At 45.5% G+C, this 71,574-nt stretch overlaps 5 protein-coding genes across 6 annotated transcripts in view; 3 read left to right on the forward strand and 2 right to left on the reverse strand.

Moving 5' to 3' along the window:
- LOC311314974 (dual specificity protein phosphatase 7-like) overlaps positions 1-90 on the forward strand; it is a 3,948-nt gene extending 3,858 nt beyond the window's left edge. Inside the window, exon 3 of the mRNA XM_084445531.1 lies at positions 1-90. This exon is cut by the window's left edge and continues 1,414 nt beyond it. The gene's annotated coding sequence lies outside the window, so the exon portion shown is untranslated.
- A 9,767-nt stretch (positions 91-9,857) lies between these two features.
- Positions 9,858-14,375, reverse strand: tnnc1a (troponin C type 1a (slow)). The gene is made up of 6 exons (XM_084445535.1): positions 14,270-14,375; positions 12,513-12,539; positions 11,919-12,065; positions 11,551-11,665; positions 10,988-11,124; positions 9,858-10,401 (listed from the first exon to the last, which is right to left on the reverse strand). The coding sequence occupies exons 1-6, from the start codon at positions 14,295-14,297 to the stop codon at positions 10,370-10,372; spliced, it is 486 nt and encodes a 161-aa protein (XP_084301661.1). The 5' UTR covers positions 14,298-14,375; the 3' UTR covers positions 9,858-10,369.
- Positions 14,376-31,800: 17,425 nt separating this feature from the next.
- Positions 31,801-38,060, forward strand: LOC311314971 (sodium- and chloride-dependent GABA transporter 1-like; the record flags this gene model as incomplete). Its single annotated transcript, XM_084445527.1, has 14 exons — positions 31,801-32,026; positions 32,248-32,379; positions 32,645-32,745; positions 32,895-33,004; positions 33,163-33,295; positions 34,028-34,162; positions 34,270-34,373; positions 35,012-35,136; positions 35,321-35,433; positions 36,251-36,382; positions 36,638-36,740; positions 37,087-37,187; positions 37,345-37,512; positions 37,680-38,060. The coding sequence occupies 14 exons, from the start codon at positions 31,801-31,803 to the stop codon at positions 38,058-38,060; spliced, it is 2,064 nt and encodes a 687-aa protein (XP_084301653.1).
- A 15,703-nt stretch (positions 38,061-53,763) lies between these two features.
- Positions 53,764-60,367, reverse strand: vgll4a (vestigial-like family member 4a). Its single transcript, XM_084445532.1, has 6 exons — positions 60,207-60,367; positions 59,592-59,743; positions 59,089-59,249; positions 58,431-58,635; positions 58,121-58,235; positions 53,764-57,227 (listed from the first exon to the last, which is right to left on the reverse strand). Exons 2-6 carry the CDS (start codon positions 59,676-59,678, stop codon positions 57,028-57,030), a joined length of 768 nt encoding a protein of 255 aa, XP_084301658.1. The 5' UTR covers positions 59,679-59,743; positions 60,207-60,367; the 3' UTR covers positions 53,764-57,027.
- A 1,809-nt stretch (positions 60,368-62,176) lies between these two features.
- Positions 62,177-71,574, forward strand: part of syn2a (synapsin IIa) — a gene marked incomplete at both ends in the record, with an annotated part of 13,307 nt that continues 3,909 nt past the window's right edge. For both annotated transcript variants that reach the window (XM_084445528.1, XM_084445529.1), the window contains one exon: positions 62,177-62,508. In XM_084445528.1, coding sequence (XP_084301654.1) covers positions 62,177-62,508 — 332 coding nt within the window. The remainder of the gene's footprint in view (positions 62,509-71,574) is intronic.

Genomic DNA, 71,574 nt, shown 5'->3' on the forward strand with positions numbered 1-71,574 from the left:
CTAATGTGTTCTTACCTCATGGAGAGACATTTTCAGGGATTTTTATACCATGCATCTGTATGTAGAGATGTACATAAGATTCAGTTATGGGGGACCTTTTTCTCAAAATCATGAAGGATGTTTGACTGACCCTATTATAGAGTGTATGTAAAACAAAGTGTATAATACATGTATGTATACATTTATACAACAAATTAAATTGTATATTTTTACTTGTTACCTGTTTTTTTATCCTCTTTGTGTAAGGTAGGATATAACAAAGTTGAATTTCCATCAAAAGCTTAATCGATCACAGCTTAAATTCAAAGGAAACAATGTTTAGTCAATCAGTGATGTGAATGACTGAACAGAAGGTCTTGTGAACAGAGGGAGCAGTCCTGTACCCTGGATGGCGGTTTGCTTCCCTGGACCCAGCCCCCCCAGGCTGTAGGAGTGGGGAGATATCCGCTCTCTGTCTGCTCCGAACCCGGCTTCCTCTCTCTCTCTCTCACGCACGGCCTGTCAGACACACAGACGGGCGGCAGGGCCGGACCCCTCGAACCACAACAGACCCACTTCCTCTCCCGGTACCTCACGCAGCGGGGGAGAATAGAGGAAGATGAAACGGCATACCGTACCAGAGAATGTGACATGTTTTGTGTGGTAATTTGTGCCCATGGTAACTGGCTTCTCTCATGGACAGCACCTAAAATATGAACGTTTTTGAGAATGCGTCTCACTCTGTTTCTCTGTTCATTGGCTACTGGCCGATATCCCTTTGTTTTTAGTCGCTCTTAGACAACAGCTCTTGTTCTTAGTGTCTTGTTTGAGAGGAGGAAGTGAGCTTCCTGCTCCATCCTCACATCCGTGCTGCCACTCAGGGAGGGTGAAGCGGCGGTCAGGCGGTGCGTAGCGCTGTTTATCGGAGAGTCCACAGTCCTCTCCCTCTTCGCGCTGAAAACATCCCCTTACAAATTGTACCATATCTCACTAAAGGGGATATTGGGTAGAGTCTACTTCCTAATTAACAGATCACTAAGTTCATGTCTTTTCATACCCAGGGTTCATTCATCAACTAAAAAGTGTTAGCCAGTGTCCACCCATCTCTACCTCTCCCGCATGGGGTTGATGTTGCTGCACCCTTGATAGATTCACCATGTTTTTTTGTGGGGTTTTTTGGTGGAGGAGTCCATCAGGGGCCAGGGCAAATTTGTTTACGCTGAAGTTCTAGGAAAGTCATTTTTAATATTCCAAGTGTTAGAACCCAATGGCAAACTCCTCCCCTTGGCTAACGCTAACAGTTAGAGCAGCACATGAGCGGACTTGCCTAGCAGCGCCTTGCGGTTGCGACAGTGAAAGGCGGCGTGTGGCTGGCTCCACGCAGCATGGCTGAACCCGGCTGGCGGCATACCTGCAGGCCTGACCTGTAATTATGTCTGAGAGACAAGCAGGGCCTGACAGAGGCCAGGCAGGGGTAGGCTACCTGCAGGCCAAGTCGGGAGGTATCTCCTCTGGGGACAACCGTCCACCATTAGCTTTAGACCTGCTGCTGAGGCACTTCCACGGTGATATGGGAAGGCTTATCGAGATAGAGGTCCAGCAGAATATGATCGGGGTAGGGGGGGGGCTGGGGTTAGAAGAGGCATTTCTCTGTTGTCTCTCATCCACATCCACACATGGTATAATCACAGCGCAGACGCCACCCCCTGCAGCACCCTGTCTGTAATTGGCAGATATAAAATAGCACTTCCTATCTGGAAAGTCCCCGACAGCTGTTACATGAAAGTTTTGGAACAGAATTAATCACCATATCTTCAGAAGAGGAGCCCACTCAGGTTGAAAAGAGCCTGCTGTATTAGTAGACTAACTCGGATGTCATACCCACAGATTTGATTGTGATTGACAAGAGATACTCATAAATATATACTCTAAATAGAAACCATATGACTTTGGGGAATTCACTCCATACTTTTACAAATCAGGCTAAATATGAGATCAGAAATTGTAGTTGTCTCACTGTTAAACTCAGTCAAAGAAAATGGAAATATTGCTTGTTCAAGGTGATATTCCCTTGCACTGAAAGGCATCTTATACAGGACTGTAGTCTCTGTGTTGAAGGCCTTAGCCCTGTTCTGCTGCTGTGCTAAATTTGCTGCACCAGAGATAAGAGGAGTATTTTTGTCCCGCAAGTGAAGGGAAGCAGAGGTTGAGGCACTGCTTACTCAGCAACACTGGCAGGGGAAGCAGATGTGTCTGAGACTGACAGGGTTGAAAGAGAGAGAGAGAGAGAGTGTGTGTGTGTGTGTGTGTGTGTGTGTGTGTGTGTGTGTGTGTGTGTGTGTGTTTGTGTGTGTGTGCGCGTGTGTGCGTGCGTGCGTGCGTGCGTGCGTGCGTGTTTTATGGTGTTTTTGAGGAGAGAAACAGCAAGCAGAAGCCCCTTCGAGCTGTTCCACACCTGCTGTGGTTAAGCTCATTCGCAGCTCTCACATTCAGCACATTGCATGACGATCAGAGAATCCCACAGCTGCAAGTTAGTGACTCCACAGCACAGGCATGTTTGGAGTACTTCACTGATGTGATTATTCCTCATTGAACCAAATGCTTTTCTGCATACGGTTCACCTAAATCAAGTCAAGAGAATGAATCATTGTTTATTTATTTATTTGTATTTATTTTTTTACTAATGCAGATGATCGTCCTGGTCTTCTCCCAGTTCTCTGTCATACACAGCCATTAAAGATGGTTTAGCTGTTCCATTGTAAAGATACAGTATATCCCATCTGGGTAAATTACATCTTCTTGGGGGGGTAGTCATGCTTTGTTTGTGTAAGGCATATGTTCCCAAGGCCTGGAGAATAATCCTAATCATTTTGGCTAAACTAGTGAGTGACATCATGGATTGGATTGTATTTTATTCCTCTGATTTCCATATTCTGTGCAAACAGTTAGCCAGGGTAGAGATTTAGACAGTGTAGAGATTTAATTATATTCTAGGTAGCCAGGGTAGAGACTTAGACAGGGTAGAGTCTTAATTATGCTCTAGTTAGCCAGGGTAGAGACTTAATTATACTATAGTTAGCCAGGGTAGAGTTTAGCCAGGGTATATTCTAGTTAACCAGGGTAGAGACTTAATTAGGTCTCACGGCTGCTGACGATCTGGATGGAATCATATTGACATTTGTGGGGTAATATTGATCTACTGTAGGCTATGTCACGGCAGCTGTACCAGCTGGGAATGTTGTTCTCAGTCAGGATGGTTATGTGCTCATAACAACAGAAACTAATTTATCTCTCCTTGTGCATACCCAGATAGCAAGCGGATCTGGGCCATATATGGGCCGGAAGTAAGCCACAAGGGCCAGATCTGGCCTGTGTATGGCCCAGATCCGCTTGCTATCTGGGTAATTGATTTTTTGGTAGATTCTTTAACAACAGAAAAAAGTCTATATTTCCTCAGAGGACTGCACAACAACATGGTTGTACCTTAGCCACGATATCACAGAACTATAGGCATAACCAGATAGCACACATCTTGCCAATGTCGGCCGGCCCACTGCCTGTTTCAGTCAGCAAGGATTAGGCTCAACGTGTTGTAATCTTGGCTACATACAGTATTGGAATGGTATGTGTTGGTGTGCTTATGATTTCATTTCCTGTTGTGGGGGATTACAATTTTAATTTCATGAATCACATCTAAAGCCTTCAGCATAGCTTCATCCACCCCTATGTTTGTAATGGACTGAGCCAAGCTCACAATGTAGCTTATGGTGTGGACCGTCCTATATATAGAGAGATAGAAGACAGTGTTGGAAGAAGGAATGGCAGACAGTGAGTTTTAAGCTTTGGGGCTCTGTAAAATTAACTATATTAGAGCTAACTCTAGTCTTTTCTAGGTTGAGATCTTCAGCCAGTAATGTTTTTTGGACTCTTACAACTTCTTAGTAGCCTATCAGACACATATCATACAACATTCTATTGATACAGTACAATCTAGCAGTTCTTGCTATTAGTAAGCCAGGAAGCGTTTTATCTTGTCAGGTAATCCAGTAAGATAAGACATCTGCTTTTCAAGACAGACCTCAAATCTAACCTCCTATATCTAAATGTACACAAAATATTTCCTGAGAAATGTTTTCTGAGAAGGGAGAGGAGTGCGAGTTCTGGCACTGTGAATACTGGGTCATGTGTAAAGCGGAGCCACATGGACTATGAGTGGCAGGGAGAGGATGCCATCTGTTAAGACCAGAAGCCTCTGTTTCCATGGCCAATTTCACCATCCGGTGCTGCACACTAGCCCGCATTCACCAAGAGAGCAAAACTGACTCATCTGCGCCAATGGTTTATGGAAAACTCCAGCGGAACGGTCCTTTTAGGAAACCCCCCCAATGGTTGATAGTGAAAGTTCCAAATGTATAAAGTTAGGGGACATTCTTCAGGCATAGATAGACCAAGCGTAAAATACAACAAATACTGTATCTCTCCTGCGGGTGTACACGTACCCAAACTGCAGAGCTGAGTCAGTAGTGGGAACGCGGAACTCCTGCTGGCTGGTATTCCATCCATGCAAGGCCATATGCTGATTACAGTATGGGACCACTGAGGGAGCCAGGAGTATTTGTCTGCACCTCCAGACTTGGAATCCTAGGCCTGGTCCACTGGGTACCATAACAATGATGTCACCAGAGAATGCAACCAAGGTCAGGGATTTCCTGCTTTCTGTTCCCGTTACTGTACACATGACTGTACGTACTGGATAGAGAAGCACTGTTCTATGTCTGTGTGAAGTCTGAGACGCTTTCTTATTGTTAGCATTTTGGATATTCCACTATGTTTTGAGAAGCATAAAAATAGATAAATCTTTGGATTTCATGGAGAGTGACGCACCAAAAGCCAAACAATTGCCGTCATTCATCTATTAATCTATGAATAGAATGGTGGAATTTGAGATTGATATTCCTTGAAGGCTCAACCATCTACGGGCCATTATGGCCAGGACAGCGCTGAACAGTGCCCCACTGTTCTCCGGGGGGGAGAAGTGGGATGGAGCGTCACCATACAAGATTGCAATCATTTCACTCCCGTCTTTGTGTAGGATTCCCACTCCCTCGTCACTGCGTATCGACGGGCACAAAAGCCAATCTGCTCTGTTTGCCAGTTTGAGGTGCGAAGCATCATCTGTGATCTTCTCCAGATCATCCCGGATAATTCCGTGCTCAGGGCCTCTTGATCCTTTGAGGATGTTGCTATTGAACCGGCTGTGCGGGATTGTCCCCCCCCCTTCCCCACCCCCCGGGGGCTGCCGGGATTTATTAACAGTGTGGTGGAAACATCAATGATATCCCCTCATTACCGCCACTATGAGCTTCTACCTTGACCTAAAAAGGAATTTGAGTTATAAGGGCTAGTTTTCTTTAGGTCTCGTGCTTGTGTCCATGGCCAATTAAGCACATCTAGAAATAAACCCAAGGTGATGATAATAATGATATCTGTTCTTGGACTTGGGTCCTTCAGTACAAGTGGAACGGGTAGAACAGGAAGCGTCTAAGCCTCAAAGCCTGCTGCTCTCAATCTTGCGTCTGTGTGTGGGAGGCAGAAATGGGATATGAGTCCATATTTCCCTTTAAGTATAGTACACAACTCACCAGTGTGCTGATCCACATCCACAATCTTGAAATTAACTGTCATCCATAGCAATGATAATCTTCATATACATCTAGGGGCTTATGTGGTTCTTACAGTAGCTGTTTCATGGTAGACCAAGGTTCACTCTCTCATGTGATCTAGGGTTGTGTGTCACTGATAGAGGATCAATCAATGGCGTGTGTGCTCTACTGCCGCTTGTCAGTCTCAACGGCTGGCAGCCAATGATATCTGCATTTCACGTACACACACACACACACACACACACACACACGCGTGTACACAAGCACGCACGCATGCACACCCACACTGAATGAATGAATGACTGAAAAGGGTTACATAATCCACCCTCTTTCAATGGCTGGTCAAGGTCAATGTTACAGGGGTGTGGGCGTCATGCACACAATAAAGAAGTAGGTTGTGTGCCATCCTGTGTGTGTGTGTGTGTGTGTGTGTGTGTGTGTGTGTGTGTGTGTGTGTGTGTGTGTGTGTGTGTGTGTACCTGAAACACACCTATTACCCAACACTGTACTTTAAGACACATAACCGCAGCGTGTACAGTATTAATGACAGGAGCAGGCATGAGTCATCAAGCCTGGCTTGTATAACTGGCTGACTGTTCACTGTCTCCGCACCACCACGCCCCACACTCATTCACCATTTACACTACTGGCCTCAGCTTCTGTCTGCCTCTGTCCCTGCCTCAACCTCTGTCTCTGCCTCTACTACTGTCTCTGTCCCTGCCTCAACCTCTGTCTCTACCTCGGTCTCTAACTCTGTCTCTGCCTCTACTACTGTCTCTGTCCCTGCCTCAACCTCTGTCTCTACCGCTACCTCTGTCTCTAACTCTGCCTCTGTCCCTGCCTCTAACTCTGCCTCTACCTCTGTCTCTACCTCTGTCTCTGCCTCTACTACTGTCTCTGCCTCTACTACTGTCTCTGTCCCTGTCTCTGTCCCTGCCTCTGTCCCTGCCTCTACCTCTGTCTCTACCTCTGTCTCTACCTCTAACTCTGCCTCTAACTCTACCTCTAACTCTGCCTCTAACTCTACCTCTAACTCTTCCTCTGTCCCTGCCTCTAACTCTGCCTCTAACTCTGCCTCTAACTCTGCCTCTACCTCTAACTCTGACTCGGTCCCTGCCTCAACCTCTGTCTCTAACTCTGTCTCTAACTCTACTGCTGTCTCTGTACCTACCTCTAACTATGCCTCTGTCTCTACCTCTAACTCTGTCTCTGCCTCTAACTCTGTCCCTGCCTCTAACTCTGTCTCTACCTCTAACTCTGTCCCTGTCTCTAACTCTGTCTCTACCTCTAACTCTGTCTCTGCCTCTAACTCTGTCCCTGCCCTACCTCTGTCTCTGTCCCTGTCTCAGTCTCTGTCTCTGGCTCTAACTCTGTCTCTACCTCTGTCTCTAACTCTGCCTTTGTCCCTGCCCTAGCTTTGTCTCTGTCCCTGTCTCAGCCTCTGTCTCTGCCTGCCTCTTATTGACTTTGAACAATATTCCGACGAAGGCTGCTCCACACAAATGAGACCGAAGTTCTGTAGTAATGCCTAAGCTAAACAATAAAAGATTTCTAAAGCTAACTACAGATGATCCATCCCCTTTATGACATTACATACATGTGTTTGTATAAGTGGCATAGCTTTTCTTTTTAATCAAGCTAACTATGTTGCCTACAGCAGCTTAAGGAGGACTGTTCTGCATAACGACAGTGTAAGAGTCCAGCTGCCACCATCCACTAACATCACTCTCTCAAACACACATGTAGACCTACACATATACTTCCAAGTTACACTCGCGCGCACACACACACACAAACACAAACACACACACACACACACAATCTGACTCACCTCAAGGAATTATACAGAAACGGCAGGGCATTAAATAGCACAGCGGACCCGGTTGCTGTGCAGTGCTATTCTGATATTTCTTGTCCAAATCAGGGCCCTTCATCCAGCCAGCCCTCCTGGAAATGTGTGAGCTTAGTCATTAGACCTATTGTAAGAGTGTTTATGACTCTATTAAGCCCAGTCTGACTCACCAGTCCATCATCACTCTCATTCATTCAGCACCCCCAGCTCAGACATTCCTGTCGGACCAGACCCTATTTTTGCTTTCCTTTTGAATCGCAAAGCAGGTTGTGTTCATGGTTGACACAGTTGTCATTATTATTACTGTTAGGTGGGCATATATCATTTCAGTTACATTTTACAGCGAATTCCATTTTTAGCAAAGAGGTCATAGCTCATGCACGGGTCTCATAGCCTACTATGATGTGGAGATCTATGTTGTTGCCCTTCACTAGCCGCAGTACTCTTGAGTGAAATCTATTCTCCTCCTCCAGTACATGGATGTAGGCTAAGTACAGCAAAGACGACAAGTTCAGAAAGAGGTTTTCTACTGTCACCTAGTGGACAGAGTTGTGACTGCATATCTCTTGGTCCTTGAACATTCGAAAAGCCCCGTTTTCACCAAAGACGATGTTGCGCCAGTGGCACAAAATAGAGATGCAAATGTAAACAAACCTAAATGAATATCAGGTTGAATAAGTATGGCTATGGTGATCTGATACCCCTTTAAAATTAGTTTTTGTTTTTGTCTTTGGTGAAGCTATGGCTTGTTAATCACGTTTTCAGCAGAACGCCTGAATATCCTAGATGGCCTACTGACCATAGGCTAGTACTAGATGGATGGTCAGGATGGTATGGAAGGTCTGATACACTTTAGGGCCTTCAGCCCACTCTACCTCAGGTCTCTCTCCCTTGTAAGGGCAGACACGGACTCACAGGGGGGCGAGGGACCCTTTCGCCTCCCATAGAGATGTGCCTTTTTTCTGCAGGCTAAAACTTATTTTATAAATAAATTAATGTTAGGCAGAGCCTAATATCAGGTTGGAAAACAATTTGTTAGGCTACTCCCAGGCGATTAGAGTAAATGTCTTTTTGAGGCAGAAAAGGCATGTTACAGGTATGTGGCACTGGCTAACATTAGTAAACATGTTCATTTTCGTTTTATAGTGATATTGATGTGCTTTAACTTTTGCTACTAGCCCTAACACGAGAATCAGTCTCGTTTTCTCCCTCATTAGTTTTAATGTTGTCGTATTGTGTCGGTAGCTGTAGCTAATATTAGCTATAACGTCAGATCTCTCTCTCTCTCTCTCTCTCTCTCTCTCTCTCTCTCTCTCTCTCTCTCTCTGTCAAATTAAAATAGGCTATGTTCTCTAATATCACCATTAAACAGTAACGGTGCCATTTTGATTGTAGCCTATGCCTCTAACTTAACCATTCATCATTCTACTGGATTGCTGTAGGTAATGCATCTTCATCACAGTGGCAACCTACAGCCCCCCCCCTTCCCCCCCACACTCTACTGTGACGACTCTGTGACAGGAAAGCATAACAGGTAGGCCTACAGTTATCACAAATGAACAGCCTATCTAATATAAGTATTAAGTAGGCCTACTTGTTACCATCAGTTAATGTTCTATAATGAGTGGGCATACAGGCTAATGGACTTAAACAGTAACAGACAGTGCAATTTTAATTGTAAGCTTCTAACTTTTGTTATAGCTCCTACTAACTACTAACCTACATTAAAGTAACTTTGGATAAAAGGTTCTGCTAAATGACTGTAATGTAGACTAATATCACTCACAACAACTTAAGATATGCAGCTGGGTAGTTTACTAGCTATTTATGGCTAGTAGTAGCCTACTTTGTTTATGAATTTACATTACATATTTTGCTAATTAAGGTAAAAATGTGCTGCACGCGCCGCACAACCTTGGTGCCCTTTATTAAACTTTCGCCCCGGCCCCTCTGACACCCAGTGCTCGTCCCTGTGTAAGGGTAAAGGCATTTGATTGTCAACTGGTGTCGGTCAAGACTGATCCCCTAACATGGGCACTAACGTGATTAGACATAAATAGCTTGTGTAACTAGATATGAGCCCTCTGTTCGGCCCACAACCCTGAGGTGACTAGAGCTCACCGTCCACATGAACATCAGCAGCAACACAACTGTGAAGAGAGAGGTCTCAAGGGATCGGAGGTTGGTGTGTTTAGAAACATCGGAGTTTTACTCTTTTGATGAAAGGGGGATATTTTGACAAACGGCACGTTAACCTTTCAACCGTGTATGATAAGAAGAGCGAGCAGAACGGATCTTTTGACAAATGCATCATGTTTATTGCAGGCACATGGTGTATAGACCAGCATCTTTCCAGAGGAACAGTCGGCCCTGAGGGTACCTCTCATATTTACTGGGGAGCATACACCTTGTACGCAGTGGATACAGGAACTACTTGTAAATGTACAGTATGTTTAGCCAACAAAAAGTATGGTATAACTCTTAACTCCTACAGAAGTATGCAGTGTGCGCAACGAGACCTCCAAACAATATTCTGCCTGGCCAAACAGCAACTGAGTAAAAATATTTGTAAACTGTACGTGGCACTGCAAAATATGAAATCTGACATTACAGTTCAAGTTGCCAAACTGCAGAGTTATTGGATTTGTAACACATACAAGCTATATTTACAACAATGCAAGAAATGGTAGAAATTAAGAAAAATACATGAGAAATCTGATAGATCATTCAACTAAATCTTGCAAAGTCGTTTAAAAGTTTCTGTCAATGGCATCCAAAATCAGCCTCCAGATCTCCACAGATGTCCGTGGAGCTCAAGTGAAATACAAAAATAACACTATGGGGGTCAGGGTAGTCCTTCTTCTGATGCTGAGCTTTACTCCACTCCTTTCATGAACTCCAAGAACTCTGAGCACCGAGAGCGACGGAGGGAGGAGGGGGGGGGGAGAGGGGGGGTCACTAACATGACTATGCCAAAGACAAGGACATGTCTAGATTGTCCTCCAGAAGAATCCATTTGATCTGTACAGGTCTGTATAGGTCTGTACATCAATATTATATTGTGGAGTGGAAGACTACATGCTACATGATGTAGCCCATGACAACATGGCAGGTGATTATCCTACATAGTTCTGGTTCTACCAGTGTTAGTGTCTGATTCTAACAGTGTTAATGTCAGGTTCTACCAGTGTTAGTGTCTGGTTCTACCAGTGTTAATGTCTGGTTCTATCAGTGTTAATGTTAGGTTCTACCAGTGCTAATGTCAGGTTCTATCAGTGTTAATGTCTGGTTCTACCAGTGCTAATGTCAGGTTCTACCAGTGTTAATGTCAGGTTCTACCAGTGTTAATGTCTGGTTCTATCAGTGTAAATGTCAGGTTCTACTAGTGTTAGTGTCAGGTTCTGCCAGTGTTAATGTCTGGTTCTACCAGTGTTAATATCTGGTTCTACCAGTGTTACAGTCTGTCTGCTTCTACCCGTGTTAATGTTCTCACCATCATAGTCGATCTTCCCGTCGTTGTTCTTGTCTCCGTCCTTCATCAGTTCTTCAATGTCGTCCTCTGTGATGGCCTCTCCTGTGGCCTCCAGCATGACTTTCAACTCCTCCAGGTCGATGTAGCCATCTGCGTTCCTGCCCAGACAAACCACCCGGTCACAACAACTGTCTGTTCTCTACTGGCTCTGTTCCTCAATGCTTTTTATTCTCTGTCGTTGTTTTTGTTGTTGTTTTTACTGCTTTTTTATCTGTTATATATAAAGGAGATGTGCCTTGGCGTGGGTTAGAGAACGGCTCCACATATGTGTGGGTGTTGAGAGTTGGCGTGTTCAGTATGAGCGTTTGATGGCACACACACAGAGAGTCATGGTTGGATGGCGTGGGTGTTGTTGGCTTGTCTACAAGACTTCATAAGAAAGATGTTAACAAGATGAAACATTGGTGGGTGAGCAACACCCATGCAGTGGAGAGCACTCAGAAGAAAAGCCCTGTTGGATGCAGCCGACAGAGACGAGAGTGCATGTTAGAACCACGGCCCTCTGCGCCTGTGGATCTACTCACTTGTCAAACATGCGGAACAGCTCTGCCAACTCCTCCTCCGTCTTCCCCTTGCTGTCATCCTTCATGCACCTCACCATCATGACCAGGAACTCATCAAAGTCCACCGTACCACTCCCTACACACACACACACAGATTCAGGATGACAATACCCAACACACCGCAGACATACAGGATACCCAGATAGCAAGCGGATCTGGGCCATATACAGGCCAGATCTGGCCCTTGTGCAATAGTTCCGGCCCATATATGGCCCAGATCCGCTTGCTATCTGGGTATCATTGGACCTCTGGACGTTCAGGCTAAACCCAGTCCTGGATGCAGGCTGCGTTAACCCGGCGTAACCGTTCTCTACGCGGCGGCGCTTTACCGTCTTCGTCCACCTCGTCGATCATCTCCTGCAGCTCCTCCGGGGTGGGGTTCTGTCCCAGCATCCTCATCACCTTGCCCAGCTCCTTGGTGCTGATGCAGCCGTCCTCAGCATCCTGCACGAAGATGTCGAACGCTGCCTTGAACTCTGGAACAGGATGAACACAAAGGCCTTGGTAAAAATGGTAAACAGACTAAACTTATATAGCGCTTTTTATTCGAAGCGCTTTACGATGAAGGCCTCTCGTTCACCCATCCACACACACACACACAACACCAATGGCGGCAGCTGCCATGCAAGGTGCTAGCCTGCTCATTGGGAGCAATTTGGGGGTTCAGTGTCTTGCCCAGGACACTTCGACATGTCGTCAGAAGGCACCGGGATTCGAACCACCAACCCTATGATCATTGGACGACCCGCTCTACCTCCTGAGCTACAGCCGCCTTGATCAGTCTGTGAGGTGGGTACATTTGTATTAAATACGTTGTATTCTACTGTATGTTGTCCTTAAATGTGTCGCCGGCCTGCAATTAATTTCTTCCCATGGACATGTACACATCTTATGGAGGAGGTTAGCATTTTTGTACTACTTACCGTTTTTCTGCTCATCGGTCAGCTGCTCTACCTATAAAACAGATGGAAGGTTTTGAGAACCAACATCATTGTTAGCTGTCAAGGGATATAGTAGTACCTGTCATTGATTCTATCTCCAAACCTGTAAGATTTTTAATAAAAATGGTTAACACTGGGATCGCCACAAGAATTATTCACATTTTCAATCTGCTTTCTTTCAGCTAAAGAATGGACAACTGTTATTAAACCTTTACCAGACACCCAGTCCTGGGCCCGCATAATAGTAGCTGGAAAAACATTTCATGTGGATTAAGTCAACAAGTGGAGAAGGTCCTTAACCCTTCCTGTGAAACAGATCGCCTCCCTTGTTGACTTTCATAAAGCCCTTATTCAGGCTTTATTTTATTTTGGTGCTTCACACTTGGCTATCCCTCGCTAAACACTAAACCTATATATCATGTGTGGAGGGAGGGTGGGGGCGGGCAGAGAGCGGAGTAGTTATAAATAAATTGACAGGAGGATCAGAAACCACAGATAAAGGACACAATGCGCAGTGCTTTAAATTAGCAGCGGATCTGGCTCAACAATGGCACAGTAATCCTGGAAAAGCTAGCGCGATTGAGGGAGGGAGACAGCTGCTTATGTAAGAGTTATCATCCGTTGTCCGTCACAAATTAGACGCACACGCCACTGGTGATGATATATGAAAAGAGGCAGCGTCCGTCTCAACGTTGCGGTGCACGTTCACACACACGGACACACACACACACACACATTCCTGTGTGGTTTTTACTGTGTTTGTTTTGGGCTGGTAGTGCCCAGCAGAGGCAGGCAGAGATAGACAGATAAACATACAGCTCTCGCGGCTCACAGATAATGCCGGAATTCAGCCTTGGGTGGGGGGTGGTGGTGATCGTGGCGAGGGGTGTGTGTGTGAGTGTGTGTGTGTGTGTGTGTGTGTGTGTGTGTGTGTGTGAGAGAGAGAGAGGGGGTGGGGGGGGGGGTTATCTAAACCTGAGGCCCTTCTCTGGCACCACACAAACACACATGCAGGAGCGCCTGAGCAACTGGCCAAAATTAGCCATGAAGTGAAGTGGGACTAGTCCATTTGTAGTCATGAATGGACCAGCATTGTGGACCAGGGACTTGTCCTGCCAGTGACCCCCTGCGTGGGTCCTATCGGGCCCTGATAGCACTCAAGTAGCAGAGCATCTAGAGACATCCACAGTCTCCAGTCTCACTCGTCAGGAGCCGCTGTTGTATACGCGTGCCAGACAGGGCAGAGACAGTGCAGAATGTCAGTCAAATCATTTGGGATTTGTAAACCATCTTGGCAATGTAGGACCGACAAATGACTACACGTTCGAAGACTTGATGCGGATGTTGTCGTTTTAAAGTCTACCGTGTCGGATCTTTGAAATCGTTGAAAGAAGTTTCAAAGACCTTGTAAAGTTTAAGGTGACTTTTGGTTCTGCTTAGTTGTGTTTGTGAAGTAACTCAGATCCAGCCCTGACACATTTAGTTGTGAACTGATCGGTCATGCATACCTGCCTCAACAGAGATGAAACAAACTATTTGATGACTAAATATTAATCCTAACCCTAACCCCTTTGCCCATGACTGGCACAGACCGCCTAAAAACCAACCACCTAAAAAGCCATCCACCTCCTCTCTTCCAAATGACCCACCACATAACCTTTTGCGTCTGTCAATCAAATTGACCACGTCATTCCTTCATAGAGGAAGCAGAATAGCAGCGTGGAGGTGGCGGGGGAGACCTACCGCAGCCTTGTAGATGTCGTTCATGGTGGAGGTCGGGCCGCTGCTCGTCCGGGGCGGGTGCTGGAGGGAGGAGGCAGGTAGAGAGCAGAGCAGAGCAGGACACTGGCCCCATCCTGGAACGGCTTTATAGCCAGAGCCTGGCACAGCCTGGTCCCTCCCTGTCCAACCTCCTGGCTCTCTCTCTCTCTTTGTGTGTGTGTGTGCGTGCGTGCGTGTGTGTGTGCCATAGAGCCGATCTGTCACAATCACCAGGCTCAGATAAAAATGTGGCTGCTCTTAGGGGGGCGCACACACTTTGGAATGGAATGAAGTGAGGGGGCTGGCATTGCGGAGCCTAATCTCCGGGGAGGGGGGCGAGAGACACTCAACATTCCTGCAGACCTGGAGCAGAGGGACAGCGGGGCGGGGGTGTGGGGGGGGGACAGGGACAGACAGAGCACGGGGGGGAGCAGCTCTATAAAGGTGGGGGTGTGAAGAGAGGACAGAACAGAGGGGTTAAGCCTACCAGTAAAATACAATCACATGGAGGTGGGTGTGTGTGTGTCTGCATGTGCGTGTGCGTGTGTGCGTGTGTGTGTGTGTGACCTTTGAGTGTACTGTATGCAACATATTTTAATGATGAATGCTTGCATTTTTCTTGATTTGTCAAATCTTGATTTGTCTCAAACATCTGATTTACGTCATTTAATGACGGTAGATGCCACATACATTCATGCTCACCATATTTACACCTGTGTGAAGGGATAGACACAATGAATTCAATATATTACACACAGTATATAATACTGTACAGGTACTAAATACCAGTATATAGCTTGACGATGAATTTACAGTAATGCGTTCATGCGGTCTTCATGGGCTGCAACAGCACCCTCTCAAACAGCAGAGGGCGCTGTTCACTGCCTGTTGTTGGAGTTGAGTCGTTACGCCATAGAATATCCAGTTAATCAGTCGGCCGAGGGAGGAGATCTGGGTCATTTCTAGAGAACCAGGATTGAGAATTTGAAAATGGAAGCAACTTGCCTATAATTTAGAAAGTAGGTTTTGTAGGTAGGTGCACAATCAAATCATATAAACATGGAAAAAGGCTTGCATGAAATCAGGCTTGAAGTATTGCATCATTAAAATGATCCCTGTGTGTTCCGACTGAGTACATGTCACATCTTTGTAATTATTTTGGAAAACAAAAATCTTCACTACCCTCCTGCTATAGCACATTATCATAGTGCCAATTTACCAGCCAGGAGAGAGAGACACACACTTACTATTAGTAGGATAGGAACACACACAACAATGCAGTGTGCTGTGCCATCTTGGTGATTGGTGATCATGCTGAGTTATAATAGGATGCTAATGAGGACTGGCACAGCTCACAACCACACAGAGAGAGAGAGAGAGAGACACAGAGAGACAGTGGTGGTGGTGGTGATGATGGTGGTGGCACAGCTTGCAACCACAGAGAGAGAGAGACAGAGAGTGGTGGTGGTGGCACAGCTTGCAACCACAGAGAGAGAGAGAGAGAGTTTTTAATGTCCAAACGCTGCTTTGGCAATATGTACAACGTTGCGTCATGCCAATAAAGCCAATTGAATTGAAATTGAGAGAGAGAGAGAGACAGAGAGAGAGAAAGACAGAGAGAGAGAGAGACAAAGAGAGAGAGAGAGAGTGGTGGTGATGATGTTAGTGGTCGGGGGGGGGGGGGGGGGGGGGGGGGGGGGGGCTCTCCCAGTGAACAACATGTCAGTCCCAAGCACAGCCCTGACAGACAGACAGACCCTCCCAGGTAGTCTTCTCAGAGAGGTGACCCTGCTCAACATTACTCACAGACAGAGCCCACAAACAACCGTCATTCACCAGCTGATCTCGCACACACACACACACACACACACACACAAACAGAGAGAGAGAGAAAGAGAGAGAGATGGAATGGGCAAGAGTGAAAGGTTTCACGATGAATGTCCTTGATTGTTATCATCCTCCAGTCATTTTTCCCGACTCTGTATCTAAACACGCCATCATGCTGTGAGGGTGGTCTCCTGGGAAATGTCCCCAGCCAGTCCAGCTAGTCTAGCCTGTCTGTCTGTCTGTCTGTCTGTCTGTCTGTCTGCCTGTCTATCTGCATGCTTGTCTGTCTGCATGCCTGCTTGTCTGCATGCCTGCCTGCCTGTCTGCGTGCCTGTCTGTCTGTCTGTCTGTCTGTCTGTCTGTCTGTCTGTCTGTCTGTCTGTCTGCCTGCCTGTCTGTCTGTCTGTCTGTCTGCTTGTCTGTCTGCCTGTCTGTCTGTCTGCCTGTCTGCATGCCTGTCTGTCTGTCTGCATGCCTGTCTGTGTGCCTGTCTGTCTGCATGCCTGTCTGCCTGTCTGTCTGCGTGCCTGTCTGTCTGCCTGCCTGCCTGCCTGTCTGCCTACTTGTCTGTCTGTGTGCCTGCCTGTCTGTCTGTCTGTCTGCCTGCCTGCTTGTCTGCCTGCTTGTCTGTCTGTCTGCCTCCCTGCCTGTCTGGTTAGCCAGCAGAGCATCCTCACAGAAGGAGGTCCTGTTAGCTCTGAGAGCAGGCTGATAAGTCCACAGTACAGTATCTCTCCCTCTCAGATCCATCTGGGGGGGGGCATTCTTAAGGAGCATCTCTGTGGGGGGTGGAACATAGTAGCACTGAAGAAGAATAATAAGAGGAAGAAGTGTCCGACTGGCTTGGCACTTCCACAGAGCCCGGGAGAAGCAAGCCCACATCAAAAGCCAGCGAACAGAGTTCTGTATCACTGAAGCAGCCCGCCACCAATTTCCTCTGACTGGGGGGGGGGGGGGCTGTGAGGAAAAGGAGGCCGCCATCTCCTCCACACACACCGCAATCAGACGGCGCATCTCAAATCCACAATTCACCGCACAGCGCTTTTTGAGAGGTTGCCATAGAAACTCTGCTGGGTAGCCGGCTGAAAATGAGCGGAGATGAGCGGGGGCTGCTCCCCCCCCCCCACACACACACAGCCTTTTGTATTCTGTGCTCTCCTGTGCCTTTTACACACGTGAACACACACACACAGGAGGTTGAAGAGCGATTATTCATTCCCTCGTAACCTTTAATGAGAACCATTTATGCAAACGTTATGGTTGACTTAATCATGCATGTGTCCGAGCGATTACGTTTCATCTGTGAAGATGAACTGGTGAACGAGCGGACTCTTCTCCATCTTGAACAGCTTGTGAACGTAACGGTCCAAAAACACCTCAAAACGAATAGGAAAGGTTCACTTTTTCAGTAAAATTGAAACCCTGTTTGTAGAAAAGGATTGCTTTTTGATTATTCGCTCTGGAGCTGAAAATACGAACCGCCATATTTCTAGAAGGCTGCAACAGGGTCGTTTATTAGTCTTCTTCCTTTATGTCTGTTTTTCTTACTGTCCTCCCCACCTCTCTCTCTCTCTCTCTCTCTCTCTCTAGTGTTCATAGAGGAAGACCAAAAGTCGAGTGGCTGGGGTCTTTTGTGTCTCTGTACAGCAGGGCTCCACCAGTGAGCACTTACCACTCTGAGGGCTCTATAGCCTACTAAACTCTCTCTATAAAGGGAGTCTATACTCTCTCTGACGGGAGTCTACAGTATACTCTCTCTCTCTCTCTGAGGGGGGTCTATACTCTATACTCTCTCTCTCTCTGAGGGGGATCTATACTCTATACTCTCTATCTCTCTGAGGGGGGTCTATACTCTCTCTCTCTCTCTGAAGGGAGTCTAATACTCTATACTATCTCTGAGGGGAGTCTATACTCTATACTCGCTCTCTCTCTCTGAAGGGAGTCTAATACTCTATACTATCTCTGAGGGGAGTCTATACTCTATACTCGCTCTCTCTCTCTGAAGGGAGTCTATACTCTGTACTCGCTCTCTGTCTCTGAAGGGAGTCTATACTCTCTGAAGGGAGTCTATACTCTATACTCGCTCTCTGTCTCTGAAGGGAGTCTATACTCTCTCTGAAGGGAGTCTATACTCTATACTCGCTCTCTCTCTCTCTGAAGGGAGTCTATACTCTCTCTGAAGGGAGTCTATACTCTATACTCGCTCTCTGTCTCTGAAGGGAGTCTATACTCGCTCTCTCTCTCTGAAGGGAGTCTATACTCTATACTCTCTCTTGGCGCTCTAGCCTCAGGCCAAGAGTGAGGGATTTAGAAAGAGAGAGGAGAGGAAAAGAGCTAGGAGAGGAGAGGAAAAGAGGAGAGGATAGAACCGTGTCTGTTCTGCTGCGCTGTGTGCGGTGGCTCATGAAAGCAGAGCACTGTAGTATTTTGCATGGAGCGCCTTACTGTCATGCAGTCTTCACATTGGAGCTCTAATGAGCCAGAGGACACATTACCTCCAGCCTGATAAAGCCACTGAGTGTCTCCGCGCCGGGGGGCAAGGCTTTCCAGTCCAGCGGAACACTGCATCTCTAACACCCCCCCCCCCCCCCCCCCCCCCCACACACTCCCTTTGTTGGTGGGGAGAGTGAGACACCCAGGAAAGAACTCCTCTCAGATATACACATCCCCTCATGCAAGAGGATACGTCTCCTCTATTGGGCAGGAGCAAAATGGGGCCTTGGTCGAGTGTTTTTATACTGTATCTGTAAATATGACGCTTTCCACCGTGGCAGGAATAAGCCCCTCCCCTCTCGGCGCCTGTCAAATGAAGTGATTCCGTTCTAAAATGTCAATGCATCATTTGCTTGAATGATACACATTTAAAGAGCAGTAATGTAATAATTGGAGTCTGCGCTGTGTTGGCCAGTATTAAAGAGACGTTTCCCACCTGTCAAACCAGCCTGCCTTCATTGCCGGGCAACCATGTTATCTGCGTCTGACAGATGTTCAAAGCACTGCGCTGCTTGTGACATCAGAGCTCTGACAGCTTCATACAGTTGAAGACTACTGCTCGCCTCGACACTGAATTTGCTTGACAGCATGTGCGTGTGAGCGTTCTGTATATACGTTCATGTACTGTATGTATGTGTACTGTGCGTGTGTCTGTGTGCGCCTGTTCGTGTGTGTGTGTGTGTGTGCCTGTCCGTGTGTGTGCGTGTCTGTGTGCGCCTGTTCGCGTGTGTGTTCATGCATGCCTGCGCATGTTTGTATGTATCTATGTATGTATGAGTAACGATCTTTGAAGACGTTCCTGAACACAGATGACGCACTCTTACTAAGTAATCAGTGCTCTTCATAGTCGTGTGTCAGAGATTATGGTGGGTTCAGTACACCATGGCCCCCCCAGTTACAGACTTAACGCCTTCACCACCCGGCTCTCTGAGGGCAGTGGCACTATCCTCATCACAAACCTCTCTCTCTCTCTCTCTCTCTCTCTCTCTCTCTCTCTCATGCTCTTCAGTAGGAACTACAGTATGTCACCCTTTTTTGCTGCTTCAAGACGACTGGTCGCTCCGAGGCCTCAGTGGCCGATCAACCCGGTCACGGCTCTTCTCTGTCCGGGCCCCACAGTGGTGGAGGGATCAACCCGGTCACGGCTCTTCTCTGCCCGGGGCCCCACAGTGGTGGAGCGATCAACCCGGTCACGGCTCTTCTCTGTCGGGGCCCCACAGTGGTGGAGCGATCAACCCGGTCACGGCTCTTCTCTGTCGGGGCCCCACAGTGGTGGAGCGATCAACCCGGTCACGGCTCTTCTCTGCCCGGGGCCCCACAGTGGTGGACCGTCAGGACTGACGGCAGGACAGCGGAGTCACTGCCCATCTTCTGCTGCAGGGTGAAAACTCAGCTCTTCAGGAAGTACCCTGACCCTTCCTCTTAGCACTTATTGTATTTGTATTCAGTTGTGCACTTTACATGCAGCACTGCTTAAACTCATATAGTAGATGCTTGTTAAGAAAGAAGATACATTTATGATTTCTAGCTACTATTCTCTCGACTATCTACGTTGAACACACAGGTGCTGTAAAAAATATAACAAAATATAATCAGCACTGTATGTATGTAATTATACAATAATGTAATTCCACTTCTACAGTTTCCCCACAAAATCTCAATGCTTAGAAAAAAATGTGTAGGTACACCTGGTTGAAGTTTTTTTTTTTTAATACATTGAAGAAGCAGAAACCAAAGAGAAGCTATTTCAGCCTGTTGATGACTGGTCAGCTTATCTCTCTGTCAGGGTCTTCATTCTCCCCATCGCTAATCAGCCTGAGAGAAAACGTAAATATGGATGCACATTTGCAATTTGGGTTACTTATATAACTGCATATTTTGGGGGGGATTTTGCAGCACCAAAACCTCCAGAGCATCGGCTACCTGAAAGCAATGTTGCTTCTTCAGCGGCAACAAGAACCATTGGAAACAACCTTATCCTTACTACCCATGTTTATGTGCTGATATCTCTACATTTACCATGATGCCTGGGTTGTGTGTGTGCGTGCATGTGTGTGTGTGTGTGTGTGTGTGTGTGTGTGTCCGTACCACACAAGGTCTAACGATTGGCTTTGGCTGCAGGTCCTTTGAGTTCACACTGAGCTTGGTAGATCTGCTTTTAGATGCTTTGCTCTGACTTGGAATTCCTTACAAAACAAATCAATGATTTGGTAACTCTTGGTCATTTTAAATCCATGATTTCAAACTGTTAAACTCCCCAGCCTACCACCGCTCCCCCCTCCTAGCAGCTGGGGCGTCTGTGTGAGTGTGAGTGACCTGTGAGGAAGACCTGGAGGATGAAGCCCAGAAGGACAGACGTGGTCAGTGGGTTTGTAAGAGATGATAATGTACAGCAGGGCTTGACATACAGTTGAATTTGCAGTGGATTTTCAAAGTTACTGGCCCCAATGTTGTATCACTAGCCTGGAAGCCAAATTTTGCTAACGCAGGACATACATGGCAAACATTTTATAGAATAAGATATCAGTGGTTTGTCACTGAGTGAAGAGCGCTTCTACAAGTCGTTGATCATCACCATGCCTCAGAAGAATGGCGTGATACAAGTACATGTAAAGTCAATGTTTGTGATGATGGGATCTGGTCAGCAATTACTAAGAACTAAACCTTCAAACATATTAGCTACTTAGCTAGCTAATTCAATTAAGAGCTTTCTAATGTTTTCACTCACTTGTCTGCATACGCTGGCATAGATCGGCAAAACTTAATTAATATATATATTATTTACTGGCCCGGAGGTGTTCAAGACAGCACCGGGCCAGTGCTTATGTCAAGCCCTGTACAGTAACAATGACGCTTAATGTAATTTTAAAAACAGTAATACTAGAAATTATGCTTAGAGGGTACAGACCTCTGCCCATTAATGCATTTCGTGGTTCTGTGCACACGCACATATGTGCGAGCCGAACATGTTTGGTATTGCTGCATTCGTTAGATCTAGAGCTTTGTGCCAGTCCAAACCCTGTGTATCTGTGACCGTTCCATATCGACATATGGACATTTCAATTCCCCTTATTGACAATGAATGGGGGGGAAATTTTCCAAAAAATGAATGGAGGTGAATGGCTGGCCATGTTTATTTGGCCATTCATCTGTTTATTACTATTAAAACCTTGGTTCATTCATCTGTTTATTACTATTAAAACCTTGGTTCATTCATCTGTTTATTACTATTAAAACCTTGGTTCATTCATCTGTTTATTACTATTAAAACCTTGGTTCATTCATACTTTTATATTACTTTATATTACTCCTAGACTAATTTCGGGATGTAACCACTTTTAGTTTTAGTTTTAACTGACTTAGTATTTTGTATCCTGTATCTTATTGTTTTATACTTGTTTTAATTAGATTATTTTTAACTTTATCTGTACAGTACTTGTATTATCCTCTGTCTTCTTGCAAATGAGGCCCTGCGCTCAATGATCTTAAGCAATACTGTGTGTGTGTGTGTGTGGTGTGTGCGTGTGTGTGTGGTGTGCGTGTGTGTGCTCAGGGTCACTATCTACCACCTCTGCAGAGATTGAATAGGAGGCTGCAGAATATTATGAACAATGTTTTCCGATTGTTATCATGGATTTCTAGCTCCATAAAGGGGAAATCAAATACAGAATTCAATTTCCTGTAGTAGCAATAGACAAATACTCAGGACAGTCTAACCTGTAATACCAACATTATCTTCTGAGAGAGGTTATGTCTATCTGCAGTACAGTTCGTAAACACATTGGGGATTCATATTTGGGGAAGGTCATTTATAATATAAAATGGACTAAACACACACACACACACACACACACACACACTCACTCCCGTATCTGCACCAAACTGATGTTGCAGCATGTTCTAGCTAAAAGAGGAAGAAATCACCTATGCATGTGTGTGTGTGTGTGTGTGTGTGTGTGTGTGTGTGTGTGTGTGTGTGTGTGTGTGTGTGTGTGTGTGTGTGTGTGACTGCAGCCCCAGGCCCTGCGGTCTCCAGTGGCGTGTGCTGTGATTTGACCAAGCTATGATGAGAGACACTGTAAATATCCAGCCCTCATGTGAATCATTGTTTGGCCTGAAGGAATCAACAAAAGGTCAGTGTTTCCTGATGCCATCGCCAGCAACTGAATTAAGTGACTTCATTCCCTCGCTCACAGATTTGTCCCGTTTTGGGAGATGGATACATTGAGTTGTTCAATGGAGGGGTTGCATCACTCGCAGCTTACAAACTACACTACCCATTCTGCTTTCCACAGGATATGTAGGTCTACTACCAGTACTACTGGCCACACACACACACACTCGACTACACAGTACAGTACATTCTCTCACAGCTTCTGGGGGCATGTCATCATACACTTCACGTCTGACCATGACAACAGTGTCTGAACACACGTGTCTCCATGTCTCATATGAAGGAGATTGTGATTAGTATTCACTATCTCCACACACACAGGATGCTGGGTAACTGGCATCGCTTAGCGTGGGCTGCCAATGTGCAGCAGAAAAAAAACAAGTCTAATAAAAACTGACATTTTAGGGAAAGGATTAGGATACCCCCCCCCCCCCCCCCCAGTGGCCCCACTAAGAACCCTCTTTAGGGCTGTCATTTTCAAGTATCCAAGCCAGCCTAGCTTAGCATCTCCATTCCCTTATCTAACGAATGCTCCCTGGCTTGAAATACTAATTGAGATCCTTTTGAATTACTCTGGCGGTTGCTTGAGTCTTCCCAGAGTGCATTCTGGGTAACTGTGGTTCCATTGTGCCTAACAAGAACAATCAGTAATATACGTGATTTCAAATACTGTAGCATTTCGACCTGGGTCTAGCTCACAGCGGGGGGGCATGCACATCTACATGGGAGAAGCAGGAGCACATCAATACCATATGGGATGTTCAGTAGATCCCTGTGTCTAACATAAGTGGGCTGCGTTCTGTTAGATATTAGAGGTCAATAATGTGACCTGTTTGAGACAAACCCCCATCGACTTATCTCCCCCGTGACGCACTAGCAGTCTGACTGGTGAAAACGTTAGTGTTTTTCTCATTAGTGTCTGAGAGTCTAACTCACCTACAGATGACCACAGTTTGGTATCGATCATCAAGGCCTGATAATATCATTTTGGCTCTTTGTGATGGCATGGGCAAGCTGGTTCCCATGGTAATATTTTATTCCACCCAGTGAATATTGATCCTGTTGGATCAATAGGAAACTATAGATCAGTCAGAAGTGATTTGATCAGTCAGAAGTGTTTATTTTCATTAAAAAAACATTAAAACTGAAAGATTGAGGCCAGAACTTCCAAGACTGTGTGCACATGCTGGGTGAAAGGAAGGCACGTTACAGCATAGGAGAGGCGATGACCTTGAGTGGCCGTTCGCACACAACTCAAATACATTCCACTCTACTCAATTTGTGTGTGGACAATTTGTCCAAGGACTCGGCACTCAACAGAGTCCGATGAGTCCTCTTTGCAAAGAGTTCTTTAGATCACTTGAACAAATGTTTTATTTTCATGTTGAATGAAATCCAAGGGAGATGGTCCCCTCAAACAGGCTCATCAACCCAGCGTGTTTGAAAGCCTTAAGCAAATACTGTAACATGACAGGCATGGGATTCAGCCCAAGTGGTGTGTTAGGTGAAGCCTAATTTATACTCAGGCGACAAGTGTTGTACGACACTTTTTATGTCTGTCGACAGAAGAAAAAAATGTCGACCGACATTTAGCATTTATACTTCAGCGAAGTGTCTGATCACCTCCATGGTAACTTGCAGACGCGTGGCTGATTGATCCATGGCAACGAACGTGCCTTCTATCTAGCTGTCCAATCACAGCTGTGCTTTCTATCTAGCTGTCCAATGACAGCTGTGCTTTCTATCTAGCTGTCCAATCACAGCTGTGCAACGAAAATAACAGCGTCTGCGACATTAGAAAGTTTGGTAGGTGCAAGACACCCCTGTCGGACACAAAAAAGTGTCGACCGTGACGTAATTTCTGTCTGTCGACACTTTCAAAAGTGTACGACGAAGTATAAATTGGCCTTTAGTGTTGGTACGGGTGCAGCCTGCAGAGGTTCTGAACCCGGTCAGGGAGCAGGGCAGGGAAAAACATCCACCCAGCAGGAGAGGCAGAGCTCAGTGGGTCAGCTGATGATTAGTCAATCAACTGACACTGCCACTGATAGACAGCTGGCATGACTCCAACAAGCTAATTGCAGAAGGATCCTTAATTAAGCATCATGGGATGTGGAGAAGCACCAGAGGCCCCACTGTGGGCAGAGATCTCAACCAGCCAGATGATTCAAACGCCAAGCACGCTCATGGCACTCTTAAGAAAAGATCTAAGGTGACAGCTACAGAGAGAGTTATTTTTTTGTTGAATGCTTGGCCTGCTTTCCTAATCTCTTTACAAAGGCGTAAATCGGGACTGTGTGTCCCATCAGCTATGTAACAGTAACATAGTGACTATGGCTGACTATGGTTCTGTATGTTCAATGTACCTGGAGAAACACTCCACTGTCTGTCCTCCGGTCAAGGATACAGTATCTTCCCCAGTTTAACCCGGCTAATCTCACACTATTGATGTTAGCGCTGACCAGACTCATCTGATTCTTACAGTACACTTTGGCACCAGTGGTGACTAATTGCTGTATCTGTTTTCTCCGATGGGGACATGCAGGGGTTCATATGACTGGTTTTGGATGGATTAGGATTGACGTCAACACCCCATCTAAATGTGCTTCTCCAAGCTTTCTGTTGAAGCCCTGAATTGGGAGCTTAGCTGGGGAATCGGTCGGCATGCTCCGGCCTGTTCTTGTGAGCGCTGGGAGGATTGCGTGGTCTCACTGATGGAGAGGAAGACCAACTCGCTTGGCTTTGAAGCTGATAAACCTTTTAAAACCATGACCACATTTTTCTGCCCAGAGGAAAGGGGGGAACGGAAAAGGTGCCAATTGTAAAACAAATATTCAAATATGCTCCACTGTCCACCACGGCAACATGTTCATAGAATCATATAAAACAGCCACATATTTTATGTTTTGTTTCATTACAATCTGAAGGATACAATTTCTGTTCTACATATAATTTGACTATATTTTGACAATATTTGTCAGTAAAATATTACACTTATTACACTCATAGTTACTGATTCAATAAGTATATGTCCGTCCATTTTGACTCTCTCTGATCTCTCTCGCTGGTCACTCCTGATGGCACCTCTCTCACCGTTGGGACGGACTATAGTGTTCTGGGTAGTATAAGACAGAAGCGTCCAAGATGGCAGCCTGCAAAAATCCAACATGGCCTCTGAGCGTGCTTGGTGAGGCGTTGCTCAGTCTCTGCTGCACAGCCTCCACGTCAGTCCCAGACATGACTGCCTGCATGGCACAAGTCAGGCGACCAGGGCCAGCCAGCCAGTCAGTTTCCATAGTGATGTGGGTGAATCAGGGAGATTAGTAGGGGCAGTGTGGTGTGGAGAGATTGCAGGCTTCAGTCAGAGCTTCCATTCAGACAGCTCCGCGTCTCTTGCTCCATGGAGCTCCTATTTGGAGAGGATGATGACCGCCCCCTCCCTCTCCCCCCCCCCCCCCCTCCCCTCTACTCTCCTCTCCTGACCATCCTGCCTCACAATCTGAGCTGGGGTTTTCAGGGCTGCGGTGGCTGTCACCTGGGTTTCTGTGAAAGTGACACTACCAAAATTAAAAAATGGGATGGGCTGAGAAATTGTCGTTTTACTTCAGGGTGGCGTTGCCAACTTACGTATATTCTAGTGACATCAGTAAAAGGATTGTGAATGGAGGAAATCGAAACAAATGTTATACTGTTGCTCTAGCGAAAGAGCTAGTAGCCTACTGCTCATGATGTAGAAGTAATTACAGCAGATGTGGGTGTGTTTTGAACTAATTTAACTGGCTTTAGCAGGAAATGCAGCTCTAGTATGAATACTGAAGAGTTAAGTGTTAATGAAGGTCTCTTTCATCCTCAACACATACTTCACAAGGATTCCCATAGCCTGCATGCAATAAATATGTGTTTTATAACCCTCAGATCCTTAATCTTCGCCATTAATGGAGTTTCTGTAGAACTTAATTAAACATGTTCAATTGTAACAGCACAGCGATCCCACTACAGAGAGCCAGTCACAGAGAGAGAGACAGAGCCCCGATATGCTGTTGCCTAGCAACACTTGTACCAAATTTGAAGCGATTTAGTGCCCCCATACTGGTCTATCATGGAGGTCATATGTTCACTAAACCCACATAAACGTGTGCTGGCTGTCAGATAGGGCCCTGGGTTTTTCTGAACTCAAGGGTGCATCTCAAAGCTGTTCTGCGCACATTGATACGTTGGTGCAAACTATGTGAAAGATGCACCGTTTTATCATAGCTGTTTCAGTCAAACATCTTGGGTATGTCAAGTTTGCATGGCGTTTCCTTTGAATGACATCTTGTATGAAACGCTCGTCGTCAGAGAAGAGGGGCTTTTGTGGTGGTGAAATCTGAGCCAAATGCTGAAGAGAATGAGAGCTCAGTCCACAAATCTGACGCTCCACTCAACAGTCCTGGAATGTGATTTGTCAACTCACATATCCATTGTGTCTAGAAGTTCACCACTATAAGCTAATAAAAGCTATCATGCAAAAGATCAATGTAACAAAAGAAATCATATCCTCTGCAGTTCTGCATTTGTTTGTAGGCTAAATATCTGTGTAGTGTGTGTGTGTGTGTGTGTGTGTGTGTGTGTGTGTGTGTGTGTGTGTGTGTGTGTGTGTGTGTGTGAGAGAGAGAGAGAGAGAGAGAAAGAGAGATATGAGACAGAGCTGCTGAGGCATCCACTTCACAGCAATTTAGGTCATGAGGAAAAACAGACAAGTAGGAGAGTCTCCTTTAGGTGATACAATTTTTTTGGAAGCTATATGCTGTATCAACAGAGCATATCTCTAGTCTGAGAAGATATTCAACTAATCTCTGTTTGTGACGACATTCAAACATAAAGTATTCTGTTAAATGTGTGTAGAAAACAATCTGTTGAAAGGTAGCATATTGCTCTGTATGTTGAAACCATTTTCATGGAGGCCCCTGAGCAGTATCCATTTTTCTACAATAAAATATAACAAACTGAAATATGTTCATTTTTGCAGAACAGAGAAAAAAACAAGTCTGGAACAATATGAATAAAATATGTGTATTTCGTATGATTAGCATACTAATGACTAATCGTCATGCTAATCAGTTCATTTATGACCTGACCTTGTTGGAAGGAAATATGAGGCCAAGAAAATTCAGCTCAAACCTGTGAGATGCTCTGATTCTATTGAAATAATCTGAAAATATTGACGTTGAAAAGGAATTTTCACAGGTAGGCTAATGTACATGATTATGTATATTTATGTGTTGAAATATGCATATATATTAGACCTTTATATTATAACTGTACATAACCAAGGATCTTTACAAGATCAATTGATAAATAATTTGTTTTTGTTTTATTCGAAGAGAAATAATATTTGCAATGCACTAAATTTATCACCACTAATTATTGTAAATTGTGTTTTAGGCAGCTTTAGTCGTGGGGTCTAGTGGTCCTTCATTCTTGCTGTGGTATAGCCTTTAACTATTTGAATTACAGTTAACATACCGTAATGCTGGGCTGTTCACATTAAAAAAGGAGGGTAGTATGACAGTAAAATTAAAAGGTTTTCTCATACATGTAGGCTACTGCAGTTAATTGTCACCTACAGTAAAATGAACTGTAGATATACAGCACTAAGCCCAGAATATGAAACATTTGGTAAAACCAAACCACATTTACGACAGGTAATAGGCTATGTTAGTTGATTTCCCTACATTTCAGCTGCTCAATAGATGTAAGACCCCTGTTGAGATAATATCATTTTTACAGTTCAGTCGGTGTAAAATCTCACGTTTGTGTTTTGATAAACCTTGCTAGAACACTGGTGATTATGATAAAGCTCTAGGAGTCTGGTGGCATTTAACCACCATGCACCAAGTCTCACACACGCCACTACACATGGGGCAATGCATATTACCCCAATGGAGCACAGTGAATTCACGGGCTGTGGAAGAGTGCGTATACAAGGCTCTGGGGGGACTACAGGGTTCAGAACCACGAGAGCCAGAGTTCAGGGGTCAGCTGACACACCAGCCACCAACCACTAGCATGCGCGTGTTCCATCAGCAGGTGTATAAACGTGTCACAATTCACACTCCATGTCCGCGGGGAGAGCAGCCCAGATGGGATTTTAAATGTTACATTTCATGTGGTATCGTTTAGTGGGTTAGTTCACCCCTCATTGGGTCGCCATCTGGTGTCCTCTGAGCCACTAGCTCTGTCTGTGTGTATAGGAACATTCACACTCTCCTCTGCTGCCATGATATAATATCCCAGATCACATGGGTGATAACTTCCAGGAACTACCGCCACATGAATCACACATAACCACAAGTTGGTGAACTGATCAGTACTTGAGTCTGCCTGACTGAACTGAGTAAAGGGGGACAAGAAAGTGTCCACCTGTCTGCGTCAGACGTATTCAGAGCTATTTACAGTATAACATGAAATAAGTGAAGGGAACTGATGCTTGTGATAACATACTTCCATTGTGATAATAAACTGGGCATAAGTAAAATAGCCTATGTCATGCTTCACAATACTGTGACTTTCAACAACTATATCATCCACAAGACATACTGTATGAAGTAGGCTAAACAACATGCTTTTACAAACTTTCTTATTTCGTATTACTTTGTTTACTAGTCTACTTTGCATCTAATGACTAATGTAATACTTACCAATAAAGTCACACCTCATTCATGAAGAAGTCCAAATAAGATAAAGTTGTTTTCTTTTCACTGGTCTGGTCTTGAAGAAAAAGACAACACATCCAAATTCCTGAACCCACCCTCCGTTTGGTTTACAGTCTTCACTTTTGAGACAAACCCGTCAGAACGTATATTTTGCCGCTTGAATTCTCCGGCTTGAAGCCATGCGTTTATTTGAATTTGTGAGTTCAATTAGGCTATTCTCCACTGGGTGAGTTTATTCCGCTCACATCATCCCTTCATTTCTGGAGACGAGGCTAAGACGATTACAGTCAGAGTTAGACAATCAGCGAGTGCCCCCTCCCTTTATTGACGGACTCTTATCACATTTGCCAGAAAGCAGACAACCTCTGGCTGGGCTAACCTTCCAAATATGCCTGTTTGGAATTGTTAATCTTGCGTAGGCTACACTTGGCAGCCAGGCATCATGTTTAATTTGAGAAAGGCTGGGGCGGCAGTATTTAAGGTGGAGGCTAACACACAGGGGGGCAGAGATTGAGAATTTTATCAAATTGAAAACCGTGAAAGGTCGGGGGTAAATACCCAATACAAAATGAGTGTGGCCAAGTTTGTGAAAATCAACTAAATTGTGTAAAATACCATTTTACGTAGTTCTCCATTCCCGCAGTTCATTATTGAAAGAAACTTGTTTGTTTGGTATAGGGCCAACCAAGTCTGCACATCGCCTCTGGAATTCACCAAAATTGTGCTCTTTGTTGTAAAACAGGGAAACTAATTTGAAATCATGAAATATTGAGAAAATAGGTTGTAGTGCCATGTCAATGTTGAACACGGAGGAGGAGGGGGGGCGACTTTCAGATGACATTGACGCTATGTAGATGGGGGTTGAGAATTGCGCTCCCCTCAACGTTTCTGGTTGTTGATGTTAGACAGTCGCACAGGGCGAAGCGGCTGCTTCTCGTGTTGATTCAGCCACCTCGATCAGCACCGCGCTGCTGGACAGTTCCCTGCAGCGGGAGACGTGCGCGCTCTCCACTAGGACACCTTTGGCGCTTGTTCAAAGTCTTTTAATGGAAAGAAAATACATTTATGTTCCAAGTAAAACTGGAAGTTTACAACTTCAGGAGGAATCTACGGATACCTCGTTTCAAGATTTGTGGCGGGCAGCACATCCTCGGTGGCAGAGAGCACAGATTTATTGTGAGTAAACTGGCTTCTCATCGTCGTATGTGTGTGAATTCCTTAGAAATGTGTCCCGCAATCTAAACGAGACACACATTTATGAATCTTTTACTGTCAGTAATAATGACGGTGCTTAAACTCGGGATTTAATCTGTCAGTAGTCCATGTTACTGTGGTCTCTGTAATGACTTTACATGAGAGCTTCAGACCGTGTTATAGCCAATTAAATGTGCAATGCTCCCTGACATTTTAAATGGTGCACATTGCATACACATTTCATGCATTTTACTATGCATTTTCATCGAATGGAATTGGGAGAGCCTTGTGTAGTGTTATGCGTAATGCTTTACGCTTAAGCGTAAACAGTGGACAGTCCTTTGTCTCCACGATGCAAATGTTTTCCAGTTTGTATGAGAGATTGCTCTCTGTTTTCGTGTCGACTGAAATTAGTGCACGGGTAATTAATAAGAGATTCTGCAGGTGTCAATTGGTGCAGAAGCGATTTGCATCTAATTGTATATTGGATGATGCGTCTCGAAAGGTGCATGTCCTGGATTCTAAACAGTGTCTGGAAGTTGTTGGGTTTTTTAACAGACGATATTGCATGGTTAGATTAGCTGTATTTTCTTGCCTGGATTCATTATCAGATGCACATAATTTATGTTCTGACTGAGTAGGCTATCGAAATTCTATCTACGCACATCTCATCGCATTTATTGGTGAAAAAGTCGAGCATGACTTTGCCTTCGTTATTGTGGATAGCTTGCCTCAAGAGCATTCATTCTAGAGAGCAGATGAGTATTTTATTGACTGCGGTTCATGCATTTTCTTCTTGCTGTTAATTCAAGTAATTGCGTATAGCCTGATGTTCTGCGGCGTATAGCCTATCTAATTAATTTGCGTGACAGTTGTATTATGCTGAATATAAATGCCATTATGTTGTCTCATCAATCTCCCTTATTGAGTGCTCACTCAAAAACCGACCATGATTCTATTCACCGATTCCAGGTTAACGGCAGCACACGAGCCGTGTCTCCGTAGCCTTCACCTCCCCCAAACATTTGGTCCAAAGGTTTGGTGAAAAACCGCGAAGCTGCTGTCTACGTGGACTGGTGCTGAAGCCTTCCGTTCGACTGCCAGGACCTCTGCCAAATCCAGAGACATGGCGACGAACGGCACCAAAACGGATGGACAAGTGACAGAACTCAACGAAGTGGCCACCAATGACAAACCAAAGTCACTGGATGTGAAAGATGAAAAGAAAAAGCAGATCCCTGAGAGAGAAACATGGGGTGGAAGATTTGATTTCCTTCTGTCGTGTGTAGGTTATGCAATTGGACTGGGCAACGTATGGAGATTTCCTTATCTCTGTGGAAAAAACGGTGGAGGTAAACACGTTTTTAAAAAGCAATAGGAGGTATAGGGCCTATTTGCTTCAATTTTAATAAACCATAGAAGGTATAAGTCATTGCTTCATCAATGCCTAATTATTATGGAAAATGAACAGTTTGAATATCCCTTGCTTGATAGTGGAGACATGCAAACACCATTCTAATTTGATTGGATTTAATTTTGTTATATCTAATTTGCTGAACTTTTGTCAATCCAGGAGCCTTCTTGATCCCCTATTTTTTGACCCTCATATTCGCTGGGGTCCCCTTGTTTCTGCTGGAATGCTCCCTTGGCCAGTACACGTCTATTGGTGGGCTTGGTGTGTGGAAACTGGCCCCCATGTTCAAAGGTATAATACACCCCTCACTCTCAAAACGCTCTGTGTTTGTGGGCTTGTCTGTAGTTTATCAGAGATCTTCAGATTGATTTCAGTTGTCAGTATCTGCTTGCCCATATGGTGACTAACATTATTGTCTGGTCCTTGTGGCGACGATGATCCTCTGGAGCATGATTCAAAGCATGACATTTGTCACGTTTAATTCAATACTTTATTCGATACTTCATATATTCCACAAGTATTCCAAAATCTGCTCAATTCCCATATGCTACTGTAGGTGTTGGCCTTGCAGCAGCTGTCCTGTCCTTCTGGCTAAATATTTACTATGTTGTCATCATTTCCTGGGCCATTTACTACCTGTACAACTCCTTTACCACTGTAAGTATCTAAGGTTAACTCATTCATTCACATTTGGATGTAATCAGCACACTTTGCTTCTGACTGTGGAGAACGCTTGTGTTGGTGTCATGTGATATCCTTGAGTCTGCCAAAAGGAAAAAAAACAACATTATGCCTCTATTTTCCAGGAACTTCCATGGAGTTCATGTAACAATCCATGGAACACAGAAAACTGTTACACAAACTACAGCATTGTAGATACCACCAATCTTACCAGTGCAGTGGTGGAGTTTTGGGAGTAAGACATTGATTGACTTGCTTTCTCTCGCCTCAAACAGCATGACATCACAGTATCCTGCATGCTTCCTTGAGATAGATAATAGAGTAGCCCCCTAGCTGCACAGCATCCTCACCATGTGTACAATAGTCTTATTGTTGCTCCCTCTGATCTCATAGGCGCAACATGCATCAAATGACCGATGGCTTGGAAAAACCAGGCCAGATCCGAGCGCCACTGGCTATAACACTGGCCATCGCTTGGGTCCTGGTGTACTTCTGTATCTGGAAAGGAGTTAGCTGGACGGGAAAGGTAAGAGTTGGCGCTCCTTTGCCAGATATTGGTTTTAGGAACCCCTCTTGCGTCGATTTCAAATAGGGTTGACCGATGTGTGGCAGTTATGCAATATTAATCATTCTCATATCACCTCATCAATCATTCAGGTGGCAATAAGTATTGTCTGGATTGATTTTAGAATTAGAGAGACATGAGACACTTATGCTCAGTAATCTCATTCACACTCATGATGCCTTCGCTAATTTAATTTCTCCTGATACAGTTTATATACAGCCTGGGTTTGGATTCATGATGGTAGGAGGAGCAAAGAGACCCCCTAGACTGGGGTTTGCGCCTCTCCCCTCTGTCCTCTTCACTGGTGGAGCTACACTGGCAACATCTAGCATGTCACGTGACCATGGCAAATACAATTTGTTGTGGTCGCATTACACCCCCACCCTCTGCCTTTTTCTTCTTCCTTCTATTTTTCCTTCTCACAAATCTTCTACATAGTGTCATAAAAAGGAAAGTGAAATGGCGTCGAATCAAATCGAAGCTTCAATGAATTTTGCGCCTGGATATCCGTTTTTTTCTGTCTTCTCTTTTCTCTGTGAGAGATTCAAGAGCAGGAAATGCACAGGGGTCTTTATTCTCTACTGAAAATGCCTTTTGTTTAACGAGTGACTGAATTACAGTTTTGTTAATCCAGTGACCTACAGTATCTCAGCTGCCTCCTTGCTGATAATGACTCTTCATTATAATTCCTAGGTGGTGTACTTCTCAGCCACATACCCCTATTTCATGCTGTTCATTTTGTTCATCCGTGGAGTGACTCTACCTGGAGCTAGAGAGGGAATTCTGTTCTACATCACCCCTGACTTTCAGAAGCTCAAAGAGTCTGAGGTACTGGATGCTGTTCTTCCTAAGATAGAACATTCTGGAGTATGTCCAAGTCATTGTGGACAGGCTCATCTGTCACCCAGCTAAATGGATGTGTCTCCTCTTGTCAGGTGTGGCTGGATGCAGCCACCCAGATATTCTTCTCGTATGGATTGGGCCTCGGGTCACTCATCGCTCTTGGCAGCTATAATACGTTCAATAACAATATCTACAGGTAAGATTGAGGGTTGGGCTATTAGATTGACTTTACACTGCCGCTACCGGGGGGCCTTAAAGACCGAATGTGCTGTGAGATGCCAGGAGGAACACTGTATAGTCTGGCTATAAAATTCAAGGGAGTATTATGAATATTATGAGAATTATTAGGGAGCTGCATAGCATATAAGAATAAGACAACAACAGCAGAGCCCTTTCCCCAAAATAATCTCCATGGTTCTGGGTCACAACAATTGCTCATCAGATGCATAATCACCATTCCTCAACTAAGGGCCCTGCCTTTTAATCAAACTATGTTCAGCTGTGTGAAAAGCAAATTCACCCTGTAAATAGAGACTTTCTATTCACTGAATTGAGCATCGTATATCTCAGATGAGGAACGTTGAACATGTATTGGCTTTCACTGCACGTGGTGGTCGATACAAACAGTAGCAGCTGTTATGTGTTCACTACTCAGCAACAGGAAATAAGCCCTCAGAGGCAGAGGCAGAGAGAGAGAGAGAGAGAGAAAAAGAAAGAGAGAGAGAGAGAGAGAGAGAGAGAAAGAGAGAGAGCCCTTTTCAGGAATGCATGATACAGGTGAAATGACGAATCACAAAGCTGACAACAGGACTGTTTCATATTTCCTCTCCCCAGAGACTCAATCATTGTGTGCTGCATCAACTCCTTCACCAGCATGTTTGCTGGCTTTGTCATCTTCTCTATTGTTGGCTTCATGGCAAATGTGACGAAGAGGCCCATTGCTGATGTTGCAGCTTCAGGTAAATATAGACCCTGTTATTTCTCCACGTCACCGCAGCACAGGGGAGGGGGAACTACAGCTCACAGCACTAATCTACAGCTAGTCCTACTATAAGACTGCCAGTCCTACAGTAGGTCCTCACAAGGCATCCGTGAATGAAGGGTACAGCACATCACACCTGGTCCTTGTGTCCTCTCCCACAGGCCCTGGCTTGGCTTTCCTGGCCTACCCAGAGGCCGTGACCCAGCTGCCCGTCTCTCCACTGTGGGCCATCTTGTTCTTCTCCATGCTGCTCATGCTGGGCATTGACAGCCAGGTAAGTAAGGGGCATCTGAGATGGTCTGACCTAGATAGTATGTAAGCGCAGGTAGACATCACACTACAACCCCCCCCCCCCCCCCCCCCTCCATCTCTCCCTCTCTGCATGATAAGCATGCAATATCCTCTGGGTGGACAGTTCTAGCTGAGCTTTGACTTCTTCTGTCAGGAGGTTTTAATGCAACCATATCACCTCCATCCAGCCCCAGGCTCCACTCCTCCCCTCCTCTCAGCCTGTGCGTGGTATCTGGGTTACCGTGAAGCCACTGAGTCGTAGAACAACGATGTTAGCTACAGCTGCCCCCCCAATCACCATCCTCAATCCAGCCCCTGGGACACAACATAAATCAGAATTGCTAAAACATAATATATCAACTGTCAACACAATGGCCTTTTTTCTCTTCTTTTTTTCTGGGCATGGTGAAGTTATTCCCAAGATGGCCTTTTACAACGGGGTTACTTGGTCACTCAGAAGTCGTTTATTCTGCAACATAGTATTATATTCTTCTGAAATAGAATATAATCCATCACTGTCAATGGTCATTAGCTATGCGCTACCTTGCAATGGTCTATGCAGTATGTAATATCGTCTTTTTACGTTTCTGTTTAAGTATATTGTTAAAAAAAATACAAAAAAATTGTTAAAGAAAGGGAAAAAAAAGTGAAGGGGATTGGAAAAATGAACATATCCAGTCATTTCCGGAAAGATAACCTTACCTAAACTCACAAGCAGCAGCCTATCCTGACTCACAGCCCTACAAATGACAGCATTAACAGCAGCCTTGTGCCAACATCTCGTTCCCCACTCTCTTCAGTTCTGCACGGTGGAGGGCTTCATCACTGCTCTGGTGGATGAGTTTCCTCAGGCCCTGAGGGGGAGGAGAGAGATCTTCATCGCAGCCGTCTGCTTCGTGTCCTACCTCATCGGCCTGTCCAACATCACGCAGGTACACAGAAATATATATATAAATATATCAAGCACGAATAGCCTCCAGTAAGACGAATGGGACGAAAATGGGAAGAAAAAAAAAGACTGGATATACTGTGTGCCCATAAACAACACCATGTTTAGACTACGCTGTCTACGTTTCTCATATGAGAGGATAGGGGGAGTAGATAGACGGGAAATATATTGGTAAAGACGATGACGTGTGCGTCCTGGCTCATTGTGTGACACCTCTTGTCTATTTAACTGTCACCAGGGTGGCATCTACGTGTTCAAGCTGTTTGACTATTACTCAGCCAGTGGAATGTGTCTGCTGTTCCTGGTTTTCTTTGAGTGCATCTCCATATCCTGGTGTTATGGTGGGTATCGCCACTGAAGACCTCATACTTCCACCCCTACCACAGCACACAGTAGACCCAGACACCTGGGTCAGACCAAATTAAATGTAGCGTGTTAAGAATTGACGTCCACACAAGTATAAGTCTTTCACTGATACCAAATGGAAAGGAGGTAAATAAGGCGTTGGTAATTGTGAATGTGAAATGAGAGAATGACCTGACATCTGTCCAGAGACAATATTGCAGTCTGCCTTCAGTGTTCAACCGCTGTAGCCCCGTCTTGCTCATCAGGATGCATGACAGCCCGGCGGTAAATTGAAATAAATTGGATATGAATATTTTGATCATACATCCATTTGTCTCGCAGGTGTGAACAAGTTCTACGACAACATCCAGGAGATGATTGGCTACAGACCCTGCATATGGTGGAAGATGTGCTGGGTGGTGTTCACCCCCCTCATCGTTGGCGTGAGTACACCGCGCCCATCCAACGGCACGTCCAAAGTCATGACAGTGAAAAATGTCCCATCGATATCAGCGTCCCGGGGCTAGCCAGTCTGAGACCCAGCCAGCTCCGGGAGCCGGGGTGTCAAGATGCATAATGAGCTCCTCGTGTCTCCCGCAGGGGGTGTTCCTGTTCAGTGCCTTTCAAATGGTCCCGCTCACCATGGGCGACTACGTGTTCCCCGGCTGGGGCCAGGGAGTGGGCTGGCTCATGGCTCTCTCCTCCATGGTGCTCATCCCAGGATACATGGTTTACATGTTCTTGGGCCTCAAGGGCACTTATAAAGAGGTACCAGACTGTGTCGGCGTCTGCGTGATTCCCCTCAGGACGAGCAGGGATCACGCTTGTTTGTCCGTTCCTGTTCTGTGTCATTTTACTAGCGGGCGGAACATGTCCGCCTTGTGCTGTTTGTCAACACGGTGACTTGACAGTTAAATGTCGCGTTTCTTTCCCAGCGCCTGAGGATAATGCTCCAGCCCCCGGCAGTGAGGCGACGGCCCCAGGAGAACGGACCCGAGCAACAGGTGGAGACCAACACGGCCAATCCAGCCAGCCCCGCCCACCCGGCCAACGCCGCCGTCCCAGCAGCCCCGGCCGCCGCCGCCGCCAGCCCCACCAACCCGGACGGACCCACCGGGCCGGCCGCACCCGCCGGCCCTGCCGACGCGGCCCCACCTGCCGACCCGGCCACAGCAACCAGCCCCGTGAACCTGACCGGTCCAGCCAACCCGACCGGCACCACCAGCCCACCCAATCCGATAAGCCCAACAGAGCCAATCAAAACCCCCACCACAGCAGGCCCCACCAACCTGACCAACGCAGAGGCCAACGTCTAGACATGGAAATAACCCTCATGGAGTCAAAGGAGAACATTACAGGACTTACAAGATTTTAATTGATTCACCTACCTCCAGGGGAAATATGTGATCAAACCAGATTTAAGAATTTCATTTTTCTGCATTTGTACAACCAACCCCGTCTTATTATTGGTATGCATTACAAATACAAAAATCAAGACTGTTAGTGTTCTCAAAACTACCGTGAATCTAAATAAAAATGTAAACATACTGTGTAATACTGTGAGAAAAGAACAAATATCGAAAATAGAATAGCAATTTGTTGAATATATTTATTCATGAACCGCGTAAATACAGTGCGAGTATAGTAGAGATGAAGTAATTGTCGTCACCATGGGAGAGTGCAAGGGAGCGGATCCAGTCTTTATGTGGTTGTTTACCAGGCCTCACCCCGGTTGTTTCCATTCCAAATGTTGCACTCTATGAGGCTCACTACAGGCCCCACTGCTACGGAGGGGGACATGGCGGAGAGGAGCATGACGAAGCACAATGCCAATAAGAATTTGAAGTCTATGAGCCCTGGAGCAATCCAGCATCTGTTGCAAAAGATTTTGTGTGTGAGAGAGACTGTTATTTTACCTTCCTTTTTTGAGTAAAAAAAAAAAAAGAAGAACTTTTATGTCATTGAAACATTTTTAGAATTATTTTTAGGATGTTTTCTACTATAAGTGTTGTGACCGAGGACCAAAATCGTAGGCAGACAAAAGCAAAAACTATCTATGCCATGTTGTGTTCTGTTTGTGAAGCACAGGGTACAAAGGTTACAAAAAATATATGAGCACAGGGTTAGAAAAGTGATTTACTGACATTGACTATCCCCTAATGCTGAGTCAATCCTGTTTACCTTTTTGCATGCTTTCCTCAGGAACATCAGTGAAAATTTCTAAAATGTCTCCTGACACTAAAACAACAAGAACAGAGAAGGCCTTAAGCCAGTTAACAACCAATTTCTACAAAGCAATGGTCTGTTTACATAACTGGGTGTATTCCCACAATATCACTTCGCTAGCAAACAAATTTGAACCAACTCTGTATTTAAAGACATTCATTGTACCTTATGTGTAATGATCAATTATACTTTGATCAGTATGTATTCAGCAATACATATCTAGACGTATAGGTGCAGGCCAGTCGAAAAGTAGTCTGCTTCTCTTTTTCTTTACGTTGTCTTTGCTTTACTAGTGAAAAGCACAAAGCTTTAATTTCCACAGACTGCCATGGCGTGTTAGGACAATGCTAGTTTGCTTCTATGGCAGCTACAGTGAAAGCGGTTGAGAGAACCACGTTTACTTTGAAAAGCAAAACAACTGAGTGAAAATGTGAAATGGCTACAGTTCATGTTGTGTGAATTTTGTATAAAGTTACTCTACCACAGTTTTCTCTGGAACTTTGTTGTAAGACTGTACTGTGTAAAACATGTAACTGTGAATGTCTGTAATACATTGGAAGTTATTGTCTAAATGTTGAAAAAAATCTAAAGGAGTTGCTGTTTTCTGCAATAATATTTTGATCACAGAAACTAAAGCACATATCTTACAGAAGTATACGAAATGATGATGATAATGAAGATATTGATGATTATATTAAAAATAGAAACTATGTCTAGTAGAAAATATTGTTTTGTATATTTTTAACTGTCTCACTGCCTAATGTACAACATAATATAAACATGATATGTATCTAAATGGTGTCACATGATAAAGCACGATTGTCATGTAATACAAAAAGGAAAAAAGTTGAAAAAATAAAGAATTATAGAAAATACTGTCTGGGTGTTTTTTACTGCACACAAGCCGTTTACAGCCTCATGTTTCCTCTAGAATTTGTTGTCAGGAAATGAGGTCAGAGTCCTAATGAAACAAAATGCATTCTGCATAGATTCTTCATGCCATAATTGGCAATTCTCATCTTGAGGGGGGGGGGGAAATCAACCCCTTGTTGTTCTCTGGATATTAGTAATGCATAGACGTGAGCACATGTAAGAAAATGTGCCGCCCAGAAAACGGCAGAACAGGATCAAAGCAGAAAGAGTAGAGGAGGCCATTGAGGCATATGAACGCCATTTTCATGGAACTGACTTGAATGGAGCCAGGTGGAAGATATTAAATATAAGGAACCCTCTGATCAGTATTGTTGAGAAATGACTTCCATGAATCCATATTGAGCTCATCTACCACAGGCCTCAGTAAAATATTAGCTAAATACATCAATCAAAAAAGGAAATTGATGTGAATTTCATCAAAAGATGATGATATAAACATGTCTGAAAGCCTCCTTCGTGGTGCAGTGATATTGAGGCCTCAGCAGGCTAGAAAAACATCACCACAAAACAGCTCTGGCCCCAAGGCCTGACGTGCCCACCCACCCCATCTCCCCAGCCTCTTACGTCTGTGTGTGTGTGTGTGTGTGTGTGTGTGTGTGTGTGTGTGTGTGTGTGCGTGCGTGCGTGCCTGCCTGTGTCTCGTCCCCCCTCTCCTGCAGTTGCTGCTTCCATTAGCTTCCAGTGTGATAAAAGAGACGGCACCAGCTGACACCACAACAATGACTCGCACATGGTGAAAGAATGAGATGTCCCCTCTTGTAGCTTGTGGCAGACTCTGTCTGTGTGTGTGTGTGTGTGTGTGCGTGTGTGTGTGTGTGTGTGTGAAGGACTGCAAGATATGTCTGTGAGCATATTGGGGTTTGAATAATGTCCCTAATGGCAGCTCATAAAAAACGAGCCATTGATGGATGGCTTACTATAGGCTCGCTATTCCCACATGTGTCATTTAGCATCATTACCTATGAAAACCGGTCACCACTGAGCCAACTTCCGCTGATATCGTATGCATACAAAAGCGATGGATCATCATTTTTCTGCTGGGGAGGACAGGAGAGGGAAGCTCTTGATTAGTTGGGGGAAATCTACCAAAACACAATTACTCTTGCTGCATGAATAGAGCAAACCATTTAACTAAGACATTGGCATTCAACGGAAAAATATTTTCTCATCAAGTATTAAAAACGGAGGATTTTGCTGCATATTCACGATGAACTGTTTGCTCTGATCTGATTTGGAAGGTTCATAACCCACTTCTCCTACTATTTGATTAACTTGGGACATGTAGTGGACCTGTTTGGAGAGCTGAGCGAGCGCCATTGTTTGGTGCAATTCTTGGCTCAGTCAGTGCGGTGGAGAGCCTATTTTTGAAGTGAAAAGGTGCCTGGAGTATGTCTGTGGGGGAGGACACTGGGGAGCAGACTAGTGATCCATGATGCTTTTATGAAAGGATGACAGAGCGCTCCGGCTTCTAAACTCACACAGGCCGTAGTGATTAATCTTCTTAGCCCAGTGAGGAGAAGACTTGTTCTGCTTTTAGAACCAAAAGAATGAGAAGTGCCCCATATAGTGAGAGCAGAAGAAGTAACGTAACGTAAAGTAAAGTAACAATGTCTTTCCTGTTTTGTATGTGTTATTGTGAAGCACCACTTTCCCCACCTTTTTGTTTTACGCGTTCATTTGTGACATATTTCCTCTGATGCGTTCAGTTTGCCTCAGACGTCTGTCTAAGGTACGTTCCCCTCACCCGAGGACTCAAAGCAGATACATTAATGAATAACTAATCTTTGCAGATGCATGAATCTACATATCAATGTAATCAGAGGATGTTGTGTGCATGGCTATTACCAGCAGGGGCTGGGAGGATGTCAACCGTGCAAAGCCTCTCTGCATATATGCTAATCATACTTCGTTTCCAGTTTGAATATGAACCCTGCTGAAATGAACTTGTTTCACAATTCATTATTCAGATGCACATTTTTTTTTATTATTTGTACTGATTTTACACAGAACCTACAATATGCTAATAGAGCATGAGCCTCAGTCACATACAGTATTTAGTCAGCGGCTGTCTAAAGGAGACTACATGGGCTAGCTATAGGGATGTGTGAAATCATCTTTCCATCCTGATATGCCTGCTTAATAAGCGGTTTTGGTGACACAGCAGATCCAATGTACTGTCTTTACTTCAGGGAAGGCAAGCTGAGAGACAGACAGACGTTGGCTTCATCACACAGGCAGCAGCTTCTACCAGCCCATACATACCAAACAGGCTACCCAGTCAGGCCTCAGAGTGGGTTCTCTCACTCACCATAAGAATATGAAGCGAACAAATCCCTCTTCGGAAAATTATACAGATCCTTCAAAACGGAGGGCTGAAATAACATTAGGCTGCCCATCCCCCCACCCTCTCCAGCGATTGGTTGCCGGGGCCATAGGACTGACGACTCTCTCTGCATAAATGTTGCTATACTGTTTGAATTACAATCTGGCTGTAATGGAAAATAATTTTGTTGTATTCCCAGATTATGGAAGTTTGGATAGCATATTTACTCAGTGAATAATCTGAGTGAAGTGCAGCGTGGGCCCTTGAGGATACTTGGTATGCATCAGGTCCTCTGCACGTGTGCTTAATAATTAGAATCCATCTGAGAGAGGGAATTTAAACACAGGGAAAAATAAGCAATTTCAGTTAATCAGGAGGCTGTCCCCAGTGACCTTCAGCTTGTTCTAGCTCGTCTTGTCTTTTGTCAGAGCTTATAACATCTCCCCAATGTGCCAGAGGCTTATTGAAGAGTCACTGTAGATTACGGCTTGGGTCAAACGCCGCATGCAAATCAGCTGGGGAAACAGGCACAGAGAAGCACAGAGAGAAGCAGGAAGCCTGCCAGCTACCTCCTGCGAGCAAAGAGCTGCCGAAGCATCACAGCGCACTCCTGCCTGTTCTGAGTTGGTTTTGTTTCTGTCTGGGTTTTCATTTGTTCATATTGTATTTCTTGATTTCCAATTTTAAAAAAAAAATACAGGCAAACAGAAATCAGATGGAATATCAGTTGAGATTTGCATTTGTTTTGTTAGGAAATACTGTCTGGAAGGAAGTCTGACTCAACGGATGTAGGTTTTGGGGATAAGCCTGGTCATTCGTTTATTACTGCCTAATCAGTGGCTACGGATTACACCCCTGACCCAATCAGTGGCAACAATCAGATTCAATCCAGACTCCTCCCATATCTGCGTGTTCAACTTCCCCTTCACTACGTGAAGCAACATCCTCCAAGGGGAGCTAGCAACCTACATGCTGAAAATGGCTTTTGGCTGAGATTTGGATCATGCAATAAGGCAGGCCTGCTTGGTTCTTTCGGTGGATTACTGTAAAGATATACAAAGAATATGTTTTGCTGTTTAATAGGGACGTCCTTGCATGTTTGGACACCGGTTATGAAAAAAGTTTCATATTCCAAGCATTCCACCCAAAACAGCGGTGACTGGTTTAAAGAAATACGTTTCTCCCCCTATCCCCGAATAGTAATGAGTCCAGCCTGACCTTTCTCCAGCGCTGGCACAGCATAAACGAAATGTGGAGATAGGTCTGGCTATGCGAGACCTCTACCACCCTATCTAAACCTCTGTGGAGCATCACAAACCAACTATTATGGGGTGCCTCTGACATACAGGGAGGAATAGCTCGTGCCAACTCACAAGGTGTAAAGTTCCACATGGTAAGAAAGACATGTCATTCTCCCTGCACATCACCACAAATGATCTGCCCTATCTCGAGACGCGCCACCCGAAGAAGTTCTCGGACAACTCTGCTATGGACGTGTTACGAAGAGGACGGCGGGAGGAATACAGAGGCCTGGTGGAGAAATCCACTGGGTGGAGAGAGTATAGTAATCACAACCTGTCAAAAAGGTTGTCAAAAATGTCATCAATGAAAAAGATATTCTGTAAAAAATTATACTACTGTACAGTAAGTCCAGCCCCTTTTCCATGACCTTCTTGTGTGATATTGTGGTGGTTAAGCAAACAGTTGAAGTATTGTTTACCTGTCAGGTGGTCTGTGATATGACAGGTCGCACACCGACACAGACAACTGGTTTCTTGTGAGAGGTTCTATACGGTGCATCCAGAAAGTACTCACACCCCTTCACTTTTCACTTACCCATAATGCCCCATAATGACAAAGTGAAAGTGTTTTTAGAAATATTTGCAAATGTATTAAAAAAAAAACTTTAAAAAAAAACTGAAATATCACATGTACATAGATATTCACACCCTTTACCCAGTATTGTTGGGGCACCTTTGGCAGCGATTACAGCCTCAAAGTCTTCTTGGGTATGACGCTACAAGCTTGGCACACTTGTGTTTGGGGTATTTGTCCCATTGTTCTCTGTAGATCCTCTCAAGCTCTGTCAGGTTAGATGGGGAGTGTCGCTGCACAGCTATGTTCAGGTCTTTCCAGAGATGTTCAATTGGGTTCAAGTCCGGGCTCCGGCTGAACCACTCTGGAGCAGGTTTTCATCAAGGATATCTCCGCACTTTGCTCCATTTATCTTTCCCTCGATCTTGACTAGTCTCCCAGTTCCTGCCGCTGAAAAACATCTCCACAGCATGACGCTGCCACCACCATGCTTCACCGTAGGGATGGTATTAGCCAGGTGATGAGCGGTGCCTGGTTTTCTCCAGATGTGACGCTTGGCAATTAGGCCAAAGTTCAATCTTGGTTTAATCAAAGGAGAGTGTCTTGTTTCTCATGGTCTGGGAGTCCTTTAGGTGCCTTTTGGCAAACTCCAAGCAGGCTGTCATGTGACTTTTACCGAAGAGAGGCTTCCGTCTGGCCACTCTACCATAAAGTCCTGATTGGTGGAGTGCTACAGAGATGGTGGTCCTCCTGCAATCTGAATCTCTGGTTAAGAGCTGTTGTATATTCACGATATACCACAGGCAAAAGATATTTACCATTCTATGTGAAATATTACTGCGCCAATTATTACAGCCTGTAAAAACTTTAGTTCCATTGCGTAACCGTCTGTTGGTTACATTACGGTTTCTCCTTAAGAAAAATTGAAACATTCAATGTCAATTTTGAGTTGTTCTATCCGTCCTGTAGCCTACCGCTCTGGTTTATCATCACCACTTTTGCAACTCACAGTTAGTTGCACAGCAAAGGTAGTATGCACTTCGTTCATGGCTAGCTAGGTTGGTCAGGAGTATTACTGTAGTTTTGGTTGCTAGGGCTCATTGTTTGTCATTTTGAGACTCCATAGCAACGTGATAGTTTAAGGAACTACCTTTCTTGGCGGAGTTCACTAAAATCAATATTACGACACTGAAATAGTAGGTACTTATCCCATAAATGGTTCCCGATGAGGTAACCGTTATAAAAGTGATAAACTCACTCGAAGGTTGTGGTATATGGCCAATATACCATGGGTTGTTAATAACAAATATGTTTATATGTTGTTATAACCAGTGTTTAATTTTCGTATTTGACTGATTAATCTATAAACCAACCTTTGAAATGCCTGATTATCCTCATTAACCATCTTTGTTGCTAGCTTATACACACAACAACTAATTTCTCTAAATATGGCAAGGAGTCAGGTGGGGGGCTAGGAGTCATATGGGGGACTAAGAGTCAGGTGGGGGACTAGGAGTCATATGGGGGACTAGGAGTCATAAGGGAACCTAGGAGTCATATGGGGGACTAAGAGTCAGGTGGGGGACTAGGAGTCATATGGGGGACTAAGAGTCATATGGGGGACTAGGAGTCAGGTGGGGGACTAGGAGTCATATGTGGGACTAGGAGTCAGGTGGGCGACTAGGAGTCAGGTGGAGGACTAGGAGTCAGGTGGGGGACTAGGAGTCAGGTGGAGGACTATAGGAGTTAGGTGGAGGACTAGGACTCAAATGGGGGACTAGGAGTCAGGTGAAGGACTAGGAGTCAAATGGGGGACTAGGAGTCAGGTGGAGGACTAGGAGTCAAATGGGGGACTAGGAGTCAGGTGGAGGACTAGGAGTCAAATGGGGGACTAGGAGTCAGGTGGAGGACTAGGAGTCAGGTGGGGGACTAGGAGTCAGGTGGAGGACTAGGAGTCAAATGGGGGACTAGGAGTCAGGTGGAGGACTAGGAGTCAAATGGGGGACTAGGAGACAGGTGGAGGGACTACCAGTCAGGTGGGGGACTAGGAGCAGGCAACAAAAGAGCTTCACCCCCTAAAACTACAAACAGTGTGTGTGTGTGTGTTGATTTGATCTTTACCGCACACAAAGAAATGTGTGACCTCTACTCATGCTTTGCTCGTACAGCTTATACTGTTGCGTTAAGTTTTACTCGTGTGATTACATTCATGATTGCACACAAGGATGTCTGTGCATGATGATACATATATTGGAGCACTCACCATGCCTTCCCTCTCCTATACAAGAACCCACAGACAAACATAGACACACCCATTTTCAATCCATTTTTTTTTTTTAAACATCTAAGATCCAAACTTACTGGAAGAATGTCTCATCCTCTCTCGTTCACTCGATTTCACACCAAAGCACACACGGTAGGCCACACACACACAGCATGTACACACACACAGCATGTACACACACAAAAAGAGATACTCCTCTCATATGAGCACTCGAACTGGCTCCCCCTCCCTTGAGCGTGCACACATGACTGAGAGTTCACAGGGCCTCCAGGACAGGCTTGGACTGGGGGCAGCAGTGAATCAGAGCTCTGATGTGGCCCATGCTTTCTGCTCCCATCTATCAGAGAGGCTCTGGGGCCGTACTCACTGATGGGTGAGTGGCTGGACCAAGAAGGGTCATGGCAGCCAGCCAGGGCCCAGACACCTAGGGCAAGGCAGCTCCTGCAGCCTGCCCATCGCCTGGAGCTAACCAGGGGCCAACATGCTCGGTCAGGAACACCACGGACCCTCGGGGCTGAGGGCAAACAGTCTGGGCCCATGCAGTGAAGGGGACCATGTTTGAGGAGAGAGATGGGAAGTGGGAACCAAGGCCACCACTCGGTAAAGTAGGTTATGTATCTAAATGGGAATCGGTATCCAAGGTAGATTTATAACCTGAACATACAATATAATAATACAAGATATGAATCAGACTGTGCACATTTCCTGTGACAAATAACGGATTCGGTAAGAGTATGACTACAGAAGATAAGGCACGGAGGTCAATATTACCCTCAATCAGGGCTGACAGTTTGTGTGCGTTCCCCAGTTGATGAAGAGGCGAGGCGTCTTTGACTGAAGTTTTAAGATTATGAGATGATGGGCCCCTGGGCACGGACACGTCAAACACCCCATTCCATGCTCTGGGAGCGCAATAAAAGCAGCTTTGGATAAGACTGAGGGGATAAACATTAACTTAAAAGGATGATGGTTTCTTTCTTCTGACATCTTCAAAGTGAATGTTTAGGCTATTCCTTCAGTTTTTCAGCAGGACTTTTGGGGCTCTGTTATTGACGACGACTAAGCCCTTTGACTATGTGAGAGGAAATGCAGCTCGTGGGACCTCTGGGCCCGGTAGGCCTTTTTGGTAATATGTCTTTAACTGAAGTCTCCCGTGGACTTTCAAACACCTCACCCGGCAGGGCGTGACATGACGTGCAAAGCATGGCGGCCTATCGCTCCGGCGCTTCGCAGTCGACCGGCCGCGTAGGTGTGCGCGGCGTGCTGCCAGGGGCCCGGAGACAGACGCCGTCAGGTGCGATAACGGTTCGTTCAGCGCAGCCCGCTCCGAAGCCCCGCCCTCTCCCATCCGCGCAGAGAACACAGCCCCATAATGCACTTGCTGGCAGGGAGTGAACTGTGAGTAAGGCGTATCCTGAAGATGCTTCCTCTCCTGGTTCACCTGCCCAACCCCCCCCACCACCCCGGAACCTGAGAGCCAGAGATAACCATGCTGATTCGCCTCCTTGCATAAGGACCGTGGGGGGGGGGGGGGTTGGTCTACCCTATGGGGCCGTGAAAAGAGATAAGGTGGGATACTGCAGCACAGCTCTGTGGAGGGTATCAAACGCTCCCCTATTGCACAAGGTTAATTATGGCGATAGTTGAAGTTCTACCCAACTTGAAACTGAATGAACAGGGTGATTTCCTGTCGCGCAGCGTGTCTGCCACCACTGGATTAGCGGTAGCTAGCTACGCTAGTATTCGCCGTCGCTGACACCCCAGTGGGTTTCCAATTTTAGTCTTCCTTTCCTCCACAGAACCCACTCCCCCCGAATCACAGACGGGATTGGAAGCCTCTCTCCCCCTCAATCTGTCCCTTTGCTGTTTCTTTTGTCCTCTGGCGTCCTCCGTGCCCCTTGGTCCCAAAATCTGCTGCCTACGTTTGGCATGGGGGGGGGGGGATATTTCCCCGGCGCGCGCTCATTATTTCAATCCTCATGAGCCCGCGGCCAGGCACAGACTCTCTGACAATGTTTGGGGCTGATTCTCTCTCTCTGCTTCTCTTTTTCTGTGTGTGTGTGTGTGTCCCTCTTTCTCTCACTCTCTCCTTCTCTCAGGTGATAGAACTGCTGGAAACCAAAAGGCAGCAGGCAGCAGCACTTGGCAAAAAATGAACATATTAAACGCCGGTCTGTTTCGGCTCATATTTTAGAAGAAAACAGGATGTTTACTCGTGTGAGGTGTCGTGTTCGCATGCTGAGTCACAAAATGTTACGCATATATTACTTCAGCAATGCCCCCATTTCGCGGCTGAGACAACATTGGACCGGTCAGGCTCGGGTAGTAGGCGCACATACCGGTACTGTACTGTAATCAATGAAAGAGTGTCACATGAGCCGGTCCAAGATCTTAGCCACTGAGGCATCTCTACTGCCACATCCAACCTGGCTGACTGTTTGCAACGGCAAACCCTCTGATCACTCCCCTTTGCTTCTGTTTGGTTCTTCCGACATGAAGGGTAATGGTGGAACGTGTGCTGGCGTACAGTCTCCAGGATACGGCAGTCTGATAAAACAGCGCCGAGGAGAAGAAGAGAGGAGGGGAGCGATTTTCTGTGGTGGATTGTTCTCTTTGATCTGGAGCGCGGTGAAAGGAGGCCATTATGTAACGTCTTCAGCGCACACATGGCTGAGTGTGTGACTGCCAGAGAGAGAGAGGGAGGGAGGGAGAGAGGGAGACGGACGGGGGGAGGGAGAGACGGAGAGGCAGAAATATGGAAGACGTGAGAGGAGAACCATTGCTGCGCATACTGGCGTTGGGTCACTTTCCTTATTAAGGCTGCTCAGTCAAGCAGCTGTAACGTGGGCCCTAACGAGCCTGATAATGAGACATGAGAATGCCCCTTAGTGATCGTTCAGCGTTCATCTGCTGCTCCCTGCCCCAGTCTTACTGTCGCCAGACAAATCCTTGTATAATGACATGGGGTGCTGATCTTGTAAGACATTTAAATATGGTTGCTGGCTAATAAGTATTGACTGATCGTTTGTTTATCCTTACTAGGAGCTATTCAATAACTTTAGGGGGATAATACTGTAGCCTATATGTAGGGCCAAACCCATGCTATTGCACAGCAGATGGGTTCCATATTCAACCATTCAACCACAAATTCATATTTCAAATTTGAAGGGAAATTATATCAAACGTATCGCAACCGAATGGCCTTCATCAAACACCATACGGTCCACAGGCCTCTCTTGATACACCCAGCTAATAAGCTTCTCTAACGTGGAGGACATGGGGCTCCAAGGCGCAGAGCTACAGCAGCGGCTGAACAAGACTGAGGCAGCGGGATCAACGCGGTGCTTCTCTCTGATCGAAACGATAACGCCGTCGATAAGAGTCCAAATCAACGGGTCCAACTTCGCCGTCACGCGATACAAAGGCTCCTGGACGAGCAGGGGGAGAGAGACGACGGGAGGGAGGAGAGGAGGGGGTCGGCAGAACGTGATGAAGGAGGCGGCGAAGGCCCCGGCGACACTGAGGAGGACTGACAGGTTCTGTTTCTGTTCACGGGGAAGGGGGGGTGGGGGGTGGACGTGATCCGGAGTGACCGCGTTTTGTCCTCCCTTTCCCTCCGCCGGGGTTTACGTACGACTGCCGGCGGTCCCCGCACGACGCCGCGGATGAGGCTCCGCCGCCGCCCGGGCCCCGGAGAGAGCCTCATCGGGTAAGTCCTCCATAGGTAACTCACCGCCTCTGCTGGGCGCACGCCGCGGCCCATGGTCACATGGGTGTGTGTGTGCGGGGGGGGGGGGGGGGGTGGGCAAGTCAGTGTCCCCGGCCTCTCGACTTTTCCCCCTCAGTTCGCGGCCCGCTGTCGGGGCCATGGCTGCGTGGAAGTGACATCCTTTGTAATCGGGTGTGCTGGGCTGTCAGCTCAGGGTGCATGATCTTGCCGGCGTGACTCGAGCCTGCTTCCTTGCGCTTGTGCATCTACCCCAGTTGCCTGTATGATCTATTTTAGATTCCCTTAGCCCACGGATGTGTGCGCATTCCTCGCAGCAGAGTGCCATGGAACAGAAGAGTTGGGGAGGAGGGGGGGGGGGCGATAGATGATGTTGAAATAATCTACAGGCAATCATGCAAATTCCCTGGACGTGGAAGCACTCGGGGACGTTGTAGATGGCAGAGCAGGCTGGCGTCCTCATCAGGCACAGCACAATTTGGAATTAGGCAAATGAGGGAATGAGATCTCTATCAGCAGCATGCTCAAGCCGACAGGCAGGCTACACGTATGCCAACTTGTGTGACAGGGCAAGAGAGGGCCACTCTAACTTTACCCTCTAGAGTGACTCGTTGATCCTATGGGGTCCAGCAAAGCGATGGCCCTGACTCTTGCTGAAATGTGCAACCGGCTGCACTCCACTGACGGATTCGTCTCTCCCACCGCGAGCGTGAGGAGAACGGAGCAGACGCCGTCGACAGACATCGGTCTCGACCGTGTCCGGGAGCGGAGGCCGCGCCGCCATCGGCAGAGAGGGACGTCCTCCATCGCCAGCGCGCGCCATTGCCCCCCCCCCCCGTTGGCCTCGGTGCTCCGAAAGAGCCCAACCCAGGTTTCATGGCTTGACACTGAAGTGTCGTCCCGATTTAGACCCTACTCCCCGCGTCTGCCGCGGCCTGACGTCCCGATGCTGGGTCTGCTCCCCCGCCATTGGTTCTGCAGAAGAGAGGTAATATGGATCTCCTCTCCCGGTAAACCCAGAAGAGGAGGCTTCCTGGGAAGGCTTGGCGCAGGGGGAGCGCTGGCACCGTGGAGGCTGAATGGTGGGGTCTAATCTGCTGGAGGCAGGGGTCTATTGGAGGGGCTTTACGGCAGCTTGGAGCCTGAGGGGAGAGAGCTACAAAAACAAAGCGATCTCGTTCTTCCAGTTTCAAGATTTGGGTTAGAAGGGGTGTGGAGCCAATTCAAACTGAGTGGGGCGCTAGTTTATAGACTGTGTTACATTTATAAGCCCATTGATAATGAGGCCATCCAGAGGATTTTAAATGCAAAAATCGAACAATAAATGTGTTATCCAACATGTTTCTGTGACAGTCCTTTGTTTGCCAAATGCATCTGCTTTCAAAGACCTCAATATAACAAAACCACTGATTAATTACAAAGCAGGAAAGTGATATAGAATCCTGATGGACACCAACTATTTACAGCTTACATCATACTGGTTGTTTGTCACGTATCTATTTCAGAGAATATTTAGTGTGTGAGAAAAACAGATATTTATAAACAGGTTTCAATGAAATCAGTCTTCCCAGAGGGATGATGCTCATTTCTTTGTTCGCTCTCTAGAGGAAAGGAAGTCGGTTTTTTTGGGGGTGGAGCATGGAAAGTGATTCAACACTGCCATCTGCTGGCTAACACCAAGAAATCCGTTTGGCCTCAACTGAGAGTTCTCTATTGAGTGTTGGTTAATGCTTTGTTGTGCAAACATATCAAAAGCAATTGTCCTGATTTTTGTCATCTTGGATTTGTATGCATATCAAAATGTTCACTAGGGTGAAGTAGCCTACAAAGTTATATGATGTTGAGATACAAGATCACTTTGTCACAACTTCAGTCTACCACCCTGAGTCAGCCATCCCACGGACATCTAATCCCAATGTTCCCTTTGACTGGAAAACAACCATGACTAGTACCTCCAAACAATTGCAAAGAGGAAACATTAAAGTGGGTGTAACTCTAGCCAAAGTAAGAAAATAACCCAAACCAGATGTGTTGGTTTTGTGTCACACTTCTTTGGGTTCAATAGTCAAAGTAGGCCATGACAATAATTGTGAACTTACAACATTTACTCCATGGTATGGGGAAGAGGACAAAGTAAATTGTACATTACAGATATGCAGGTATTTTCAGTTTAAACATATGTCTGCCTGTTTCCATGGACCGTCTACAAGGCCCCAAATGAATACAGTACCTTATATGACCTCTCCAGTTAGGTGCTTTCGTTTGCCATCACAGTGATGGCCACATAGGGTTGGATGGGCCTGGGTCTGAGGCAGCCTCCTCGTTGTGTCTACAGGCAAATTCTACTCATTATCATTGGTCTGGTGAGTGGGCGTATCTTAGAGTTGTTGTGTTTTTTATATTTACTGTCTGGAAATCCAAAACTCTCTTCTTTCCATCTCTCCATAAAGGCAAGGGACCTCTGTCTGTCTGTCCGTCTCACTATTATGTCGACAACCCCGCCCTGTATGAAGTTAATATGCAGCAGGTGTATTGCTCAGGACGAAGGAAGTGCAATGTCCCATGTGGAGTTGTTTGGATGAGCGGTTCTTGAATTGAGGGTGCTGTGCCAGTAAAAAGTAGTTCCGCGGGGAAGGATATGCTCCGGTCCAGTGCCATGGTCAATCCAATATAAACCAAGGTGGCCCTTACAATGCTACCAGGGGCTAGCTTTCTAGCTTGAAGATAGCATTGCTAACAGTGGAGCATAGCCCTATGAAGACAAATTAGTATACCACTTCCTTAGAACTGTGTGTAATAGCAGGGGCCTTCATGAATTAACGATGTACAGTTTGGTTTAGTTGACTGTAGGCTAAAATACATTGTGGCACTAGCAATTAGAAGTGTTCATGTCTGTCTGGCTCAAGTCTCTTAAAGGGGCCATGCCAAGAAAAATGCATTTTCATGTATGGGAAGCTGAATAGGAAAAATGTGCAACAATGTTATTGTACTGTGTTCAATATTTGCATTTAAAACAAGACAGTAGGTGTGCCATCAAAAATGCATTTTCATGTACTCTATAACACTAGCACCTGAGAATTATTTTATACTTGCACCTCATCCCATTGCTAAGGGTTAGAGACAAACCCGTCTTCTACTGGCAAACTATTCAAAATAATTGAAGGAATCCATAGTCCCATGCTGTCAACTGACACCACTGTTACCCTCTGCCGAAAATATTTTCTGAGTTTATTTGTTCAAGGAAGTAGTTTCAAGTTGCCTATTGTATGAGTAAATACATTGTATTCAGTGCATTTAAGAAAAATGTAATAAGACATCTAAGTGTCTTCATAAGGAGTTGAACGGGGAACAGGCACGCTCAGAACACCCACAGCACTGGTTGGTCTTGAATAAGGACACAATGTTAGTGTCCTTTTTTTAATTGTGTCTGTGTGTGGACACACACACACACATAATTAAAACACACACACACAAAGCAAGGAGACAAACTGTACTCAAGTTTCCAGCGCAGATAAACAACCAAACCAGAGCACAGCTGGAACACGTCAGGTTGCCACGCCCAACAGAAGCCATTCACCACTCCATCTGGGAGTAAATCACAGCCCAGCGAGCCTCAGTGGGCCAGGAGGCTGAGGGATATGTACATTTGTAAACAATCTGTCATAAATCTGGTTGACATTAACAATAGAGGCTTGGTCTGTGAGAGCTTTTTGTTTATTTAGATGAAATCAAGTACAAAAACAGTGGCATTTTGTTCTTTAGAAGGCTAAAAGTGAACAAAATACAGATGAACAAACAGTCATGGATATTTAAATGCATTATCCCACGTGAAAGACACTTGGAAGAATTAGTTTCTGCAACTTGTCTTAAGAGGCACAAGCAGTCTACAAGCAATTAAATAATGTTGGAATATCAAACCCAAACACACTGCTGGGAATCAACCTGTGTCAAACAGGCAGATCCAGAGAGAAGCCCTTAGTTACATACTGCGGTACAGACACAAATACACAGGCTGTTAAACCTGCAGCACTATGGTCTACCTGACATGGTACTGAGAGAGCCTTTTCATAAAATGACTGATGTGTTCCTGCACTTACAACACCTCCGACGATCCTGGAAAAAGATCAACTTTTCTTATAAAGACAAAATGCATGGTTAGAGGATAACGAATATCCAGGCTACATGAGTATGTTGTTCTTAAAAACGAAAAAATCTCTATGGTCATCACGCGCGGCGCAATGATAGTCTTAAGATATCCAAGTAAAATATAAGATAATAAAAAAAACAGGATAGTTAATATAGTAATTTTTAGACAGTGTAGAGAATATTGAATGAAAGTACATATACATAATTTTCTCAACCAGTTCAGAAGTGAATAAATCAATCTCAATGTACAATACCATTTTATGTCAGTGTTGACACATAGGATATGTTTACTAAAGAAAATAAGTCATATAAGAGGGTTAATACAAATGTATTCATCATTATTAACAGCCACATGAAGACTGTAGGACTTGATAGTACTCGCCCAGATTTCTTCACCTTCCACAAACATCAAAGAAGTTTGCATCCAAAGATGACCCATATTTTGAGAGAATACACTTCTGCTCACTCATAATAGACATGTTTCTTGAACAACAGAGGTGACTGACTAAGATGGGTGCCATTGATGGAATGTTCAGTGTTCATGCCTACTCAAGACGATCTTAAGCCAGGCTTTCGTTTAAGGCCAGGGCATGGTACATGAGAGAAACTCCATGTTTACATGCCAAGAAGAAATAAACCATCACACTTTCATGACTGAGGAATGTAGGCAGACACTCAGCATCTTTAGAACAGTAGTCAATCTGACAAAGGAAGGTTAGTTAAAATGGGACAGAAATCATGTTATGCTGAAAGTGAAGCAATACAGTTTGGAATAAATAAAGCCATTACTGACGACGGAAATTATCAGAGATAGTCAACTCTTAGATAGATAGGCCTGGTCTACTGATGATAAATGTATTCAGTCATGCATAAAGCTATAGCATCCCGTACCACAGAATAACCATGCAATCTAGCCTGTTAAACTGCGTTCAGACAACCTTGCCAGAGGCTGTGCTTTGTAGATGGATGCTCAAATAGATACTAATGAAAACCAGATAGAAAACATATTGAGTACAACTGTACCAGCAGTGAGTATTTCTAAAACTGTTATGGATAAAAAATAAAATCTGAGGGTAAATAGTATAGAATACTAAGGTTCGTAATAGATACCAGCTATTTGAAAACATGCGTCCATGTGAGAAGAGTACAATCCATATTACTAAGCTGCTTTTCCACCGCATGGTACGGCTCAACTTGACACGACTTGCCTTGCCTTTTATTGGTTTTCCATCGGGCAAAAGTGGTGTATAGTACCTGGCATCTGGTACTTTTTTTGGTCTCACCTCGTCGAGGTTCCAAGCAAGCTGAGTCGATACCAAAAGGTGACATGAAAACACTGCAGACTACAGATTGGTCAGAGAATGATCACTAGAATTATCACCAAATCGTTGCGCAACATGGGGCATTGTTGTCTACTGGTGTGCTGTGTTAACCCCATGTTCTAAGTTCTGCGTTAATAAAACTAGAATATTTTTCTTGACAAAAAAAAGAAAAGAAATGGCACATCCTGCACAAACCAGCCATTTTGGGGCTCTGTGTAACAAGAAGGCCCACCAAGAAGGCTTTGAACTGTTGGTTCAAAGAACTGTGGTCGCACATGGCTACCAAAGGACATTCCGACAGAGTAGGGAAAAGAAAAAAGAAAAAGAAAACAACGGAAAAGTGACTACAGGTCTATCAAGGACCATAATGGCTGGAGTGGTTCGAACAGAAAGAGTTGGAAGTGGTTCGACCAGATGGACGCTATATATGGCTATAGACCGGCGAGCAATGGGAGGTAGGTCTCGACTCGGGCCACAGCAAGTAGGCTACATTTGTTTGTTTTATTAACGTTAACTATGTACTCTGCTTGAAAGCGTTGTTTTATTTAGTTGTCTGGCTATTAGAAAGCTTCTAACAACCAAGCCTATTTTACATATTAAACGTGTGTAAAATCAACATGCTTTATGCCAACACAAAAGCAGATAACGTTAGCTAGTGCTAATGTAAATCTACCAAGTGAACCACAGTGAGCAGAATTAAAAACAAAAACACTAACATTTTAAGTCAGCTAACAAATTGTAGGTCCAGTTCAGCGAGCGCCACCGCAAAACTGAGAAAAAGAATGGGAGAACAGGACCAGAGGGGGAGGCCAGAGTCCGGATAATAACAACACACACTATCACTCTTGAACATGTTAGCTCCAATTGAAAAAGGAAAGCTGTTACCAAAACAGGCATACACATCAAGTGCATTAGACCTGATGCCTTCTTCAAGTTAGGCGAATTAAGGAGGATCAAGCATAGACAGGGCAAAGCAAACCTATGGCTTTTTGTTGTAAAAGGCTAGTGTTTTCTTTGGTTAATAAGTAAGGCAAACAGGGGGTTTGGGACAGAACGGCATACCTTCAAGAGAGGCCTCTATCAACTGATCGTTTTTGAAATCCCAATCTCTACAAGGTGGCACAGCTTATTGACGCTAAATTACATCAAGACTGCTAAACACCAAACATCAAACACTAGTCCTAGATGGGTGCTCAGCTGAGTTTGTTTTTCTTCAAAAATATAATCTTTTTTTTACCATTTTTTGATGTGACCTTATATGTGAGAGGAGAGCTTAGATCAGAGTACTGGTGATCTAAAAGGGACTGGCAGAAAACCTCAAGGTCCATTACTGAACACCCAGTGAGCACTATATTCACAATAATACATAATTTGTCTTGCATTGTTCTCAGCTCGGGGGAAGTTGTGCTAGGTGAGGAAGGATAAGGTGGTTGATGCACTCAGGGGAAGAGAGTGTGGTGGTTCACCATCCAACACCGAGGGACGCCACCTCTGCCTCCTACCCATATCAGGAGTTGGCGTCTGGGCTGGGGGGGCCTCCTCCCTTGGCCTTGATCTGGAGCCAGGTCTCCCCCAGGGCCTTGGCAAAGTGGTCATCCACAGAGCCTGTGATGGAGACGGAGTTGGAAACGGGGTCCGGCTCCTTGTAGTTCTTCCCCAGGCTGCGACGGAAGTGCTCCTCGATCACTGGGTCACAAGCTGTGTTAGCTGGGGTTGGAGAGGAGAGAGGGCGAGTTCCACCATTCAACCAAACCATTATTCTTTAGGGATAGGCATTCAGAATTAAATAACTATTCGAACATCCTATCTTAACACAACTTTTCAGGATTTTCGGTTAAATGGAATAGGAGGCAATTTTGGGGTAATTGTGTTGCAATATATCAGCAGTGTCAAAACTAATTACACCTCTTCCAAACCTTGCTGTGGGCTAACTAATAATGCGATGGCAAGCCTACCTTGGTCAGGCTGGAAAGCCCAGGAAACACTCTCCCTCACCAAGTTAAGGGGAAGCATGCCTGTGGTTGTCTTTGTTGTGATGCATGTCGCTTGGAGCTCAAAGGAGGCGATGCCAGACTGTCATGCTGGCACTTCTTTCATTCACAAGATAATGAACTTCTAATCACTTCATCGTGAACAAACAATTGTTTGATAATAGAATGTGGTTTTCTCCCTTTAAAAAGAGGGATTACTCTGTAGAGACTGTCTAGCACTGGAGAGCAGTGGTGTCAGTTATTGGCCGCAAAATGACATTTTAGCTTCCATCTATTTTAAGAGACGGGCGTTTATTGAAGACGAAGAGTCTAATGGAAAGTTAACGAGTAGCTGTGTTTTGATTTAGATTAAATTGACTACGATCAAAAAAGGCCCCCAGGAAATGTGAATACTCATGGGGCTCACAAGCCAAATACCAAGCTACTTTCAGTAAACCATTTATTCAAATAACCATGTCCATCCCTTTTAATCATGAGTATGCTGATGGAAACCTGCCAAATTACCTTTGTTCAAATGCTGATATATGAGATACATGACATGGAATATGGACAGAGTCTGACCGAACCGCTGCTAAATGTTGACCGTGGCGTAATAACCAAAGCACTTACCATTGGCTTTTCTCTGGTCGGTGGGTGGGCTGGGTGAGCAGTCATTCTTGTGACAGTGAGACAGGTTGCAGTTGCGATTGCTTGCAGGAGCACAGGTGATGACTGAAGGACGATTCTAGAAGATCACACATTAACAAATATGCCGAGTTGATACGTACAGACTACTGTAATGTAGAAGACAAGAGGCCTCAAAAACAAAATCCTCGTTGAGAATCACGTCTTCCCCTCTAAAGCTTCACACCTTCCTTGTCACTGTAGTGCCGTGTTACTCAGGCAGAGGACATGCCGGGTGTTGCCCTGGGTGACTAACCTGTTGGCGCTCCACAGAGCCAGACATGGCAGCTCTCTCATGGGTGCCCTTGGTCAGGGCCAGGGGCTGCTCCATACCGTAGCTGGGCACGGAGGCGTACAGGTGGTTGCCATGGAGACCGTTGGAGGAAGAAATATGGCGCTCCGCTGGGCTGTGGCCGAGACCCCAGGGGTCGTTGCGGTGGTCTCCGCCGGCCGGTCGACCCCTCGTATAAAAAAAGGAGGACAAGTGGGAAATTATCCCGGAGGCCTGACACACAGACCACCAACTGCTCTGTCTATTCATAGGCCACTTAAATCTGCCCGCTTTGATGTCAGGAGATCGGCTGTGCGGAGTGTTGATTAATGAGGGGACAGGGGTTCAGCACATGGATTAATCAGAGCTGTGGACATTATGTTTACTTGTGAGACAGCGTCCCTACAGCCCATTTAACCATATTCATCAAAGCACCGCCCCTGCACCGCCCCCACCAATGCAATTATTATAATAGCTAATCTATTCCCTTTAAAAAATAAATAAATAATAAGAATTTAAAAAAACATCACACGTCATTAAAACAATCATTCAACTCACAAGCATATTGTGTACAAGCAACCTCAAAACAATGACAATCTCAGCCAGCTGGCTGGTGGCATCTTGTTTTTCATCAGGCACTTACAGTTGTGCTGCAAACAATCGGCTCATTTTGGTCATATGGTCGTTGTCACAGTCAATCCGCTCCTCCACTGGTTCCTCCCCATACTTCCTTTTGCTGGGGCAGATGGCCGGAGGTCCAGTCCTCATGCCAGTCACTGAAGTGGGCATGGAAGGCATCCTGGACTCACCTGCAGGATGAGATTCATCTTAAGATGTTATAGGGATTACTCATTTACTGCAGGCTGTGATATCTACCAAGTTTACAAGCTGATCTCCTCTGGCACAAATTGACGAGGAGATTAGCAAGGTAATGTACCTGTTTATATGGATGCTTAATGGGAACATAGCTATAACGTTATGTTTTTGTCGCAAAGTCCAAAACACTGATCATAATTGTAATATCTCGCGAGGTGGGTCAAATATATAGACTAGTAGCTACACTTGTTTACCACCAAAGTCATTACTACGATGTGGTCGGCCGAGGCGGCATGCAAACTTCATATTAACCTCATTATTAATATGAACCTCACCTTCGTAGTGTAGTCTCCCGATGTTGTTGTTCATCTTGTCCAGGAACTGAGAGTTCAACAGGTCCATTCTCGTGAAAAGCATTTAAGCTTACTGGCTGATTGCTAACATGGAGTTAGCAACGTGTCAGCTAGCTTCTAGTTTCGGTCCTATTGAGGGAGAGATGGGAGAGATGATATAAACATTGAGCTAACTAGACAGTGCTAGCTAACGTTAGATGAACTACTAGAACAGGCCACAACTAAAGGTAATGTTAACCTAGCTAGTGTCTTTCTAGCTACCTCGGGTTAGCTAGGGCTAGCTTCACGTTAGTAACGTTAGGAAACCCAGCTAGCTAGCTAATAACTCATAACAAACTTTGCTAGCTAAGCTAACTCGAGTTAGCTCAAAGTTCATTTCACACGATTACGTATAACTTTACAAACACGAAACAGATAGCTAGGTCGCTTGCTAGTTAACGTGAACACATAAGGTCATTAGCACTAGATATCTAGTTAACTGGGAAGCAAACTTTTCAAAGCTATGCACAGCTAGGCTAACTAGCTAACGTCAGCTAGTATAAGAGCTAGTCTAACGTTAGCAAGCTACCGAAAATGACAACTTCGAACTTACTTCGGCTAGCTACAGTTCGTTCTAGGTTGAAGTATAGTCAGAATATCCAAATGAACGACCAGAAATGTGTATCATTTAGCTAGCTAGTTCACAAAAATCAATTCGTTCACTCCATTTATACTCGAAATGTTTCGCAAATCCTGGCTAAGACAAAGGGACGTTGCGCCACATCTCAGCCAAACAGAAGAAAACACAGCAAACTCTGGCTAGCTAGCAAGCTGGAAGTGAATCATCGACTGCGCATGCGCTCTGGGCACACTGAAGCTACTGGCGACCACCACTGCAAGAGACAAGGCAATGAGATTCACTAGCCACTAGCCAGTAGGTTCGGTCACTCCGGACAAACAAACAGAATCACGCCCACACACGCGACCGAACATATATATAAAAAAGAGCAGCCAGAAAGGACGGCAGGACCACTGGGACAGTTGCCAGGATGCATGCTGGGTGGATCCCTGGGACATGGCCAGGTGGGTCGATAAGGACTGGGAGGATCCCCCTCCCATCTACCCCTCTTTCTTCCAAGGCTGGACCTTCTTTTAGCCTTAGAATATTCTAGCTGTCATCCACTTATCCCAACACACCAGTGAGAGTGAGAGAAGCACACTCCAGTTTCCATGGAGATAGGCTTACATTCTCTGCGACAACTTACAATGTAAACTACACAAGGGTGAGGGGATAGCACTCTGACATTTAATGAACACCTTTGGGGGCAAAGCGTGAACAAATGACTCATGCTCCTGCAGAGGCAGGCATAGAATGTAGTAACACATTCACAGACAAGATCACACCTGGCAGAATTATGTTATATGAGTATATTCAAGCGAGACAAATGCATACTGTTGTTCTCTAGCAAAATTAAAGCACACACCAATATAGTGTGAAATCATATATAGTGTGCGATGTTAGATAAGGAAAGGTAAACAATATGCACTTAATTTCCAGCAGTAAATAAACAATTGCATTATGGTTCTATATTTCACCATATCATCATTGATGAAAAAAACTGAAGGCATGCAAAGTGTGCTTGTGTGATCGGAAATCCAATTATGTGTCAGGATGATGTCATTCATCAGGATGCGCAAGGCGCCAGGCCTCTCCATCATGCCTTACGCACGTTTAAAAACCTCTATAAGACCTCTATATATTACACTTACAGATCATGTTGGCCTTGTGCCATAGTAAGTACAAATAGGGTTGCAGTATTTAGCCAATAGCTATTGTAGGGATATCCTCTCAAATGCATCAAACTGACCTCAGGGGCTCTCCTCAGCAAAATCAGTAGATTTACAGGGCTCGATAAACCAGTGAGGTGCAGGAGGGGGTTAACGGCACACATCAGTGTCCCGGGAGATTGCTGCTGACGCCTGCCTCTCCTTCTGCCAGGCACCTTGTCACAAGCACTAACAGCCATTTTCTGTTTGCTCTTTCCACGGCTGTATTCAACACAGCCACAGAGGCAAGGGCAGGGGGAAAGAGCGAGAGCACGCAACAGAGAGGTAGTGGGGGGGGGGGAGCGGTAGAGGATTACCCAACGTATATATTTACAATGGAAACACCTCTCTTTTTTTTTTGCAGTGGTATGAAAAAGCGGTGATGGCCGTGAGGCAGTAAAGAATGGGGGAGGGGTGGAGGAGACACACACGTATACCACACCAGTGAGTAGGAGTGGGGAGGGGAGGGGGAGGAGAGGCAGAGCGTGAGCATCTCTTGCAGTCGTCCAGGCCAGTGGAGGCGTGTGATTGGCTGAGGGAGAGGAGAACGTCACCGGCACAGAGAGGGAGCTCTGTGGACGCTACGCCGAGCTGGGGAGAAGCACACTCACATATGCATAGAGAACTGAGCTTTCACCAGCTGCACACTGGGAACTGGCAACCTCAAACTTGCAAATTCGTCCGTCCGCGGGGTGACATCCTCAAGATTCTTCAGATCCGGCCCTCTGTGATTCGTCTGCCCTCCAGGCTGCAGCCATGAACTACCTACGCCGGCGTCTCTCTGACAGCAGCTTCATCTCCAACCTGCCCAATGGCTACATGACAGACCTCCAGAGGTCTGACCCCCCCCAGCCTCCTCCACCAGCCCCGGCCAAGTCTCCTACAGCTGGGCCTACGCCCCCCGCCACCTCCCCTAACCCGGAGAGGAAAGCCCAGCCAGTCCAGTCCACTGGGGCAGGCTTCTTCAGCTCCATCACCAACGTGGTGAAGCAGACGGCGGCCTCAGCAGGACTGGTGGAGCAGACTCCAACCACGACTACCAAGAAGTTCAAGACACTTCTGGTCATCGACGAGCCGCAGCAGGAATGGTGAGTGAAGAGTCTCTTGCTGTGCACGGCCTATAGAGGATGGCTTGAATAATTGATACGTGTTGCTTGTTATCAGTTGAAACTCATCTGCCCTCTTGACCAAGTCATTCCTGAAAGAAAATGTCAAAAGAAAATGATCTTCTGGTCGAGCTCCGTCCAAGATGTTTCAGTTAGACCTTGTGGTAAAGTGAAGGTTAAAATCTCAGGCAACAGGTCTTCCATTTGTCTGGGGGCTGGGCAGATTTGATCAGGTTACTGCTGGTGTGCCCTGATGTTGCTGCACATCAGAGCAATGACACAACCCAGAGACAGAGCACAACAGGAGGGGAGCTCAGGACAATCGAATCTCTGCAGTAATGATATTACAATCCCATTTTGGAATAGAGTTTAATGTGGACTCTGCAGTGATAGATGGGTATCCTTTACCCCAGCACATTAAGCCATGAAACAAATCTTTTTCCCGCAACTGTATTCATGTGTATTTGATCTCACTGAAGTGACTGCATTTTTATATCATATATATCACTTTATAACACCCACATGCAAGCAAATGGACCAGGATGCACTTTTGGCATATAGATCATTCAAGAAAAGGAAAGCTATACATATTCAATCAACAGGCAGTCTGAGGGGAATGCTCCTGTTTTCTCCATGAAGCAAAGACTGCAGTGCCTCCCAGTCCGCCATGAGGTTTCCCTCATCAAGGTCTGTGATAGGCTGAGGGTCACATTACCACCCTACTACCACCCCCGCAGTTAATGCAACACTGCAGCACATGGCACCACTGTGCTGCATGAGTAGATCACACGAATAATGCAGCATGTTGCAGGAGAGAGGATGGTATTCAGTGTGCCTTGCATGCCAATGCCAGTGCATCTTCAGTGAATGTTGTCTCTCTGTGGGAGGCGCGGAGATCATGGCATGAATGCTGAGTAATACATGTAAGCATATATTATGTTATTTACCCAGCAGCACGGAACTCACTGAGAGGTACAGCAGCGTACAGCATGCAGTTTGATCTTTTCTTTATTGGCAAGTAGATTTTAGGCTACTGTCGCAAATTGAGTGTTTACTTTGATAGGTGGAGATGAAACTGATTGATGATTAGTAAGCAGAACTGTAGAGTTCTGCCAAAGGTAGACTTAGATTTTTGCAACAACCTCATGCAGTAAGCTGTCTTCACAGGATTTAAAGCCAGCCTTCACTGAATGATAAATCTCTGTATTGTTAACCAGAGCGAACCATGTTCATGCTGTACATGTTACAAAAATCAAAGTGCCTTAGCCGAGCACCAGGACTGAAGGCTAGATAGGATGGCTTTATCATTACATGTTTTTTGTTTTCAAGGTTATTCAGGGTGGTGCATGAGCATATGACCCAAAACACATTCAGTGCTGATTATTATTGTCTTGGAATAAAAGAAGATCCTGCAGACATGCCTTTAGATATTTTAAAGAGTGAAGATGGCAGACAGAGGGAGAGACAGGGCCTCAGCCTGAGTGACATAGCTGTCCCTGGATGACAGGTTGACAGTGGCATATGAGTCTCCTCACAGGAAGAAGGCCCCCGGGCCTTTCTGTGCAGAGTCTGCATGTTCTACCCGTGTTCGCAAGGATTTCCCCCATAAAGAACCCAATTTGAAAAACATGCAGAAGAACAGATTGCTTCATGTTTGGTATGGCTTGGACATAAGCATTCCCCTGGCGCTTCTTTTCACTGCTCCCATGGAGGACTGTGCAAGTCATGCCAAACACCAAAAAATATTTGGATTGCGATACATTTCACAGGAGATCATACTGAGACCGGTAAGATTACACCCTGTGCTTCCCGTCTCGGAAAAGCACATATATCATAGTTTTCCCGCATTTACATACTTGTATCCCAGCGAGAGCCTGCAGAAAAACGGCAGCTAGCTCAATACTGGAACGATCAGTAAAATGATGGTCTCTACCTTTCAGATTCATGGTAGACAGACCACAAATGGGGCTGAATATCCGAAATAGCACACACTACCCCTTCAGAGTGGTGTCTTGCTCTGAAGTCGTTCCTGAACGCCACAGGCCCAGGCTGCAGGGTCTCATTAGTGAGGTCAGGGCGCCAGCTGCCGCCGGTAGCTGTTTCCCTTTCTTACTGTATGTTTTCAGTACCCAGACACGGGAAAGAACGGCTGCTCCGGTGTAGAAAAACCCTGCCTCTAGCAGAGCTCTCTATTTTTGTCTACAACCTCTCAACACCGAAGGGGGGGCTTTGCACATTGCCAAGTACATTTTTCTTTGTACAGTACATTAAAAAAAACTATCCTTTGTGTCTCGGCATAAGTGTAGTCTATTCTACACAGGATGCCGCCTGCTTTATAAATCCACAGAGTTCAGAGCTTGAGGTGTTTAGTAACTATTTTGATGGCTCTTCTGTAGAATGCTTTGAGCAGATCCACTATGGCGCAGTAACACAATAGAGGGAGGCAGAGACCAAATAAACAGTAAATTATCACACCATGTTATTTGCATGGCCTGTTTTCAATCAGCTCTTTTCATATGAACTATTTTAATCACTGATATTTCAATTCACTACCTATTTTCAAATAAATGCTTAGACCAAACCAAAAATATGATGGGCCTATATGCCGAGATACATCGAAACTAGAAAAGCCCAGTGCACTTACACATTCAACAACTGTACGGTAGCCTACATGCTGACGACGTGCATCATGGGTGGGGGTCATGGACATGGGTGGGGGTCGACTAGCCTTGTGAGACCATCCTGATCTAGCGAGCTCACATAGCTCTAACTTGCGAGATCAGGATGGTCTCACGAGGCTAGCGGTCAACAGGTTCACAGTGCATTATTGGTTTATGCCTCTACTAGTCCTATGAGTGATTAAGTTATAAGTCCCCATCCACCTTTCTACTCACTATGGGATCAGTGGCCAAAAACACTCTGTTAGACAGAGAGAGGGCAAGAGGGTTGGCTTCTGATTGCCTCATTGATTTTATAATTTGTCGTTATTCATGGTCTGGTTACACTGCAGTTTATAGTCTTAAGGACACAGTTTAAGATTGGTTCATTCACCCAAGCGTAGACATTGGCCTTTCCTTCGATACTCTGAAACAAAGCTGTAATGCCTTGCTTGCACCCTGCCCCTGTTGCCTGGGCAACGGGTGGCAGCAAAGTAGCCTATCACTTGTGGTTTTTGCTAGTAGTAACTGTTTTTGATCATCTGGCGCTTAAAATGCATTAAGGGTCCCTTTTACAGACCCTGCTACAGACCCTTGCGGTATCTTAATTGGAGAGTCTGGATTAGTGATTACTCAGAACAAAAAGCACTTGCAAGCAAAAGCAGTGCCAGGAGCAGAATAGTAGTGAAAGCTAATGTCGCTCGTCTGTAATAGCCTGGGCAACATCGCAGAGGTGAATTGCAGTGGGGCGGCTGCAGCTCAGTTGGTAGAGCGGGTCGTTCAGTGATTGAAGGGTCAGTGGTTCGAATCCCAGCTCCGACTGTCCACATGTCGAAGTGTCCTTGAGCAAGACACCTAACCCCAAATTGCTCCCAATGAGCAGGTTAGCACCTTGCATGGCAGCTACCGTGAATGTGTGTGTGAATGGGTGAATGAGAGGCCATTGTAAAGCGCTTTGAGCGCCGCTAAGGTGGAAAAGCGCTATATAAGTGCAGTCCATTTAGTAAATCTTGCAATCTCACGATCTTGCAGTCAGGATGGAGACTATGCCATATCATCCCTCCATTTCTCCATTTGGGACGTTGCATAGGCCTATCTGTAGCTAATTTAACAAGCAAGCCGACACTCCACCAGCAGAATGGCAGAAACATCTCACCGGCAATTGTTTACCATGAAAATGATGCTGATGGTGGTTGTATCGCAGTGTTTGCGTATGCCTATGGGAGGGCACACCGTGATGACGCCGCCTGCTGCTCTCAGCGCAGCGCATTTATCAGGCTGTCGTCTTGGCAGTAGACCTGGCAGCAGGTCTGACGTCCATGTTGACACTGCTGCCCCTACTACGCAGACCAGACGTGATGACATTTCACGTTTATTCCAAGATAAAATCCTCTTGTACTATCTCCAGATAGTAAGAGGATGGTGTATCGTGCTGAGAGGCAGCTCGTTCATGTCAGAGCTGGTTTTCAGCTGAACTATTTTACTTTATTGAGTTTATTTGATCAGGGCGACAGTGCATAGGCCTACCAGTCCAGTGTGATATACACGAAGCATGAATAAAAAATATTTGTGTTACGGGAAATCACAGATTCAGAGCCATAGTGAGAGAACTGCTATGGGGCACAGTCCAAGTAACCACAGTCCCCCGGAGACAGACAGCTCGTTCCTGCTGCAATCAGTCATCGTCTCCTGAAGGGCAATATCAGAAGAAGCTCCTCTCGTTTCCCGCCTTCCTGTTCTTTATCAGCTATAGCTACCTGTCTAGAGGAGCTATTTCCCTTCGGCTGTCAGACTCTTTATAGCTTTACACTTCCTCTGGTGGATCTGTAGAGGGTGTAGAATACAGCATTGGGCATTGTGGGCCTGATACAATCACTATTGTACCGGAAGTGCCTAAACTATTATAAGTAAGTCTCTTGAGAAATCACGCAGGTTGAGAGGATGTGAGTGGGAGGGGGCTCCTGTTTTGTCCGTGGAGTGCCTCTCAGTCCTCAAGGTTTACCTTGGTTGCCACTTTCTGACAGGCTGCTAGAGCTCTAGCGTTATTTCAGCCATATTTGAGATCCTCATAAACTCTGGTGTAGTTTGTAGCCCCTTGACAGAGATTTATACTGCCGTCTGGGACGTCGGCAACATTCCCTGTTGCTACGTATTTCCCGTAACACGAAGGAGTTTGCAGCACCTACCCGTCATCTCTCATTTCGGTCTGTCTCCTGATTTGATTTGTTGGAGAAACTCTATCACCCGCTGGCCTGTGGCCAAGGACAGGAGTATAAATGTGTATAAATCGTTGAGCTGTCAGGGAGGAAGCAACTCCCATCTGACAAGTGTTGAGGGCTGTTCTCGCCTCTTTCCTTCCTGCTGTACAAGTGTAAGAGACGCAGAGATAACCATCCCTCACTCACTATCAATGTGTCATTGACACTACTATTACTGCTGTGTCACTGCACCGAGGAGGTCACTCATCAAATCACTGAATAGTAAACGAAACAAACAGTTATGATAGGAAGTAGTAGTTTGATTTGTATAGCAAAGGGATTGGAAAAAAACACATTGCAATTAATGGGAATATGATCTTTGCTTTCCTTACATGTCTCGGGAAAACAGCGAGTGTGAAGTGAGCAACAATGCATTATTCAGTGTTCAGTTTGGTGCATAACACCACCATTGTACCCCAGTCTGCCTAGCTTGTCCTCGAATCACCCGTCACTCTCAGACACATCTCCCACTCGGACTTAGTAGGCTACATCTGCATCTCCAGATATTCACACAGTAGGCTATAGAAGTGGCACGTCTCTCCACGTCTCTCCAGCTGAGCCTCCTCAAGCACCAGCGATCCGCGGTGTTCAGGCCGGCGTGTTCATGTTGACATCAACAGATGTCTGCAGCTCCAGCTCCAATTTCTCATCTCGTTTTTAATTTGTTTTCCCAAGGTCCATGTTGATTTAGAAAAATGAATGATCGGCGTCCTCTTATTTGCCATCGTTCTCTCTCTCTCTCTCTCTCTCTCTCTCTCTCTCTCTCTCTCTCTCTCACACACACACACACACACACACTTTCTTTCTCCTCTCTCTCTCTCTTTCTCTCTCTCTCTCTCTCTCTCTCTCTCTCTCTCTCTCACACACACACATACACACACACACTTTCTTTCTCCTCTCTCTCTCTCTCTCTCTCTCTCTCTGAGTATATGGGTTAGTGATAATAATTTATATAAGGCAGTGAAATCACATCCATATGCACCATTAATCATCTGTAGACTGATTCACATGTCATAATCCTCGTTATTTAAAGTGTGGCCTGTTGATTTAGTGTAATGGAGGACGTCAATAAAAGCCATCCCAGTCCTAATGCATCATTGGGGGAACTGGGTTCATCTGGCTGGAGTGGCACTTACTCATCAGGGCGTCAGGCCTGTCTTTAGAGGACACGCCTCAACCTTCATCACAGTTGCACCAGTCACTGCTAATTCCAACTGGGCCCGTCATCACCACGAGAACCGTACAGATTTAAAAAGATCAAAGTACAGCATCTGTTGTTGGCAGCCTGAGGGATTTGGTACCTGATCATTCTGTTTTGAAATACACCGCAAATACTATCATACTCGTCTTGGACTTGGAGAGGAATTAAGTCATTGAACACGGTAAGGCTTACGATCAGCAGTAATCAGCATGGTCTGCGCAGATCCAAGACTGTTTCATTAGCCTTCCTTATTAGTGTAGTGGGTTCCTTCCTTATTAGTGTAGTGGGTGCGTTCCTTATTAGTGTAGTGGGTTCCTTCCTTATTAGTGTAGTGGGTTCCTTCCTTATTAGTGTAGTGGGTGCGTTCCTTATTAGTGTAGTGGGTTCCTTCCTTATTAGTGTAGTGGGTTCCTTCCTTATTAGTGTGGTGGGTTCCTTCCTTATTAGTGTAGTGGGTTCCTTCCTTATTAGTGTGGTGGGTTCCTTCCTTATTAGTGTGTTGGGTTCCTTCCTTATTAGTGTGGTGGGTTACTTCCTTATTAGTGTAGTGGGTTCCTTCCTTATTAGTTTGGTCGGTTCCTTCCTTATTAGTGTGGTGGGTTCCTTCCTTATTAGCGTAGTGGGTGCCTTCCCTATTAGTGTGGTGGGTTCCTTCCTTATTAGTGTAGTGGGTTCCTTCCTTATTAGTGTAGTGGGTTCCTTCCTTATTAGTGTGGTGGGTTCCTTCCTTATTAGTGTGGTGGGTTCCTTCCTTATTAGTGTGGTGGGTTCCTTCCTTATTAGTGTGTTGGGTTCCTTCCTTATTAGTGTGGTGGGTTACTTCCTTATTAGTGTAGTGGGTTCCTTCCTTATTAGCGTAGTGGGTTCCTTCCTTATTAGCGTAGTGGGTTCCTTCCTTATTAGTGTAGTGGGTTCCTTCCTTATTAGTGTGGTCGGTTCCTTCCTTATTAGTGTGGTGGGTTCCTTCCTTATTAGTGTGGTGGGTTTCTTCCTTATTAGTGTGGTGGGTTCCTTCCTTATTAGTGTGGTGGGTTCCTTCCTTATTCGTGTGGTGGGTTCCTTCCTTATTAGTGTGGTGGGTTCCTTCCTTATTAGTGTGGTGGGTTCCTTCCTTATTAGTGTGGTGGGTTCCTTCCTTATTAGTGTGGTGGGTTCCTTCCTTATTAGTGTGGTGGGTTGTGTAGTGCAGCCTCCATAGACGGCATGAAGCCATTTCCCAAAGCTACCCTGATCTGTTTTGTGTTTCATGTGTTGTCACTGTGGCTCTGTGAGTCATGTCTGTGGAGTTCCCGTCTGGATCTATTCACAGAGAGCTGCAGGGTTCTCCTTCCCTCAGATTCATATCGTCAAGATTAATATACGTTAATTTGATCTCACAGTCAGATCAATGCTACTCTCAAATTCAGGGCCTCTCTTCCACTCCTCTTGTGACCTCTGATGAAGCTAGCGAAACGTCAGGTCTGCCCATCGCATAGCGATTTCACTTTCCTTTATCGTTTTGATTGGTGTTTTCAGTTGTGAAGTTTGAGTGTGTGGCACTTTTTATACTTTTAACCAATAAAGTTGCCGTTTTTAAGAAAGAATATGGAGGGCCACAGCCACCATTAAGCCATCGGACACCAGGCCTTCATCCAGCCTCATCTTCAACTCAAAACTCTTAAAACCTACCAGGAACAAGAGAAAACCAACAAAAAACCTACTCTCAAATTAGATCAGCCATGAATTATTCAGCCGCCCATCGATACTAGACAGGGCGTGATGGGTTTGGCGCAGTGTGAAACAAGCAAGAATTCCTCAAGCTGTGGGTAACAGTAGTTTTCCCTGTTAGTGGACCATTCTCAGGGCCGTTTCAATTGAGCAAGCTGACCACTGAAACCTCTGTTTTTGGGTGCTTGGAAGTTTTATAGAGTTCTGTGCAATACCATTTAAGGCCATTTGCAACTCAGTGGGGGATTGCCAATTAAATTTGTAGAGCTCTTAGAAGTCTAGGGCCATTGAGAGCTTGATAGCTTCATTAGCTAAGGGCAGTACCATGGTAACACAAGACAGAAAAGCAGAACCAATGCTGAATCAGTATTAGACCCCCTGACGCCACGCCAGGGGAGTTCATTAGGCGTCACGATTGATCAAGGCTGTGGCTCGTGTCTGTACGTCGATTATATCAGGAGAGCTGAACAGACGGCCTCTCTCGTTTTCCGTCGCTCAGTTCTCTGCAGCCTGTCTGTCAGGAGGGAGCGAGGAGGCCAGTACCAGTAAACAGAGCCCAAAGTTGATCTGACGTTACACTGACGGCCAGCAGCCGACGCAAATACACCCAAATGAGCATTAAAAGGGCTCGCTGCCTACATCTGTCAAGAGAAATGTTCGGCTATTTTATGAAATTGTTAATATTGTTGCACAGAGGACAAGTGACTCACTGCGCTACATTATTGAGTCCATTATCCACCCACAATGGTTTTTATGCTAGAGGGAATATACCACAATGATGACTTCATTACGGCCATTGACACTTCATGCCCATCTGTATAGCTGGCAGAATTTGTTGGGTGAAATTGGTCTGATTCAGCAAATGTAGGTTTTGAGGATAAGCCTTGTCATTAGTTTATTACTGCCCAATCAGTGGTGGCCAAATCTGTTTGTCGCCCATCAGATTCGATCCAGACTATGTGAAACAACCTACTGTAGCAACCGCTCCACCCAAGACAATCGTGATTGGAAATACAGCGTTTTGTTCACCCTATCCCCAAATGGTAATGAATCCAGCCAGTCCTTTCTCCAGCGCTGGCACTGGGTAAACGAAGTGTGGAGATAAGTCTGGCTATGTGAGACTAGGGTGAAATGAAAGTATCCAGATGCATCTGTCTGCTCCATAAATTCCACAAAGGCTGCCTGTTAAAATTAATTGACAAGAAAAAGGAGCCTTCACATCCAC

The sequence above is a fragment of the Borostomias antarcticus genome (assembly GCF_949987555.1).
Source record: "Borostomias antarcticus genome assembly, chromosome: 11".
Taxonomy (NCBI): domain Eukaryota; kingdom Metazoa; phylum Chordata; class Actinopteri; order Stomiiformes; family Stomiidae; genus Borostomias; species Borostomias antarcticus.

Coding starts and splice junctions, on each gene's coding strand:
- tnnc1a (XM_084445535.1), bottom strand. CDS start 14,297: ATGAACGACATCTACAAGGCTGCGGTAG. Junction 12,540..14,269: donor CATCTACAAGGCTGCGGTAG/GTCTCCCCCGCC, acceptor TTTTATAGGTAG/AGCAGCTGACCGATGAGCAG. Junction 12,066..12,512: donor GACCGATGAGCAGAAAAACG/GTAAGTAGTACA, acceptor ATCCTGTTCCAG/AGTTCAAGGCAGCGTTCGAC.
- vgll4a (XM_084445532.1), bottom strand. CDS start 59,678: ATGCTTTTCACGAGAATGGACCTGTTGAACTCTCAGTTCCTGGACAAG. Junction 59,250..59,591: donor GACTACACTACGAAGGTGAG/GTTCATATTAAT, acceptor CCTGCAGGTGAG/TCCAGGATGCCTTCCATGCC. Junction 58,636..59,088: donor CGATTGTTTGCAGCACAACT/GTAAGTGCCTGA, acceptor TTTTTATACGAG/GGGTCGACCGGCCGGCGGAG.